The sequence below is a fragment of the Megascapheus bottae genome, chromosome 10 (genome assembly GCF_031878675.1).
Source record: "Megascapheus bottae isolate mThoBot1 chromosome 10, mThoBot2.hap1, whole genome shotgun sequence".
Taxonomy (NCBI): Eukaryota; Metazoa; Chordata; class Mammalia; order Rodentia; family Geomyidae; genus Megascapheus; species Megascapheus bottae.
In genome coordinates this window covers 29,680,298-29,745,142 of record NC_143518.1, presented here as the reverse complement: position 1 = coordinate 29,745,142, position 64,845 = coordinate 29,680,298, and the positions used below count along the sequence as shown (strand labels likewise).

General features: G+C 40.0%; 2 protein-coding genes across 3 annotated transcripts; both read left to right on the top strand.

The window, feature by feature from the left end:
- The first annotated feature begins 23,357 nt into the window (after positions 1 to 23,357).
- On the top strand, positions 23,358 to 42,290 carry Tiprl (TOR signaling pathway regulator). Of its 2 annotated transcripts, none has more exons than XM_090340509.1 (7): positions 23,358 to 23,491; positions 26,793 to 26,972; positions 27,595 to 27,694; positions 32,233 to 32,364; positions 38,761 to 38,856; positions 39,404 to 39,466; positions 40,457 to 42,290. In XM_090340509.1, the coding sequence occupies exons 2-7, from the start codon at positions 26,812 to 26,814 to the stop codon at positions 40,598 to 40,600; spliced, it is 696 nt and encodes a 231-aa protein (XP_090196635.1). In that variant the 5' UTR covers positions 23,358 to 23,491; positions 26,793 to 26,811; the 3' UTR covers positions 40,601 to 42,290. The 2 variants fall into 2 exon arrangements, with proteins under 2 accessions (XP_090196635.1, XP_090196634.1); XM_090340508.1 differs by lacking the exon at positions 23,358 to 23,491 and adding an exon at positions 23,548 to 23,766.
- Positions 42,291 to 45,907: 3,617 nt separating this feature from the next.
- On the top strand, positions 45,908 to 63,142 carry Sft2d2 (SFT2 domain containing 2). Its single transcript, XM_090340507.1, has 8 exons — positions 45,908 to 46,066; positions 50,846 to 50,932; positions 51,146 to 51,231; positions 54,541 to 54,622; positions 55,944 to 55,982; positions 56,070 to 56,125; positions 58,906 to 58,935; positions 60,140 to 63,142. Exons 1-8 carry the CDS (start codon positions 46,004 to 46,006, stop codon positions 60,177 to 60,179), a joined length of 483 nt encoding a protein of 160 aa, XP_090196633.1. The 5' UTR covers positions 45,908 to 46,003; the 3' UTR covers positions 60,180 to 63,142.
- Positions 63,143 to 64,845: the final 1,703 nt, after the last annotated feature.

Here is a 64,845-nt window from a genome sequence, read left to right as displayed (position 1 = left end):
GTCTGAGGAGTACTGTCCTTTTGAAAGTTGGCATTCAAGTTTAGGGCTTTCTCTACAACCAGTTACTCCCAATGGATGACTTACACCCCATTTTTGGATCACAAATGTCCAATTGTTCCATATCTTCATTGCTATGATTTAATCATTTAACTTTCTATCTGATCTAATTTTATGTTTACTTTAATATCTAAAGATGGTAAGCTTTTTTTGTTTTGGTCAGTCCTGGGACTTGAACTCAGGTCCTGAACACTGTCCTTGGGCTTTCTCAAGGCTAACCACAGCACCACTTCAGGCTTTTTCTATGTATGCGGTACTGAGGAATTGAACCCTGGTCTTCATGCATGTTACACAAGCACTCTACCACTAGGCCAAACTCCCAGTCCTGATGATAAGTTTCTATTATTATTAAGTACATAACTCATATAAAAGAAGATATTCAAGAAAAGTCTATGCAAACTGGCATAGAGAGAGTGAAATTCAAAAAACATTTATAGCTTTTTGACCAAAGGAGGTCCTCCATACTGAGCAACTTCTTTCCGTACTTACTCCACTTCATTTTGAACCCTTCAATGGAAAACATGCTTTCTCTTGTTGCTCACTATCAGATATATTATTTATCACTAAAGTTATTTCCCTCATAGCTCATCGGCCCAGAACTTACTGTGCATTTATGGATAGAAATTGCTGCCAACGAATGCATTTTTCAATTGCTCTCCTAAGACTGCTTTTTCCCCCTTCTAGAGCTAATACTGAGCTCTGAGACATCTTTCGTCAGATGCTAAGAAAACAGAAAAAAATTATTTGTGATTATTTGACTCTGTATTATAATTGTCATTGTGTAGGTAACAATTGCATGTTCTGTGACTATTTTGTACAAGAATGTGCTTTTTCTTTTTCAAAAGAAAGATGAGAAATATACACTATGATTTGTCTTTCCCAAATTGGCTTTATAAGCCTTTCCTTTGAGGACTCCTGAACTAAGACAATGAAAGCTCTCCTTTAACTGAATCCCAAATGCTTGTTGGAGAATCTGTATTTGATGAGCTATCTTTTACATCTGATATCATTTAATCCAACAATCCATCTAAAGCTGTCATTGTCGGTTCCACATTCCTAAACAGCTTAAATGTCACCTCCTCAGAGAAGACTTTCCTGAGCAATTTAAAAGAGGTTTTTTAACCTCAGTCTCTCATACAGCCCCCAGTTCTTTTTCTTTTTCATTCATGTATTAGCAAACATCGGTTTAACAAAAGAGTTCCATTGTGAAATTTCCACACATGTAAGCAATTCATCTCCATCAATCTCACCCTCTCTATCAGCCTCCCCACCTTCCTACACCTTCTTAAATAATTTCAACCTATCTCATTGTTCTATTTTCATACCTGCAAATAAACTACAGTAACCACATCCATCCCCTTCCAGTTCTTTTCTATATGAAGTGCATTTCAAGCCAGGCACCAATGCTCACACTTATAATCCTAGCTACTCAGGAGGCTGAGTCCTACCTGGACAATGTGATTTGGAGCCAGCAAGGGCTCACGTGGTAAAATACCAACTGTGATCAAACTAGCTTAGGGAGCTTGAGGCCTCTGAGTTCAAGCCCTGACAAAATGCACCTCAGTTTATAGAATTTCTTTTTCCTCTTTGTTTATAGGCTATTTCTACTAGAAACCTGAGCTCCATGAGATCAGGTACCCTTACAGAATAAAATATAGAGCTTTTGAATTCACCAATATGAGACAAGGGTCCAGCAAAATAAAACTTTTAAAATAAATTAATGGCAATTAAAAAATAAAGAATATTTTCTGGACCACTGGTTCTCAAACTTTGGGAATCTATAAGAATCCCTAGTTAGGCTCATGCCTGCTAGTCTAGAGGCTGAGGTCTGAGGATTGAAGTTGAAAGCCAACCAATGAAGAAAAGTCCATGAGACTCATATTCAGTTAACTAGCAAAAGGCCAAAAGAGGAAGTGTGACTCAAGTGATAGAGCACTAGCCTTGAATTGAAGAGCTCAGAGACAGCACTCAGGTCCAGAGTTCAAGCCCCACGAACAAAAAAGAAAAAAAAATAAGCAAACAAAAAACAGACAGTACTTTATCCTGATTCAAGACCTAATACTGGAACACACTGAGAGAAAATGCAAGCAATGTATTTTTAATGGATAAATGGACATTTAATATCTCTAAAGAGACATTTTTTCCAAAGAAGGTATATAAATGGACCATATGCACATGAAAAGTTATTTGGCATTATTACTAATTAGGGAAACACAAATCAAAACAACAATGAAATTCCTTCCACATTAGACCCACTACAATGGCTATAAACAAAAAGACAATAACAAGTATTGTGCAAGTGGGTGAAGAAATTAACATGTACATTACTGGTAAGAATGTAAGATGATACAGCCACTGTAGAAAATTTGGACAGTTGTTTAAAATATTACACATAAAGTTATTCATATGACCCAGCAATTCAATGTCTAATTTTCTAACCAAGAGAAATGAAAATGGATAGATAGCTACATTGAAGCCTGAACAAGAACCACTAGGTATGGTGGCACTCAAGGAAGCAGAAGCGGGAAGATTGAGAATTCTAGACCAATCTAGGCTATGCAATGAGAACTTCTCTCAAATAACAAAGAATAACAATTGGACAGGGAATTTGGCCTAGTGTTAGAGTGCCTAGAAATGCACAAAGACCCGGGTTCAATTCCTCGGTACCACATACATAGAAAAAAGCCAGACATGGTGCTGAAGCTCAAGTGGTAGAGCTCTAGCCTTGAGAAAGTCCAAGGACAGTTCTCAGGCCCTGAGCTCAATCCCAGGACTGGCAAAAACAAAAAAACAAATTTTTCAACCACAATTGGTTGAAAAATACATGGGAAGATACATAGATATTGTGTTTTCACCTACAGCAAACATTTGTTGAGCACACATGCTCTCCATCTAGAAACTTACAAGTGAATCTAAACAGGGTCACTACTCTAAGAAGAATCTCAGTGTAGGAGGGCAATTTCCAATAGTAAAGATGCTGGCCAGGTCAGGACTTATTGAGAAGCTGACGTTTGATCAATGCCCCAACAGAGATGAGAATGTTAATCATTAAACGCCAAAGCAAGTAGCATCCTAGATGGGTGACTTCCCTAATTTGAAGGATGAAGTTGCCATCAACCGACCTGGAGACGTTGAGGGTAAGAGATTAATGATGGATCAGACATTCAGTTTGAGATAACCATTAGTTATCCAAACAAGGATGTAAATAAAACTAATGATAAGAATCATAAAGTAAAAATAGGATTTGGGGATCTAAAACATACAGCTTGACCTCAGAGCTGGGAGAGTAGGAATATCCATTTCCTAGCACCACTAAAACAAGAGCCACAAACTGAGTAGCTACTGACAGTTCTGGAGGCTAGAACTGCTAAAACACGGGGTCTGCGGTCCATGTTGTCTCTGGACCCCAGAGGCAAAGCCTTCCTGACCTCTCTCTAGCTTCTGTGTTGCTGGCCTCTTCAGCATTCCTTGGCTTGCAGCTGCAGCATTTCAAACTCAGCCTCTGTCATCGCATGGTACTCATCTTGGGGATGACTCAAGCTGTGATTCGCTGCTTCTTTTCTTATAAGGATGCCAATCATTTTGGATTAAATATCCACTCTGCTTCAATATGATCTTCCCTTAATTAAAAGACATGGCCACTGGAAGTGACGTTGTGGCACAAGATGTAGGGCGGTAACCTTGAGCTGAAGAGCTCAGGGACAGCGCCCAGGCCCAGAGTTCAAGCCCCACGACTAGCAAAAAAGAAAAGAAAAGAAAAAGACATGGCCACTGACCCTACTTGCAAACAAAAACGCATTCCGAGATTCAGGGGTTAGTTAGGACTTAAGCATATCTTTGGAAGGTTACAATTCAACCCATAACACAGTAGATACCAAAAACTGAGTGAAGCTGGAAAAGAAGACCAGGGACTAGGTCCTGGAGCATTTCACAGAGGAGGCAGTGAGGAACCACAGAGAGGTGAATGAAGTGTGAGGAGGCTCGAGAATTGATTTGCTGAATATAGTAGTGATTATTTGTGACCTTGACAAGAGCATTTTGCAAAAGTGTGTGTGCCAGAGCCTGATATGACTGGGATTAGTAGTGATGGGAAGGAGAGAAACCAGATGAATATGGGAAATTCACTTGAGGAGTTTATAGCAAAAAGAAGCAATAAAACGGTGTTGGCTCATATGGAAAGTAAAGAGAAAGTCCTTTAAGAAATAATTGTTTTGGGGCCGGGAGTTTGACTTAGTGGTAGAGTGCTAGCTTAGCATGCACAAAGACCCAGGTTCAGTTCCTCAGTACCACATGCATAGAAAAAAAGCCAGAAATGGTGCTGAGGCTCAAGTGGTAGAGCTCTAGCCTTGAGAAAGTCCAAGGACAGTGCTCAGGCCCTGAGCTCAAGCCCAGGACTGGCAAAAAAAAAATTATTATTTTTGCTTTTGCTTCTTTATTCTCCTTCCACTCTCCCCCACCTTCTCCCTTCTCCTCCTCTTCTCATTCTCTATAAAAGCCTAAAGAAAAAAATCAACAAGGATGCCTGGAAATGGAAAGACATCCCATGCTCATGGGTGTGTGTGTGTGTGTGTGTGTGTGTGTGTGTGTGTGTGTGTAAGAAGAGTGCTGGGGGAACTAATCTTGTATATGTTTGGGCTCTACCTTGGAGCCACATCCCAGCACTTGCCTTCTCCTTAAATAGGAGCAAAACTAGTATGCTTTGTTTTTGGTTTTGTTTTGCTTTTGTTGGTCATGGGACTTGAATTTAGGGCCTGAGTTTTAGCCCTAATCTCTTATGCTCAAGGCTAGCACTCTACCACTTTGAGCCACAGCACCACTTCCAGTTTCCAGGTGGTTAATTGGAGATAAGAGTCTTACAGACTTTCCTGCCTGGGTTGGCTTTGAACCATGATCCTCATATCACAGCCTTCTGAGTAGCTAGGGTTACACGCCTGAGCCACTGGCTCCCAGCTTTGATTTTTAAATTAATAGTAATAATCAGATAGAAAGAAAAAATGGTAGAGGGAGATTAGTGGGTTGGGGAGGGACCAGTACCTGATGGGAGTTGGCTGAGATAGGGGCACGGTTGGTCATTGTGGTGAGGGGAAAGCCCACCTGGTGGTAGTGTGTGGTGGTAGGATCTGAGCATTTTTCTGCTCCTCTTCCCCCCCACCCCATCTCTCCCTCTTCATCTGTGATTAGATTACAAGGATTTGTGCATGCTAGGCAATTGCTCTACCATTAAGATATATTTCGATTCCTGGATTGGATTCTCTTCCTAGTGCTTCAGTCTTCTTAGGAAAGCTTGGGGGGAAAAAGCCCAAACCAAAAGTGAGAATTGGGAGTGAGAAAAGCAGTTGTGAAAATATCCGGCATAAGATGTCAATACACAGCCCAGAAACAGAGTGTTTTCAGGTTAGCTGCATGTTTTCAAGCTACTTACATGATTGTGAGTCGAAGTGGGCCTCTCAAAGATGTGGCTGCTTATTTGTTTAGACAGACATATAATTTCATCAAATCTCGAATTGCCACTGATTCAAAGATGCATGATGATTTCAGAGATGGTAAAATGTAAAAATATTTTTAAATCTAGTCTTAAATTCAATGCATAACCAAAATTTAGAAGGGAAAGGGGAGCGTCAGGAGGGATGGAGGAGAATGATGAAAGAGGCGACATTGATTAAGATGCACTGTATTCAGAAACCACTTTGCTGAGTAGCTACACCTTTATACAGCTCCTTAAAAAATTTTAAAGTTGAAAGAATTAAGAAAGCACATATACTACTATGTGAACGTGTATTCATATCAACATACATAGATTTATACTAATATACATATATGCAAGAATATCAAAGTAGAGAAGTGCAACCAGACTCAGACCTCCAATGTACAAAATGGATAATTCTTGAGTAATTTTTCTTCATCTCAGTTTTTTTGTGTGTACTGTAGTATCAGGCTGTGTAGAACATTCATAGGAGTAAAATATGGCAATGTATGTACAATCATTAAAAACTGAGATGTTTGCAACCAAAAGGAGAAATCAAGAAAATGATCCCATTTGCAATAGCCCCCCCCAAAGAATAAATTATTTAGGAATTAACATAACCAAAGCTATAAAGGAATTATTTAATGAAAACTATAAAGTGGATGCCAGGAAATGTAAAGACATCCCATGCTCATGCATAGGGAGAATCAACATTGTGAAAATGGCCATACTGCCAAAATTGATATACAACTTCAGTGCAATCCCCATCAAAATCCCAAGGACATTCTTTACTGAAATAGAGGACATAATCCAAAGGTTCATATGGAACAACAAAAGTCCTAGAATAGCCAAAGAAATTCTAGGCAAAAAGAGCAATGCAGGTGGTATTACAATACCAGACTTCAAACTCTACTATAGAGCCATAATAACAAAAACAATATGGTATTGGCACAAAAATAAACCAGAAGATCAATGGAACAGAAGATTCAGAAATGATACCACATACTTATAGTCAACTTATATTTGACAAAGGAGCCAGAGATATACAGTGGAATAAACATAGCCTCTTCAATCATTGATGCTGGAAAAACTGGGAAATCACATGCAGAAAACTAAAAATTGGTCCCAGCCTGTCACTGTGCAAACATTAACTCAAAATGGATCAAGGACCTCAATATCAGACCTGAAACTGTGAAACTGCTACATGACAAAGTAAGAAAGATACTGGAACTTACAGGCATAGGCAAAAACTTCCTGAATAGAGTCCCAGGGTCACAACAGATTGGAGAGAGACTGGACTAATGGGACTACCTAAAAATAAAGTTTATGCACAGACAAAGACATAGCTACTAAAGTAGAAAGACAGACAGCCAACAAACTGGGAAAAGATATTTACCAACAATACATCATACAAAGGCTTAATATACAATATCTACAAGGAACTCAAAGCACTAATCCCTCCCAAACCCAATCGCTAAATGGGCAAAGGAACTAAAGAGAGACTTATCAGAGGAAGAGGTAAAAATGGCAAAGAAATATATGAGAAAATGCTCATCATCCGTGGCCATAAAGGAAATGCAAATAAAAACAACCCTAAGATACCACCTTACTCCAATCAGAATTGCTAATATTCTGACTTCAGACAACAACAATTGCTGGTGGGGATGTGGAGAAAGAGGAATCCTACTGCACTGCTGGTGGGAATGTAAACTAGTACAATCACTCTGGAAAGCAATTTGGAGTTTCCTCAAAAAACTGAAAACATACCTTCCCTATGACCCAGCCATACCACTCCTAGGCATCTACCTGAGCAACATAACCCAAGATACGATAAGGACACCTGCTCAGCCATGTTCATCTCTGCACTGTTCACAATAGCCAAGTGATGGAAACAACACAGATGCCCCACTACAGATGAATTGATACAAAAAAATGTGATACACACACACACACACACACACACACACACACAATGGAATTTTACATAGCCACCAGACAAGATAAAATAATGGCATTCACTGGGAAGTGGATGAAATGAGAGCAAATCATGTTGAGATAAGTCAAGACTAAAAGAACAAAAGGCGCAGGGCAAGACATATGATTTCCTTGATATGTGGATATTAGATCCAAACAGTACAAGGGTGATGACTCAGTACTTGGGTACTCAAGATCATTGACATGAACTTGGAGATATATATAACTATATAAACATGTAAGTCTAGGTTGGAATATATATTCCCTAGATATATTGATATTTTATATATAGGTTGATATATATCTATGATATACAAAGACTCAGCTTAATTTTGTTCTTAAATTTATGTGCCAGAGATTGCATATAAACAGTCCATTCTTGAGTAGTTGTTGTTAAACTCGACATTTTAAATATGATATAAAAAATCAGTGTTAATAAAATATTTTAATAAAAAAGAACTAAATCTGGAAGAAGAATAATGAAATTTAAAAAAACTGAAATGTCTGGAGTCAAACTGTCTGGGTTCAAATTCTGTCACTAGCACTTACTGGCTGTGTGTTTGGGGGTAAGTTATCACCTTTGTCTCTCTGTACATTTTTCTACTTAGAAAATGGTTATTATAATTAGGATCTATTTCATAAAGTAATCGTAAGAATTACATGATATAACACTGATAAAATGCCTGGAACTTAGCATGCTTCTACTGGTTTCATTAGTACTATCACTAATGTTAGTCTTTCAAACTATAGGTACAGAGTGTGCCTATAAGAGATTATAACAATTTTCACCATTATTAGGAAAATATCATAGAGCAGACCAAAAAAGTTTGCTCCTAGGAGGTGATTGAAGATTTATATGCAAGATAAATAAATACCATTAGATCAGAGAGCTAAGTACTAGAAATAAAACCTAAATAAATTCTAGAGCAAAAAAAGAAGATTCATATTGCCTAAGAGTAAAAAAACTTTGACTCCAGATCCTGAAATAATATTAAAAAAGATCAGTTTGACACCAGTATTTTAAAAGAAATGCACACAACTGACTTATGAAACTGTAACCCTTCTGCACATCACCATTATATAACAATAAAATTTTAAAAATTAAAAACAATTATGAAATGTTACTATAAACAATCACAAGAAAAATGACACATGGTTTAATTATGTCACAAAGGAATATGTGACAATTTGGATCCTGGAAGGAATCACATTCACTCTCAAATGACTCAAATAAAGATTTTAATGAAGTGATTACAGGCAAAGCTGTGGACAGGGTTGAGGGAATGAGCTAGGAATGGGAAACACAGAACAAACAGCATCTGGGATGCCTTTAGTTCCCTGAGGCCTGAAAGAACAAGGGAAAGGCATCAGAGCCCACTGAGAGTTGAATTGTTGACAAGATGCTCATGGGAGCTTCATCAAGGATGGATACAGTCACTGCTAAAGCAAGGAGAGGAGAGGGAAACTGTTCCATCTTTCTTCTTTTCAGCCTCTATACTTCTGCCTCCCATTGGTCACAGCTAGCCAGAAACCAATGCACAAGGGAGTTGCAACAAAGGAACACCCAGGGTTCTATTTCTAAGTCATAGCCTGGAACAGCTGGACCCGTTGGGAGGTGGCAAATAGGGAATCTCATCACCAGCCTGGGCCAATATCCTAGCGTGTAAAGAGCTGTTTTAGAAGCAAAATGGAGTAATCAGTAGTCTCATGCACTGCACTTGGGAAGGTAACTTAACACAACTACTTTTCAGTATCTACTAAACCTAGTACCGTAGCCCACAGACTTGACCATTCCATTCCATTCCCAGAAGAAACGTTTTCATATGTTCATAAAGGGCATTTACTAGAGTGTTCATAGCAGCACTGGTGATTATGGTGTCAAACCTGAAATTGCCTTAAAGGCCCATGAATAATAGAATAAACAAATCAATTGTGAAATAGTCACCTAGTGGGATACTGTACAGTGATGAGAAATGAATGGTTTTAGTCTCATGCATTAGTACAGATCAAGTTTCTAAGCACAGTGAATTTAAAAAGACTAAAGATGTATGTAATTCGGTTTCATTTCTACAAAGTACACCCAAAAGGGGTTAGAAATAGGAATAGGCAGATAGGAGCCAGCTAAAGGCAAATAATCTCTGCACTTTTAAGCTGTTACCTGGTTTGTTTGTGTTTTTTAATTGCTGGGGTAATGTATAGAGGGGTTACAGTTACATTCATCAGGTGGTGGGTGCACTAATTCTCACACATTGTTACTCTCATGTTTTTGTCCCCGTTTTCCACCACCCACTACCTCCCAATCATCTTGTTTTCCCCCCTTCCCTTTCCTATTTCAGATTAACAAATAACAAAGTCAGATACAGTAGCCACATGAGATTAACTATAAGGGGAAAAAAGAGAAAAGAAATAACATAGCACATTAAGAACAACAATCACAGATAAACCTCTTGTGTCCATATCCTAAAGTTCATTTTGTTTAGTCTCATCCTATATGACCATATGTACATAGCTTTTGAACTATTGTGATCCTCCACTAGAAGAGTCCCAGATGTGTATTACCTGTTTTGTTAAAAAAAAAAAAACTTTCAGTAGCACTGTCATAAGATAGCATATTAGGCCAAAAGGCCAGAGGTTTACAGACTAAAAACCACTATGACTAAAATCAATGGGGTTTGAGATAGCTATACATATGACATCAAGAGAAGGTTGTGACAGAGGGGGAAAAAAACAACAACAAACTAATCCCATGAAATGGCCTTGGTAAGTCTTCAGAATCAACTCAGAGTCAGAGAAAAATTAGTCCCCTTATAAGTAATCTTTTTCTTGGTAGTATCAAGGAAAAAAACAAAACAAACCTTCTAGGTTCACTTGCTCGTCATTAAAAAAAAAATCGCCAATGTTGTAGGTCACACAGCTGAGCAACACAGTACTATCCCCACACTAGCTTTTGTGCAGAGAACACTGCTGACGTGTGGGCTATGATAACAGTTGGTTATACCCTGAAAACTTGCAGATCTCTTTTGCTAGAAACCAATTCTTTACTGGAGTGCACAGATACCTGATGATGAGTAACATGAGATAAAAGATGTGGTATCTTTGTTTTCATATTGTGTCTGTCCTCTTTGCTCTCTGAGTCAGATTCTACTCAGCTCTCCATGTGGACATGTTAGTCAGTTTAAACACATCTTGTTCAGAACTATAATACAAGACTGACTAGGCCTATTGCTCCTTGGAGCTGATGTGTTTCTTGCACACTGCTGGTGCTTTCTCAACAGCTCAGGCATGTGCAGTCCTTCCAAATCAAACTATGAAATCAGAATGGTTTGTAAGCTGTTGAATATGTTAGCAGTTCTTGTGAAGTCAACCTCCTATCAGCCTGCAGACTTCAAGGTCAGAATGCTTTAAAAAGCAGAGGAAGGAAAACATTGCTTGAAACTGTGCCCTGACCAATAAATAGTTACTACACATTTACCCGTGCAGAAAATTAATAAATTGCTTAGCCTGGGGGCCGGGAGTTTGGCCTAGTGGTAGAGTGCTTGCCTAGCATGCACAAAGACCCGGGTTCGATTCCTTGGTACCACATACATAGAAAAAAATGCTAGAAGTGGTGCTGTGGCTCAAGTGGTAGAGCTCTAGCCTTGAGAAAACCCAAGGACAGTGTTCAGGCCCTGAGTACAAGTTCTAGGACTGGCCAAAAAAAAAAAAAAAAGCTTAGCCTGGCATTGATGGTTCATTCCAATAATCTTGTCTACAAAGGAGGCAAAGATCTGAGGATCAGTGTGTGAAGACAGCAGGTAGATATTGTGTGAGGCTCTATCTCCATTTAACCAGCCAAAGCTGGAAGTGAGCATGGGGCTCAAATCAGCCTTGAGTGAAATATCTAAGCAAGAGCAAGAGGTCCTGCATTCAACACACACACACACACACACACACACACACACACACACACACACACACGAAGAAGGGAAGGAAGAAGAAGAAATCAAGGAGGGAAGGAAGGACAGTGCAGGGCAGGGCAGGGCAGGGAAGGGAAGGGAAGGGAAAGGAAGAAAGGAAGGGAAAGGAAGGGAAAGGAAGGGAAGCAGGCAAGAAGGAAGGAAGGGAGGGAGGGAGGGAGGAAGGAAGGAAGGAAGGAAGGAAGGAAGGAAGGAAGGAAGGAAGAAGGAAGGAAGGAGAGAAGGAGGGAGGGAAGAAGGGGAGGGAAGGAAGGACTGGCTGCGCTCTTTTGTTCAGCAAGAAGCAACCTGATTCCATTTCTGGATCCACTGCTGCAAACTTTTAGCTCAAGTTGAGGTCTTCCAGCTTGGACTGAAGTCCCAGTAAAGAAGTCTTACCTGCCTTAACAAATATATGGCCTGGTCTCAATTCTCCTGTTTCCATGTCATAAGGTATTTCCACCCAGCATCCAGAGAGTTACATAAGTAGTAGCTAGAAAAGGACCGGAGGGCCAGCATGCTGGTAAACTTCCCGGGTTTTGATCTTGGTTTTAATGCGAATGTGTTCACTTAATGAAAATTGGTAAGGTTTACATGTGAGATGTGCGATTTGTATATATTTAGTATGTTCTTATAAATAAAGAAACTATACTAATGTAACCTATTTTATTTCTTATTCTGACAAGAGCTCAGAAGTGTGACCTCCTCATCATACTCCACGGGAGGCTGGAGGGAAAGAGGCACCTGCTGGAGAAGATGCACCTTCTCTCTCCCATGCCCACACCCTGCCCTGGAATCTCTTCTATTGAGCACTCCAGAGTTGTGTCTTTGGTGAGGAGAAAAAAGTGGTAATAAATAATAAGTACTTTCCTGAGGTCTGGAGGTCAATATAGCAAATTATTGAATCTGGAGAGGGATTCAATATTTGCACAAATGATTTGGAGGCAAGATTTTCTGGTAATTTTCATGCTATGCCCCAAACCTAAAAGTTTCTATGTTTCTAGTATGATATTTATTCTAGCTGTTCTTCCATTTTTAGAGGCTATTTATTTATATGTCAGTGATGGGGCTTGAACTCAGGGCCTGGAAATTGTCCCTGAGCATTTTCTGCTCACAAATGGCACGTTGAGCCACAGTACCACTTCTGGTCTTCTGGTGATTAATTGGAGATAAGAGTCTCACAGACTTTCCTGCCTGTCCTGGCTTTGAACCATGACCCTCAGATCTCAGCTTCATGAGAAGCTAGGATCGCAGGCATAGGCCACTGATGCCCAGCTTCCTTGTTTGCTTGCCTGCCTTCCCTTTCCCCCCTTCCCCTTCCCCTTCCCCTTCCTTCTTTCCTTCCTTCCTCCCTCATTCCCTCCCTCCTTCCCTCCCTCCCTCCCTTCCTCCCTTCTTTCTCTTTCTTTCTTTTCTGAGTTAAATTTCTTCAACTTGGGAAAACATTATCTTGGTTTTAAAGACAAAAATCATATGGCAAATTATCTTCCCAGAAGTCTTGTTTTCTTTTGAATTTCTGCTATTTATCCTTATCTGTTATTGAAAGCCATCTCCTCATTAGTTTTTGGCTTGTTCTTCTACTTTGAATGCTAGTAAATGCCTATATATTCATGTTTTACCTCCTCTCACAGGAAAGATAACGCACCAATACTTCTGCACTTAAAAAAAATTCACAATATACCTCAGAACCCTCTACAGAGATTTTCTTTGGTCCTTTGTACTGTTCAATCATGTCATCCGACCAGTCTCCCACGACAAACAGCTGGATGTTTTAATCTTCTGTAACTACAAATAGGTCTGCCTTTATCAGTAACATTATTTTGACCAAATTCATCAGAGTGCTAGTGTTTTATATCAAGGGGTAAACGTATATTTATTCTAGATCTTTCTTTTTCTTCTGTGATAGGAAGAACATGAGGTGTTTGTAAACACCAATCAATTCTCCTTTGTCTGACATTGTCTGATACCATTGGAGTGTCCAACATCTCAGTTTAGTTCTGATTCCAGATCGGAAGAATCTGCCAATGTTGTGCCAAGAAAGATGACCAAGAATGAAGTGTTGAGTTGCAATTGAAGCACCTGCTCACCACACAGCATGGCCAATTTAGTTAGTACTTCCTCATATGGAGGCAGGTAAAAGGCTGTGCCCAGTCAGCTTTGCCAGTGGGCACAGTGAGTAGATAGATGTCAGTCATCTCAAACTTGAAAACCATGTTTGCCGTTTGGAATACTTTATTTCTTTCCTTTCCCTTGGCTTGGGAGCTGTATGGAATTTTCTTTTGTAACGACATAGGAGGAGACTTTTCTTTTTTTCAGGTCCTGGGGTATGAACTCAGAGCCTGGGTACCATCCCTGAATTACTTTCACTCAAGCCACAGCTCTACTTCTGGAATTCTGGTGATTAAATGGAGGTAAGTCCCCTGGAGTTTTCTGACCCAGCTGGCTTGAAACTGAGATCCTCAGATCTCAGCCTCCTGAATAGCTAGGATTACAGGGGTGAGCCACCAGTGAAAGGCAGGAGATCTATTTCTAATAGAAAAGCAAAACATTTTTTCTCTTCCCTTTAGGCCAGGGGAGCAGAGGCCCTCTAGTGGCCAATGTTGGAGCTGCAGAAACTGTGAGAGAAGCAAGAGCCACCTGGTGCTGAGTTTGAGGGGCTCAGTAAATGAAGGGAGGTGGAGATGTGGGGGAGGCAGAGGAGAGAACAGGAAGAAAATAGGAGGAGCAAGAACAAGAAGGAGAAAAGTACAGAAAAGAGAAGGAAAACATGGAATGCTAGTATGGGTTTATAAAACCTATAGCATATTCAAAGTATTACAACTATGTATAAATGTGTTAAATGTATACAAACTGTGTATGAAATGTGTATAAATTAATATGTGCATATACTGTATATTGTAAGAAATATGCAAAGGTCAATTCCTCAATAGTAGTTATAATTTGAATATGAAATGTTTTTAGTTATTGTCTTTACTTCTTGCAAATACTTTTTTATTATCTTTTGCAATAAATGGTTCTTGATTCAATATTATATTCACTGAGGTATATTTTATTGATATAAGAATATTGCTGAAGCTGGGCGCTGGTGGCTCACACTTGTAGACCTAGCTACTCAAGAGGCTGAGACCTGAGGATCATGGTTCAAAACTAGCCCAGGCAGGAAAGTCTGAGAGACTCTCATCTCCAATTAACCACCAGAAGACAGAAGTAGCTCTCAGGCTCAAAGTGTTAGATCACTATCCTTCAGTGAAAGACTTCAGAGACAATGCCCAGGCCCTGAGTTCAAGCCCCATGACTGACAAAATAAACAAAATGTAATTGTTGACAAATATTTTTTCAGTGCTGTTAGGGTATTTGTGTTACTTTTGCTTATAGTTTTGGTGTTGTTGAGTTATGAGATGAAAAGTTTTTATCCGAAGTTCTTTGGTAAAGGGAATTTCCATTAAATAGTTCTCATGATCCTTACCTTTTATTTCTCCCTCTTTATAAACCCTTCAGTGAAGTGAACTTATGACTCCCAAGCTTTATTACTCATTAAAATTTCATGTCGAGCTTTCAAATGGCTCATATGGCTGGGCTGAAGCCAGTGCCTGCTAAATGGATGTTTCTAGAGGTTAATTGTTCTCAGAGTAGCATTTAGAACTAGGGACTGAACCCTCAGCCTCTACCAGTGAAGATATATATGACTGTGAACATTTCAAAATCAATTGGGGATTTCTATTTGGTTTTACAATAAGTAGATAAATAAAACATGCAAATAGAATTTTCTAAAAGATGCTAGACAAGTGAAATTGACTAGATTTTTATGAAACCAAGAGTCAATTCTAACTTAGATATTTTCTTTAAAACACAAACTATAACTATATAAGAATTTCGGCTTTTTGTTTTTTTGCTTTTAGAGAAAGAAAAGAAAAAAGAAAGTACTCTGGTGAGGAAAGATTGCTTCCCTCAGATGTTGTAGTGAAAAGAACTTGGGAGTAAACTTGAGCTTGAATTCTGATTCTGTCACATGTGGTTTTAGGTGAGATTAAAATTTTTCAATTATGAAATAGGAATAGTAATTATACCTAACTCATGGGTCAAAGGCTTGTGCATCTCACATCTTTTCCACATGCAGCAAGCTCATAAGAGATGTCATGTACCGGTTGTAGATTAATATGTAGAGGAATTGATTTATATTTTAAGTTACTGATATGGAATGATCCCAAAGAAAAAGAGCAATCTGTGCATACCCTCAGTGTTTTTTCTCCCTTACTTCAATGGAGTGGTAGGGTTCCACGCTCCTGTGCTTAAAGGGAGATTCATATTGTTTCAGGGGAAGGGAGGGGACAGTGCAAGAGAATGGAAGGTGAGGAAAGGGAAGAAGAAGGGGACAGTGCAAGAGAAGCTGAGGAAAGGGAAATACTCTAGGCATTGCAGTGGCCAAAACTTTCCTCATTATTCCATGATCTCTCACCCCCTCCTGTAGCCTGGGAAAAAGCAGGATCACTGAGCAGGAATGGATACTCCCAGGACACTCTAAATAAGGTTTAGACTTTTAGGATTTTTGCATTATCACTAGAAAAGGACTGGATATGGGAAGGGGTGTCCCTACACTGTTTGTCCAGGGGTTTAAGTTGAATCTGATTTGAGTTAAAGAAGATACATAGGATATACATTATGCAATTACAAATATTCTCTTTTTCTTAAAAAATATTTTTTCCAGTCCTGGCCATGAACACAGGGTCCGAGCACTGTCCATGGGCATTCTCAGGGCTAGAGCTCTACCATATGAGCCACAGCACCACTTTCAGCTTTTTTCTATATATGTGGTACTGAGGAATTGCATACTAGGCAAGCACTCTACCACTGGGCCAAACTCCTGTCCCCAAATATTCTCTTTTTCTTACACACTTTCCTGGGCAGGTTGAATGAGCAGCTTTCTATAATGTCGTCTATGACTATCTCCAGCTGACCATTGCTATTGTCCCTTTTCTCATTCTCTTTATATTCCTCACATCTGGCATCTGAATAGGATGCTTTAGCAACTGGAGTTTTCTTCCTCTGCCATCTGAATCCTATTTTGTCTTTCAAGTCTTGCCATAAACACCGTTTATTTTCCCCTCGCCAAAGCCAGACAACATTCCTTTCTCTGTGCCCAGAGGCATGTCCTTGGCTCTTTCCTTGTTTGCACATCTCAGTGGCAGGCATGCTGAGGGAAAGACAGAATTTTTGCCTCACAGAATGCCCAGTAGACTGTTTCCAAATCTCTCATATGTAGATGTCTTCATCACCAAATATCACAGCGTCAGCTTTCTAAGGTAGGAAGCAATATCTTTACTTCAGAGAATACTTTCTCCCTCCTTTTCCTCCCCCTCTCTCTACCACAGGCTGACTGAGAAACTGTGATCCTCCAGCCTGGAATTATAGGCTGTACCACCATGCTGTGTTTTCCCTCAATATTATTTACAGCAGGGTTTCAAATACAAAAGGTACATAATGGATGCTTCTTGGATAAGTGTGCCAACAGTCAAACTATTCCTATTTCCTTGCTTCTCTCTTTAAATTCCCTTTACTTAATTAATTCTGGAGGGCTGTTTCTGTGAGCTATGCTCTACCTCTCCCATCTCTATCATCAATCCAGTAAAAACTAAATACATTGTAGAATATGTGATCTTTGTAAAATGGCTGGTTGAGGATTCAAGTGTGAGTTCTCAGATTCAATTCCAGGGCCTCATTCTTTACCTACTCTGTTACCTGAGCTAACTCCAGAATTACTATTAGACTTGAGGCAGAACCAAGCGTCAGAGTATGAGGGTTTCTAGAGCATTATTAAGACTTGAGTATTAGTACTCTTGTCTTTTCCACACTTGTTGCTTGAGTTTCCCACTCAGAAAACAGTTTAAACCACAATTATAATCGGTACTTGCATAGTAATGAGTGGTTTATTCAGGAACCTCAGTGCTACAAGCATATTAAGTTAGGCAATAGTATTTCAAGTTATTGTTATTACTGTAGATTTTACAGGAATGGCAATTTGGAAACATTATCTGAAGTTTACCAGTTAGGATATAGCAGGCCTACTGGTATTGACTCCATGTTCTTCATATTATATTACCCAGGGTTTTTCTTTTCCTTTTTTTTTTCTTACATAACTGTCCCTGAAGTAACCCGAGCTAGTTCTCAAGGATTTTATTAGTGTTCAGGCAAGGAGAGGCTCAGGCTCACAAATCACTTCTTGGAAAGACTTGGTTTATGACCAAACTTGAGCAGATACCTTGGTTTCAGACACACTGCCCCTCCTGTAGAAAGAAATCACCATAACTCAAAGTTTAACTAACACGAGATATGCTTTCACAGGCAGGAAAGGGGCTTTCTTATGAGGATAGTTATTTGGAAAAAGATTAACGAACAATATGATACTGCAATTGAGTTGATCTGCTAACTGTGCCTTTATTGGGAAAGACTTATTAAACTGAATTATGGTTTGCAGAAATCAATTAGTTCCAACTCTATTAGGAAAAGATAATTGTTTTCTTGTTGACATATTAATAAAGTCCGATTTAATCTGGATTTTTTTTTCTTCCGTTAAGAAGATGGCAAATAGATTTCTCTGAAATCTTCTGAGCATTTGAAATGGTAAGGTGCTATTTCTCTACAAATGAATCAGTCTTGTTTCTAAGTAGCACCGCAAGTGACAGTAAGAAATGTTTATTTTTTTTAAAGAATGCTTGTTCTGTTCTTCTCTTGGCTCCTCAAATCTTCTGAGCTTTCTCCCTCACTCAGCTGAAATATCTGTAGTCTCATATCCCTCAGACTCTACCTTGTCCTTTTTTCTTTTGGTACTGAGAATTGAACTCAAGGCCTTTTACAAAACTCTCTACCTCTTGAGCAATGTCCCAGAGCTTTCATGTTGTTTGTTTTTCAGACAGTCTTGTGTTTTCCCAAGTGATCTTGCACCTGAGATCTTCTGATCTAGGCCTCCTCAGTAGTTAGCATTACTGAGGGGACCCTCCCCTGCTCCCTTAATTTCCTCAAATTTTAATTCTCTAGCCTTAGTCTTTGTCTTTGGGGAGTTTGTGGATAGAGTTAGTCAAGGAGATGGCAAAAGCAGATCCTTGTTTTCACTGAGCTCTTCTGTTGTAAGGAACAGAGCCTTGACCTAGGGACACCTGTAACAAAGAAGCAATCTCAGCCCAGTGTCTCTGTTCATCTGTGTCTTTAGTACTGGGTTGTGTTTTTTTTTTTCTCCCTCTCTTTTCTTCCTTTTCCTTTGATCCCTTGATTCCATTCCATGCCTGTACTTTTCTACACATGCAATTACTTCTTTCTCTTTATCTCGGTGAAATTCGAGACAAGCTTTTGATCATCTGTTCTGTGGTATTTCCTTCTTGTGACTGAGTCTGTGACTAAACTGGCTCTTCTTTCAGCAATGCTCCCCTATGAATGAAAGTGTCTCAGTTGGACTCTAGAGTTGACCAGCATTATGGGCGTCCTCCTTACAGACAGCCTTTGGTATCTATCCTACTCTTGACTTGGTGAGGCCATTTAATGCCCACCTTGGGCTTTCTACCACTGAATAAGTCCTACATCATTCATCCAATCCTTGAAAGCATTTGTTGAATGACCATTGTGACATTACAGCCCGAAATAAATCCAAGAAGCTATGACTAAGGCAAAGAAAAGAGGAATTTTGCCCTCAAAGAGGAATTTTGGGAAGCTGGGGAATTTTCATAATGGAATCATCTTAACAAAGAAATGAATGGAGAATTGGGAGAGAAAAGACTAGGAGAATTATAAATGGACCTAAGGTGGCAGAGAGTTTGTGGCATTAGCTGAGATAAGAAAGCAAGTATTGCAGTGATTTCTTCAGCAAAACTGGACAGAATAGGATGTTTTAAGCTCTGTGACTAATTGCTTGGTGTTCATGTTCTCCCATCTGTGTTATGAATGTCCTGTAACCATTTTGAAATTATCCACAGAGAAGTTGGGTTCTAGGATAATTTTCCTGACTCTTAAAAAACTTCTTACATCTCATTCCTCCCATCAAAGATTATGAAGGGAAGGTGAATACAAATGTCTCCCAAATTACTTTGCTTAAAAATAAAAAAAATAAGGGATATGGTTTCATTATTGAGATTTTAGAATAATCAAGTTTCCAGAAATCTTTATGGCATAAATTTACTGGTCTTGTTTTTAGTGCTAACTGTATATACATAGCATTACACATGTGCGTGCATATGCATGTACATACACAAAAAGCACTGTGCAACTTGTAGGAGCATCCTAATTCATCTGGGTGTGTTCCTCTGCTCCCTCGTTTTGATGAATGCTTTTAAGTAGTTTCTGGAATTGTCTTAATCCAGAGATTTTCCAAGTTTAGTGTACATATGTTAGTTAGGAAAGCTTGTTAAAAAATGGTGATTCCCCACTTATCAGGTATTCCTGTTACAATGTCTGAATGAGAGGTTCTGGATGAAGTAAGCTGGTTTTTATCAAGAACTCCAGATTATTCTGATGCTGATGTGGCCTCCTAACCTTACTGTAACATTATCACTGAGCCAGCATACACCAGGCCACTGGTACCAGTTTATTTATTGTATTACATGTTGAGTGGGCACCTTTGTAAGGCACTATGCATGGTACTTGTATATAACATCTCAACCAGTATGCCCAGAAATAGCATGAGACATGCTAGTATTACAAAATAATGAGAAAAAATGAAATGAGGCTTGGCATAAACCACAGAGCACCAAGCAAGTGGGGAGTAAAGATTTGAACCTAAGTATTTTAATTCCAGTTCCCAAGTGCTTACCTGCTGCAATTCCTCTCCAGGAGCCTGTTTAGATTTTCCTGATTTCAACCGGAACCTTGAAAAATCCACTTGACAAAGCCCAATCCTTTCTTCCTTTCTGCTTAGCTTGGTCTGATGGGGACAGCAGTAACAACCTGGGCTCTCCTCCGCTCCCCTTTTTTTCTCCTGCCTTCCTCTTCCTTTACTTAAATCTTAGCTCTTGCTTCTTTCATCTGTCCTTTACCTGCTCCATATTGGCTTTACATTTCAAACTTGATCTTATGATTTCTGAAAGACTATGCTTACTCACTCAAATGCTGCATGTGTAAATTGTCTTATTTTTTAAATCTTTTGTTCTTCATCAGAATAAAGAAAGGAAGGATATCTTACCATACAATATCTCTGGGAACATGGAGCATGAATTCCTATGGTTGTTCTGTTTGGTTTTGTCTTAATGGGTATTTCCCTGGTAGCTGTTTTTATTAATTCGTAGTTTATCTGATTCATTTCTGTCTTCAAATATGCTCCCTAATAATACCTTACTCATCTCATAAACATTTTTAGCTTGGAACTGTTCTTTGTCCCAGGATGAATTAAACTCAGGCTGGTCTGAATTAAAACAGACATATAAACTTTGTCTTTTACTGAGGGCTATTGCTATATAGGACATTTGAAAAAATATAAAAGGAATATCCTTTTCTCCCAAGCTTCTTTTCCTGAGCTTTCAATAATGTTTTTTTTTATAATAATACATAGAGGACAAGTTGGAAAATATATTTCTGAAGGGAAATTAATAAGACAAGTTTTAACTTTTAGCCATGAAGTCTTATAGTCTTAAAGTAATATTTGAATAAAAGTCTTATGTGTTTATATTTTTTAAGTCCTCAAATGAAGGCTGATTTATAGTAAAGCAACATCGATTCTCTGTAAAAAATGGATACATTTACATCATTGTTTAATATCAATTAAAGAAATATGTTTACAATTACTTATAAATCACACTTAATTATTAATGACTTCAAATTAGGGCTATTTAACTACGCTGTCATCTTGTTTGCTACCATTCCATGCTATATACCATGTATATACCAATTATTATATATTATAAATGTATTTATTATTATATTGTTTTTTAAACAAATATTAACAATAATTTTTTTTGGCCACTCCTGGGACTTGAACTCAGGGCTGGGGCACTGTCCTTGAGCTTTCTCAAAGCTAGCGTTCTACCACTTGAGCCACAGTACCTCTTCTGGCTTTTTCTATGTATGTAATACTGAGGAATAGAACCCAGGGCTTTGTTCATGCTAGGCAAGCACTTAATCATTAGGTCATACTTGTAGCCCCAAATAATTTTAACTTTGACGTTAAACTACATTTCTACTGCACTTTTAGTACCCTAATGTTTGCCTTAGTTACCCTTTTTTGAGCCCACAAATGTTGCCAGGGTGGAACATTTTAGAAAATTAAAATATCTTTTTTTCTCTTGGTGATGCCAGATTTTGACTCAGGGTCTCATATTTCCAGGGAAATGCTTTACCACTTGAATTGTACCTTCAACCTGAGATAAATATTTTGTGAGAATAGGTTAGAAAAGAACAGGGTACTGGGTAGTCATGGGTAACGTGATCTGGAACTTATCAAGGCAGCTTATAGAAAGTTATATAGTAAAATGACTTAGACTAAGAAATAAAAAAACTAAGCAAAGTAGTGGCATGCTACGTTCTATAGAAGCAGTTAGCATTATAGGTAAAATTGGGCAGGTAGAAACATATATTTTAAAGAGCAAGGAGCCCCAGTTTTTTAATCATTGAAAGCATATCTTGGAATTGTCATTAAATTTTGTTAAAAGAAAAGGTGTATTATTCTGTAATAGAATGAATGCTCAAGTTTTAAAATTTCTGGTGGTGCTAGGGTTTTAAATTGAGGATTGGCTTCCTAGGCTGGTACCATTGCCTCAGACCTGCCTTTTGTTAGATATCTGAAGAAAAGTCCCCCCACTCCCTATTACAAGCTGGCTCTGAACCTTCATCCTGTGCATTTCAGCCTCCTGAGTAGCCATGATTACCGGCATGAGCCACTGGTACCAGGATTTTTTTTTTTCCCTCCAGTCATGAGGCTTGAACTCGGCCTGGGTGCTTTCCCTGAGCTCCTTTTGCTCAAGGCTAGCACTACGACTTGAGCCACAGGGCCACAGCCATCTTTTCCTGTGATTTAATTGGAGATGAGTCTCATGGACTTTTGTGCCTGGACTGGTTTTGAATCACCATCCTCAGATCTTAGCCTCCTGAGTAGCTAGGATTACAGGCGTGAGCCACAGGCCCTCGGTTCAGAATCAACATGTTGATGACAGGAGGAAGTAAATCCAACAGCAGTGTTGTGGAAAGCCTTTGAAGATGTAATTGTGGAAGGCAGATCATTCCTGGCTAGGGTCTAAGACACAGACTTTGGAGAATCTGTTTCTTAACACCGTTGGAAGTAGAACTGAATGCAGGTGAGAAGGATGTAGTGGGTGGAATTTGAGAAATCCCCTACCATCAGACCATCTCAGCACCAAGTTTCCAGCGTTGTTTTCATTATAGTGGTTGGTGCCCAGCAGACCAGTCTTTCAGGATCCATTCCCCTTATTCCTTCCCCCTACCCCTCTTTCTTAAAACAAACAAACATAAAACAAAAAAACTCAGTGCTGAGGATGGAACCCAGCACCCGGATGAAATCTGACAGGCATCAATAGCAGAGGGTTTTTTGTTGTTGTTTTGTTTTTTTGTTTTTTACTCAAGGCTAGCGTTTTACCACTTGAGCCACAACTCCACGTCTGACTTTTGGCTTGGAGAGTGTCACGGTCTTCCCTGCCTGGGCTGGCTTCGAACCTCGATCCTTCTTCTTCCAGAGAAGTTAGGACTACTAGGCATGAGGCTCCGGCGCCCGCCTCCGAAGACCATGGTAAAATCACCGAGAGCGTTTCCTCCCACCACCGTTCACGGCCACTCCACGTGGTCATCCTGCATGGAGTGGTGTGTAAGGAGGGTGGCGGGAGGACGCCGTGTCCCGTCCCCAGGGCTCCAGGCCCACGCCCGGGGAGCCTCCGGGATGACGTCACTCCACCCCCGGACGCCCCGCCCCGACCACACCCCCCGCGCCAGACGCCCCGCCCCTCGGCGTCTCCTCCCTCTTTCCCTCTCTGTACGGCGGAACGTACGACGTGGGTCACGCCATACAAGCTCCCGACCTCGGAAGCAGAAAGAGCGAAAGGGCGCCCAAGAAGGCGGAAAGGCGGCCCGCGTCCGGGTCAGCGGCAGGGGGCGGGGCGGGGCGGGCGGGGCCCGGTATGGTAACGGCTCGGAAGCCGCGGGGGTTGGGCCTCAGGGAGGCGGAGACGCCGGTGACGGCCTCCGCCGCCGTCGCTGCCGCTGCCGCCGCCGCCGGTGTGGTGTGGCCCCCTCGGGCTCCTCTTAGGCCATGATGATCCACGGCTTCCAGAGCAGCCACCAGGACTTCTCCTTCGGCCCCTGGAAACTGACGGCGGCCAAGACTCACATCATGAAGTCAGCGGATGTGGAGAAGTGAGGCTCCGGAGACCCGGGAGCGGGCCGGGCTGCTGGGCCGGGGCGGGGGGCCGATGGGGCGGGGGGGGGGGGGGCCGGAGGGGCGGGGAGCCGGGCCGAGGGCCGGGCCCGGAGTCTGGGCAGCCTCCCCTGGCTCCCTGGAGGCGGGGACGCGGCCCGCTGAGTCCCGGACCTCCGATCGACGACTTGCCGACCTTAGATGGGGGTCGCCCGGGGCTGCAGGGGTGAAACTGGAACCAGCCCTGGGGTTGAGTGGAGCCCGACTGTTCTGGTGGTGGTCTTTCCCTCACACCCCCGCTCGACCTGCCCCGTGGCCCAGCCTGCGCCATCTTCCGGGTGCTTAGCGACCTTAGGTGCTAATGGCATGATGCATGTACTTAGCTTTTAGTATATGTCAGGTTAGTAACAGGGCTTTTGAGATTTTACAGGGCATGAAAGGCAAACTACACCTGGAGGGATTCTTAGTTTGGTAAGACAGACAGGCAATTAAATAATACGGGGAATAGCAGTTTAGGTCTCTCTCCCCCTCCCTCTCCCCCTCCCTCCCTCCCCCCTCCCTCCTCCCTCTCCCTCTCCCCCTCCCTCTCCCCCTCTCTCTCCCGCCTCCCTCTCCCCCTCTCTTTCCCCCCTCCCTCCCTCCCTCCCTACTTGAGATATTGTAAAGGGATCAGAAACCAGGAAGTTGGGATATCTGAACTGAATCGTGATGAGGTCTGTAGCATGGATGGAGGTATAAAGCCAGCAGAGTAAGGAGAGCAAGCTTTGAGGTACCCGAATGGAATCTTGACAAAGTTTGGGGGTGTACAGCGAGAATGAGAGTTGCTATCCTTGAAGAACTGTTCCCCGGTGATCGAAGAGTGAAATAAGAAGTCCCAGAGGGAGATCCAGGGAGGGAGCTTCAGAGGGAATTTTTATGCCAAACTAAGGAGATGAGAATTTTATCTGACAACCGCCAGGCGTAATTTGATCTAGAAACACGCTACATTATTGATGTTGTGGAAGATTTCTTTTGAGGTGGTGCACTGGATGGATGGGGCTCTGGACTACAGGGCTAGGAATATCAATAGAGAGGAGAAAAGAGGCTTTAGATTAAGTCCTTGGGTTGATAGCTAGTTGATAGCAGGAGAAAGAAAAACGAATATACTGGTTAAGAGTTTTGATTTGGAATCTTTGTAGCAATGTCATTTAACAGGAAGAGGGTCAGTTGTCACAAGATGAGTTAAGTTTGTTGAAATGTGAGGTTTGTGTGGGCCATAACAGTAGAGACCTTCAGTAGGAACTTTATAGATTTAGTATTCTGTATTCCCCCAAAAGATGACATCTGTGGGCTTAGTTCAGTAATCATCAAGTTAGAGTTAGCATTTGGACTCTTGGAAGTGAATTAAGATCATCTAGAAGTCATCCCTGAGAAAAAGTCAAGAGTTCCACCAATCATATGGAACCCTTGCATTTTAAAGTCAAGCAAAAAGCTGGGAGTGCTGGCCAGTAATCCCAGCTCTTGGAGGTTGAGGCAGGAAGAGTGAGAGTTTGAGGCTAGCTGTGCTATTTAATTAGTTCAAGGCCACTCTGGGAGACCCTGTCTCAAAACAAAGATGAGGCACAGGGAGTGAATGGCCAGGGAAGAGATGAGAGTTATAAAAAAAAATGTTTAGCTCTGTAATTAAATAGGAAAATAAATTGTAACATTTTGGAGACTCATTGAAAATATTAGGAAGATTCAGCAGAAGAATTTTCCTTGATCATAACCACAAATGTGAATATTTCCTCTTCATATAACTTTCTGTTACATATTATACCATATTATGCTATATAAAGATTAGTCCCGCTTTCTGGCTTTGTTTTTTTTTTTTTTTCTTGCGGGTCCTGGGCTTGAGCTCAGGGCCTGAGCACTGTCCTTGGACTTTCTCAAGGCTAGAGCTCTACCACTTGAGCCTCAGCACCACTTCCAGCTTTTTTCTATGTATGTGGTACCAAGGAATTGGACCTGGGCCTTTGTGCATGCTAGGCAAGCACTTTAACCACTAGGCCAAACTCCCGGCCCCTCTGGCTTTGTTTTTGAGTAGTTTATTGAAGATAAGAGTCTGATAAGGACCTTTCTACTCAGGCTATCTTTGAACCACGATCCTCAGATCTCAGCCTCCTTGAGTAGCTGGAATGACAGGTGTGAGCTACCAGTGACTGAAGCCTTTTTTTTTTTTTTTTAAACTTGTAAATATGAGTTTTCCTGTGCGCATTCTGCCCCCCCCACCATATTTGGAATCACTTATTTTGTTCTGATATCTCAAAGCTGATATTTTGATTTAAAGAGTCTAAATTTCCTGGATTGTTTTGCTTAGTTGCTGCTCCAGGGTGGAATGTGTATTGGTACAATCCTTTTGGAAGTCCCTAGGAGGAAGGGCTGGTTTTCCTTACCATTGAAAAGTGCTTTTGCTTTTTTTTAATCACTGCAGTTTGCAAAAAGTTGAGAATTTTGATGAAAAATTATTTTTTCTACAAGTGATGGGATCTATAGTCTTTTCACTGTATTAATGTAGTTGTCATATCTGAAGGTAAAGTTCACCAGCTAATGGAAACATGACCAATAAGTCATCTCCTAGGCAGACATATATAGACAAAAAAAAGTTCAGTGTAGACTTAATATTTTTCTTCCTTTTTTTTGATGTTAAGTGATAGAGTGCTTACCTTGTGAAAGATTTGATGCTGAGAGTGGATGATGGAGGCACTCTAGAGTTGAATGAATATATTTACTTAGTCATGTTATTTAACTCATTCTATAATGTAGGAATAATTACGACAGGATGAAAATGAAACAAATGCCAACAGTGAGGAATTGCATTTATGACTCAGGTGTTAGAGGGCTAGCCTTGAGCATAAAAGTTGAGACAGCACCTAGAACCCTGAACTCAAGCACGAGGATTGGCATACACATACACATACGCGTGCATGCGTGTGCGCGCACACACACACACACACGCGTGCGATACAAAATAAATCTCATTTGACTTTTGGTTGGTTATGTGCAGGTTAGCTGATGAATTACATATGCCATCTCTCCCTGAAATGATGTTTGGAGACAACGTTTTAAGAATCCAGCACGGCTCTGGCTTTGGAATTGAGTTCAATGCTACAGATGCATTAAGATGTGTAAACAATTACCAAGGGATGCTTAAAGTAGCCTGTGCAGAAGAGTGGCAGGAAAGCAGGTGAGAATTTAGACTGTTATGGCTAAACCAAAAAGCAAAGGATTGAAAGATTCAGCAAAATGAAAGGCTGGTGTTATTATGTTATTATTGAACTTTATAATTGGTTATTCTAGAGTTCATGTTTTTAGCCATAACTTCAAAATTAATTACCTTTATCACTTGAATACTTGTTGAGTTGAATTGAAATACAGTTGAGTTGAGCTATGTAAGATTTATGTTTTCAAACCAGAGTTTTTAGTCAAAGTTCCTTAGTCAACATTACTTTCATATTCCTGTTTTAAAGAAAAACATGATTTGTATCAAGTATTTTTGGACTGTTAGAATTAAGAAAAAGTATTTGGTAATCAAATCAGTCTACTTTAGGCCTATTTTGAAGTAGGTGTCTTGGAAGATACAAGCCTTCTTGTCATATTCTCAAGCAGGGTTCAGACCACTTGGAAAAACTACATCAATGCATAACTTAAATAAGTAATGTTTGTGCTAGCAAACTAAGGTGTTATACTAGTGAATTGTGACAAGTATATATGTGTTGTAGGACATTTCACGTTATTTGTGATATGTGAACATTGATAATACATATTTTGCATTACTGAATATGATCCTTCTCATTTTTGTATTCGAGGACGGAGGGTGAACACTCTAAAGAAGTTGTTAAACCATATGATTGGACCTATACAACAGATTACAAAGGAACATTACTTGGAGAATCTCTTAAGTTAAAGGTAAATCCTTATTTTACTCCTATGAGTCATTGTTTTGGAAAGTTCTAACATTAGAACTTTCTAGTAATGTATTAGGTCTGTCTGTCTTTCTTTCTCTCTTTTTTTGGTTGGTCGTGTGGCTTGAACTGTGGGCCTGAGCATTATTTCTGAGCTCTTCATCTCAAGACTAGTACTCTACCACTTGAGCCATAATGCCATTTCTGGCTTTCAGGTGGCTAATTGGAGAGTTTCACTTTCTGTGCCTGGGTTGGCTTTCAATCTTGATCCTCAGTCTCTGCCTCTTGAGTGGCTAGGATCATAGGCATGAGCTGCCAGCCTGGCTTAGATTTTTCTAGTAATGTATTAGCCTTTCTTTCTTTGTTTTTGTTTTCTGCTTCCAGATTATTTTTGGTAATTTATTGGAAATAAGAGTCTCACAGACTTTCTTGCCTGGGCTGGCTTTGAGCTGAACCTCCATCCTTAGATCTTTGCCCCTTTGTTAGGATTACAGATGTCAGATGTGAGCCACCAGCTTTTTGCCAGTACTTTTTTTTTTTTTTTTGCCAGTCCTGGGCTTGGGCTCAGGGCTTGAGCACTGTCCTTGGACTTTCTCAAGGCTAGCACTCTACCACTTGAGCCTCAGCACCACTTCCGGCTTTTTGCTATGTATGTGGGGTACACATATATAGAACCCGGGTCTTCGTGCATGCTAGGCAAGCACTCTACCACTAGGCCAAACTCCGGGCCCTTACCAGTACTTTTATTTTGCTGCTTTTCTGTTTTGATTGCAAAACCTAACTGTTAAGGTATTTATTTATTGATTTTTTTTTTCCAAATTAAAGAAGTGGAATAATTTTTCTTTTGCCAGTCTTGGGGCTTGAACTCAGGGCCTTGGCACCATCCTTGAGCTCTTTTGCTCAAGGCTAGTGCTCTGTTGCTTGAACTACAGCACCACTTCTGGCATCTGTGTACGTGGTATCAGGGAATCCAACCCAAGGTTTTGTGTATGCTAGGCAAGCACTCTACCACTAGGCTATGCTCTTGGCCCTGGAATAATGCTTATCTTTCCTTCTTCCCTTCTTTCCTTCCCTTCTTCCTGCCTACCCATTGCCTAGGTTGTCCTCGAACTCTTTTGCTCATATGATCCTCTTGTGTGTGCTTCTTGAGTTTCTGGACTCCTAGAGTCTCCTGTGTTACACTGTGCTTAGATTGAAATGATACTTCATAAAAGTATGGATGGTTTCAGAATGGCCCACTGCTTCAGTGTTAATAGTGCTCATGAGCAAAAAGCATATATCCTTGGTAAGGTAGAAGATGATTTAAACAGACCCTTTTAACTAGCAGTTTAGAAGTTTTCAAATGAATAAACAGAACTATATGAGCAAATAGAACTTTGGCAGACAACTTTGGTGTCTGTCCTGTCTGTATTATGTATGAATCTGGTATGATTTAGGCAGGTTGCTTAAGTCTCAGTTTTATCAGTGAATCAATTAAGTGGAAACGTAACAGCGAGTTTGGTTATGAATTAATTAATGGAAAAGTTCTCATTAAATTCTGAAGCACTATATTAGTGTTAAATTCCATCTGTGCAAGTCCTGCTTAAGATTCCTTTTATGGTTAATGACACTAACAGCTGAAATGAGTTATGGGATAGTTGTGTTGTATTTTAACATCTTACGGTGTGGCTGAAATTAAGCAAATGTGATGTTCCATGTCTCTAATATTACAGATTATGAGAATTATTTATTGAAAGTTATTATTGGAGTTGGTTTTTTTTTTGCCAGTCCTGGTGCTTAAACTCAGGGCCTGAACACTGTCCTTGGGTGTTCCTCAAGGCTAGAGCTCTACCCTTTAAGCCACAGCGCTACTTCCAGCTTTTTCTATGTATGTGGTACTGAGGAATTGAATCTGGGTTTTCATGCATGTTAGGCAAGCACTCTACCACTAGGCCAAAATCACAGCCCCTTGTGTTTAGAACCAAGTGTTAAGGAGATAGAATGAGATATGGGTCCTTGTCTCTACAGAGGTTTTTAGTTTCAGGAAGATAGAAGTTCATAGTTTTATAAATGTGCTCTCCAAGAGCCAGGAGACACAATGATAGAGATTGAAACAAAAAATTGGCTCAGCAAGGCAAAATTTATTTCTGCAGAAAGGTGTACCATCAGCCAAAAATTAGACAAGCAATCACATAGAGCAGGTTGTGTGCCTTCTTATTTAACCCTAACCACAGGCCCGGTCTCTCTGCCCAGATTGGTTGAGCTCAGCTTCTCAGTCTACTTATGAATGGCTAGTTTGAATAGGGTGAAGTGTATTTACATAAAGTAACTTTGAAATAAGGTTAACTGTACACAAGATATCTTAAAACACTCCCATACCCTTGCTATTTCCTTTACTATCTTCCATGTGTCTTAATTCTGAAAAAAAAAATCAGATAAGACAAGACCTTACTTTTCTGAAGATTCTTACCTCAAAAATGTTCCTCTTTTCCTAAACTGGGGCCTAACCACTGGGGCCAAAGCATGAACTTGTAAGCAACATACTTTGATAGAAAGGAGTCTAGGCCAAGAGTGTGGCCTAATGATGGTAGAGTGCTTGCCTAGCATCCACGAAGCCCTGAGTTCAATTCCTTTGTACTACACACGGAAAAAGCCAGAAGTAGTGCTTTGTGCTTTGGCTCAAGTGGTAGAGCACTGGCCTTGAAAAAACTCAAGGACAATGCCCAGGCCTTGAGTTCAAGCCTAAGGGCTGGCAAAAAAAAAAAAAAAAAAAATTCTCACAATAGGAGGTACTGAATTCTTATGGTCTATTTCTAGCCCTCCGACATTCCAAGCTTCATTTTTGTTGTTGTTTCTTTCTAGGAAAAAATACAGGTTTTGGAAGAATATGTACTCCTTTATTCATTTATCAGGAATATCTTGAGTTCTTACTGTGTAGCAGGCACTAATTCCAGAAACTGGCAGGGTAGGGACTCCTTTCTCCACAGACCAAGTTGTGGGGTGTTTCTCAAGTGTATGGGAAAAGAAAACAGCACCAAGATCTGCACTGGAGGGGAATACTTGAAGGCTTTGTGCCTACTGCCTTCCTGTCTCAGTGCTTTGAGATCCCACCCAGCTGGAAACGATCTTATGGGAGAGAGGACACTGGGGAAGGAAGTCATGCCACCTGGCAGATCGGGATCAGAGCTCTGTCTCCACAGAGCTCTATAGGTGATGGGACTTGTTTCTGGACACAAAGAGAGGCTACCAAACACCTCATTATTCTCTATAGCCTAATGAACTCAGCAGGTGTGCTGACTTTCCTCCTCCCACCACCAGGGTCAAAGAAAGTTGTCTCAAATGTCTCTCATGGCTATGTCCTCCCCAGACACTGTGGCAAGGTTTTCCCAGGCTCCCCAACTTAAGATTGTACCTAGTTTCAGGTCCCCAGAGTAGCTCAGTCTCAGAGGACAAAAGGCTCCCCCTGCCTCACCCCTCCAAGATAGCACCTGGGTAGAAAACTATGCTATTGGGAGTGATGAAATGTATTCTTTCGCCAATACTAGCCTGCCATGCATAGGGGTCATTGTCAGACCAAGTCCCTTGCCCTGGAGTTAAGGCCCACAAGAATTGTAGGTTGTCCTGCAGCTAAGAGTACCAATCTGTTGTCACCAGGGTTGCCCAGCCTACCTTGTGGTGGTGTCTTTTGCTCCCAAGATGTTGCTTCTTTCTTTTCTTTCTTTTTTTTTTTTTTTGCCAGTCCTGGGCTTGAGCTCAGGGCCTGAGCACTGTCCTTGGACTTTTCTCAAGGCTAGAGCTCTACCACTTGAGCCTCAGCACCATTTCTGGCTTTTTTCTATGTATGTGGTACCGAGGAATCGAACCCGGGTCCTCGTGCATGCTAGGCCAGCACTTTAACCACTAGGCCAAACTCCCGGCCCCAATGTTGCTTTTTTCTGTATCACTTTTTTGGTTATCCTGGCTGTTGTTACAGGGTTTCAGAGGGGAAATGCTGACACTATTTTCTAATGAACTATCAGTTGTGTCTACAGTTTTGGAGGCAAGGTATATTATGATCCTTAATATCTTTTTCTGATGATATCCATATTTAGAACTATATGCTGTGGCTGTGCAGAGGAGACTAGTAAGTAAAACTTTATTGGAACCTAGTAAATTACTTTTGTTTGGTGTGGGGCTTGAACTCTGGGCCTGGGCGCTGCCCCCCTGGGCCTGGGCATTGTCTCTGAGCTTTTCAGCTCAAGGCTACCACCCTACTCCTTCAGCTACAGCCCACTTCCAGTTTTCTAGTGGTTAATTGGAGATAAGAGTCTCATAGACTTTAGTGCCTGGGCTGGCTTTGAACCTTGATCCTCACATCTCACCTCCTGAGTAGATAGGATTACAGTTGAGCCACTATGCCTAGCTTGGTTTTTTTGAGATGGAATTTTGCTGAGGCCCAGGCTGGCCTTAAATCCCTGATTCTTCTATCTTTAGCTCCTTTGCTGTGGGTCAATAGATATAAACCAAATGCTGAGCTTTTTAAATTTAAAAATAAAAAAGTGTTTCTTTAAATTTTTCTTTTAGGTCGTACCTACAACAGATCATATTGATACAGAGAAATTGAAAGCCAGGGAACAGATTAAATTTTTTGAAGAAGTTCTCCTGTTTGAGGATGAACTGCATGATCATGGAGTTTCAAGCCTGAGTGTGAAAATTGTGAGTATTATGATTTCTGTTTAAATTGATAACATTCTTTCATTAACATGATGTCATGATTTCTCTGTGGTTTAGAGTGTATCCTTTTAAGTATTTGAGTTGTATGAATAATACTGGTATATTGTTAAGATTTAATTTAGCTGTTGATTATTTGCATATTATTTAACTGAGATGAAAACTATGGCTTTTTACAGTTTGAATTAGAGATGCTACTTATAGGATCTGCAGCCATCAAGGTGGATTTCATTTAAGAAAATGATCTGGTTATATGTTAGGATTTTAGTGTATCATTACATCACCACTTCAGTTTTTTAGGATAGAAGTAGAAAACAGAAATAACAATTGTAATTCTTTTTTCTTTTTGTTTCATCATTTCGCTGTGCAGGACAAACTACTTCTGTTAATAGTGATATTGGTGGAACATGCTTAAAAGAATACTAAATAAGCCATAGCAGTTGATTTTATTTACTAGTAGACTATAATTAGGCTCCTAATACTTTCCAGAAAAACTTCAAGTGAAACTTTATTAAATATCTCAGTTGTTAGTTCCCAGCTTAAAGGTTACCTCTTCTGTATGACATTTTACAAGCCCTAGGAAAAATTAAATAAGCCTTTTTCATACTTTCATAATAAGTGTTTTTTTTTGGGAAACACTTTTCTAGTACTTGCATAGGATCTGTCAAGGATAGATATTTCAGTATTAAAACTGTTCTTGAGCAAAATTGATTGTGGGTATTCTGATTTCAATAACAATAAAAAATAAAGCAATAATAAAAGAGAGCAGTATATGTGTATGCGTGTTTATTTATTTATTGTTTTTTAGTGCCAGTCCTGGGCCTTGAACTAAAGACCACTTGAGCCTGGTGGTTAATCAGAGATAAATGTCTCGTAGACTTTCCTGCCCAGCTGGCTTTGAACTCTAATCCTTAGATTTTAGCCTTCTGAGTTGCTAGGATTACAGGTGTGAGCCTGTTTTAATATTAAGCTACTCATTTAGTATATTTGTTTTAAAGTTATTTTATTTTACCTGTAGAATTGTAGAATTTGGAATTACAGTGTTTTTAGAGAATTAGCTAGTCTAACTTCTTTATTTCTATATTTCATAGACCAGCTTCTAAAAGATTAGTTTACCAAAGATTATAAAATTAATTGGCTAAAGCCAGATGAGATCGCTCACTCCTGTAACCTAGCTACTCAGGAGGCTGAGATCTGAGTATCAAGGTTCAAAGCCAGCCCAGGCACAAAAGGACCTGAGACTCTTATCTCCAATTAACCTCTAGAAAATGGGAAGTGGGGCTTGGCTCAAGGGTAGGGTGGTAGCCTTGAGCTGAAGAGCTCAGGGACAGTGCCCAGGCTGAGTTCAAACCCCATGACCCACAAAAAAATTAATAAGTAATTGGCTGGCAAGCCTTTCTATTTGTCTGATAGATACACTTTTCTGAGATTAGATAGTTGTTTCGCAGCACCTTAGGGTACTACATTATTCACTTAAAACTCCAATTTTGTTTTTTCATTTAGCTTAATTCACACTCCAGTTTATGCAGTCTCTTTCACTTGTCAACTTATCTACTGAATTGCTATGTGGAATTTTCATTGTGAGTGTGTATGTTTGAGTTTGCATTGTATCTGAAGGGGTGGCTAAATCTATGAGTTAGGTAGATATAGGGAACATAAGTGTTTTTGAGGATGAAAGATAGGGAAGTAAATATATTCTGTACAGTTAAGTGGTATAGTTAAGTCTCAGACTGAAGAGTAGTGACTTAATGCTGGTGTAAGTTTTGTATGTTATAGGATTGCATATTTTAAGAATGCTTGCAACAATTTTATTAGAATAGTGCTCTTCCTGGTTGGTTTCTTTTCAACACTGTTAACAGATCAGTTCTAAGTAAAATAAGTGGCATAGTCTCTGGCTTAAGCAATGAGGATAGACAAATACAGTTCACTCTACAGAAGCAAAGACTAGTCTGGTAATTATGGAAGCAGGCCAGCAAGGCCTGGGAAGCTTAGAAAGTAGACCTTTTCAAGACAGAAAGCGTTAAGGTCAGTATCATATGATAGAGAGGGCCTATAAGCTTAGAATGAGGTAGTGCTGGTTATAATAAAATTGTATATATAGTTTTTGGCAATTAGGATGTTCTTATTCACTAGGCAAGAACAACTTAAATCACACAAAATAAAAGGACAAAATAAAAGGTAAAGATGGGGGTGTTGTTTACAGAATTACAGGAAATCAAGTACAAAGATATGGCTAATAAAGGACATGAAATTAAAAGAGGGATGTGTGTACGTGCGCACATGTCTGTGTGTATGTGTGTGCATGCGTGTGCCCCTTTATGTGTTTTAAAATGGTAGAGACTTTAGCGTGTTTAGATGATGACTTGAAAATGGCTTATAGTCGAGTGGAGAAAATGCTGTGAGGACTCTGAGAATGAGAGGAGTAGGCAAAGAAGAAAACTTGAGACTACTTAGGGGAGATACTATCTATGTTAGATACTTGTTATCTCATTTAATTTTCAAGAAAACCTAGTTTTTCATGTTCCTGTTTTGTAAATGAAGAAATAGCTTGTTAGAGATAATAAGTAACTTGCTCAGGATCATTCAGTCAGTGAATCAGTTTGACTCTTCTGCTCTTACTCATCATTCTCTAGGATATAGGTCCTGGGGAGAAGGTTTAGCCTTTGACAGGAGAAGAGAGATATGCTTCTTTGATGGTGATAGGAGGAAAGGGAATGGGATGTAGGTAAGTCTGCCTCTATTCCAGTCATTCCTAAACCTGGAGCTTATCAGGATTTTTAAAGCAGATTAGAAATTTGTCATAATACTATACAGTTAGGGATATTTGACAGTGGACACATAGTTCCAAGGAGACTATTGATGAGCAACAACCATGCTTGTTCAGGGTGCCTGGGGTTCAGTACTGTATTACAGATGCTTGATTTATTTTTCCACTCAGTTTCTGCTAAAGACAAGCAATCTTTCAAGGAGTCTAAAATTTTCACTTTAGGGTTTAAGTTAAACACATTCACCTTAGTTTTTAGGCACCGTTGCTTTTTTGGGAGGCATATTTTCACAAAAGGTCAGGGAATCACAGTAGCTCAGACCACGATTTCAACACAGTGATGACAGTGAAGGGCTGACTGAGAGCTTCTCGTTAGTATTATAATGTAGGCAGTAAGTTAAAGGGTTTTGGTTGTTGGACTTGGGGCTTGGAACTCTGGGCCTGAGTAGGCCAGCTTTCTACAACTTGAACGTAGCACCATGTCCTGCTTTTTCTGAATAGTTTGTTGGAGATAAGAATCTCTAGGACTTTTCTGCTTGGGCTGCCTTTTTTTTTTTTTTTAACATTTTTATTTTGTTTTTATTAGCTTGCATTCATTGTTAGAACTTTATAAGTTTACAATATGCTCTAATTCCCTCTATCCAGAGTTTTTAGTTTAAGAAATCATTTTAGGGTCGGGAGCGTAGCCTAGTAGTAGAGTGCTTGCCTCGAATGCACTAAGCCCTGGTTCAATTCCTCAGTATCACATACACAGAAAAAGCTGGAAGTGGCGTTGTGGCTCAAGTGGCCAAGCGCTAGCCTTGAGCAAAAAGTGCCCAAGGACAGTGTTGGGCTGCCTTTTAATTGTGAGTCTCATATCTCAGCCTCCTGAGTAGGTTTATAGGCCTGAACCACCAGTGCCTAGCTAAGTTAAAGTTTTAAACTTTGAAATTTCTTTAGATTTTGTGTTTTCTTTCTTTTTTCTTTTTTTCCCCAGAGGAAAGGGACAGAATTGGGGTTTGGACTCAGCGTCTTGAGATTGCTTGGTTTTCTTTTTTCTGGCTGGCACTTTGCTTAACTAGAGCTGGAATCTTGTGGACTTTTCTGCCTCGGCTGGTTTTGAATTGCAGTTCTCTACATCTCAGCCGCCTGAGTAGCTATTCATTTATTTATTTGTACCTGATCAAAACTGCTTGTAATACATATGGGTTAAGATAGTCTTACTGCCCATAGTATATTTGATAACTGGAAAGGTGATGATGGTAGACATGTGAGAATGGAGGTAGTTCCTGATCTTAGTTATTTATATACATACATTTCTCCAACTGGATAATAGTATATTTTCCAAGCTGCAGATTATGAGAATAGATAATCGATTCAGACTGACATGTTGACTACTGCTAGAGAATGATTAAAACTCACTTGAAAAGGTCATTTGATCAGTTTTATTCACTTAGAGCTTTTCTTGGTTTAATGAAATATATATTTCATTATAGATTATAGAATCTTGGCTACTTGGAAGGCTAGATCTGAGGATCAGAGTTCAAAGCCAGCCTGTGCAGAAAAATTTATGACTTTTATCTCCAGTTAACTAGCAAAAATCTGGGTTCATGTAATAGAGTGCTAGCAAGAAAGCCAAGTAAGTGTGAGAGCTCCTGGCACTAGTTCAAGCCCTAAAACTTGAAAAAAAAAAGTTATCTTTCAAATAAAATTCTTATCATAGTTGACGCGTTATTTTATTTTATTTTATTTTGTGCTGGTACTGGGGATTGAACTCAGGGCCTCTCTTTACCTCAGCCTTTTCAATTATAACTCTGCTACTGGCATTTTGCCGATTCATTGGAGATTAGATTTGACTACCCAGGTTGGCTTTGAACCTCCTGAGTAGCTAGGACTACAAGTGTTGGCCATACCTCTCTGACGATTTTGTTTTTGTTTTTTTTTTGGACAGCCTTGGGGCTTGAACTCAGGGCCTGGGCACTGTCTTTGAGCTTTCTCAAGGCTAGTGCTCTATTACTTGAGCCAAAGCACCACTTCTGGCTTTTTCTGTGTATGTGATACCAAGGCAAGAAACACAGGACTTCCTGGGTGCTAGGCAAGCACTCTCCCACAAGACCACACTCCTGACCCCCCTTCTCTGACTTTTTTTTAAAGCAGATTTGTGTTCTTTTTCTGAGTGCTAATTGAACTTTAACAGCAGCTACATGCAACATCATTTGATCAGTTTGGCTGGTAAATTTTTTGAACATTCTAATTTTATCCTTTCATTTATATAACTCTAGTTAAGATCTTGATTTTTTTTTTTTTAAATTACTGGGAGTTTGAACTCAGTTCTTCATACTTGTCTACCACTTGAGCAGTTACTCAGTTTTCTGAGTCAGGAGGATTACAGGCATGAGCCACCAGTACCTAGCTTCTTTAGCATTTTTTTGCTTGAGGTTAATGCTTTACCACTTGAACCGCAGGCTCTTATTTCCTGCTTTTTGGTGGATAATTGGAGATGAGAGTCTCACAGACTTTCCTGCCCCTGCTCGCTGTATACCCATTATCCTCAGATCTGAGACTCCTCCTGAGTAGGTAGAATTACATTTGTGAGCCATCAGAGCCCAGCCAGCATATTCTTTATAAATATATATAATTGTAATTAATAGAAGGGTTATTACATTATATTCGCCAGATAGAAGGTGCATTACTTCACATACATTGATAACCTTTCAGCATATTCTTTTTAAATATCAAAATACCACATACTTCTTCCAATTCTTCTCTTCCTGCCATTAAGAACCACCTACTTGCTTTGAACTAAATGTGGTTTTCTTCAGTAATTACAGTTGGAAAGCATGGGTGTTTGTAGATGCTCCATAGATAAAAAATGTCAGGAATATGATAGTGTTGTGATAAACTAGTCTTTGGAAATATGAAATAGTGCCTAATTGGACAAAAACATACCATTTAAAGTTTTCTTACCTTTCTTGTATGTAAAGTGAATAGAAGTGAGTAGCAACAAAGAACTAAATGGTTCTCTCATTTTAATTTTACTACTGTTGACTTAAATTATGAGTATAATCATTAAAAGAAATGCCCATTATAATTTTTACATTACCGAATGTTTTAAGTCTTAAATTGCAATTTCTTTTGACCCAGCAGACAGTTTTTTCTACTGCCAGAAATTGAAATCATGTTGTTAAAATTTGTGCAGGTTTTGAGATTAAAGCTAAGACATGTAATTCAGAGATTCTACATACAGATGATCTTTGGTTCAACTTAGGATTTTTGGCTTTATAATGAGGTAAAACTGTAATTTTGTCTTGAATGTTGATGTTCTCCCAGGTTAGCATTGTGGAGTGATGCTCGGCTTTCATTCAGCCACATGACCACCTAAGTAAATGACTGATGCTTTAGTGTATATTGTGTTGCTAAGTGAGGTTATTCAGAAATTAAATTTAATAAATACCGTTTATACTTATATAAATTCAATTTGTTATGGATTTATTTGGATAGTAACCTTATCATAAGTCAGTGAACAGCTTTCCTGTTAACTTAGTCTTCTTTCAATGCTTCCTCAAAAAATGATTTTTCTTTTAGCACAGTAATTAAGTTTTCATTTAAATATTAATATACTTGTTTGTTTTTTTCAGAGAGTAATGCCTTCTAGCTTTTTTCTACTATTGCGGTTTTTCTTGAGAATTGATGGGGTGCTTATCAGAATGAATGACACAAGGCTTTACCATGAGGTACTTACCTTATGCAGTGAATTGATATTGGGCCTGCTTGTTTTCAGTATGATATTGAAATTCAGTAATACTTGGTATTATGTGAAAGTTTTAAAATCTGTAGTCTTGAGTTTTTCAGTTTACTGTTGACTACACTGTTGTCAAATAGTAGTTTTTTTTTTCAAAATATTTTCTAAAAGGCAATTCTAAAGAGTGAGGGGGTAGTGATGCTTTATAGTTTATTTTTTTAGTAAGTTTAAAAAATTATTTTATTGTCAGGGTAATGTATAGAGGGGTTATAGTTACATTTGTAAGGTAGTGAGTACATTACTTCTTGAACATTGTTAGCCCTTCCCATGTTATTCTTCTACTTCCATCCCCCATCCCCTTCTTAATAAATTTTAAGAGTGGAATGTTTAAATTGATTCATAAAAATTTCTACATATACTCATAGACATCTGTCTTTTCTGAATAAGGTTTTACCTTTAGATTTGTGGTCACATAGAATGAGGATTAAAGAAGCTTTTATATAAATAAATTTATTGCAACATTTTTATTTTTAAATTAGGCTGACAAGACCTATATGCTACGAGAATATACATCACGAGAAAGCAAAATTGCTAATTTAATGGTAAATATTTACAGATTTTTTTTAGAAGTGGAGTTATAATATTTCAATGTCATCAGTTTACCTCAGCTTATATCTGTGAATTCATTCATTTATAGGGCTCTATTGGGTAAATCCTACAAAAGCATAACTTAGTTCTGAGTTTGTCTCAATCATGAAACTATCTGGAGTTGTTAGATATCTTGACCATCCCTCAGTCTAATGTCTACATTTTTTTCTGGAGAAACTGAGATTCAGAGGAGTGATTTAACCCGAGCTCCATGACTGGTATCAGTGGATATGCAACTGGCACTGATTTGATGTTCTTTCCCCTTGTCACCATTTAAGAATGTCTAGTAAAATTGTTTTTTTTTTCTTTCTAAAATGTGGCAGTTTTGCACTATGATTTGTTTTGGCATGATTTTCCTTTAGTTTTTGCTCCTTTAGAACCTGGAAGAGCTTCTTAGTACTTAGGAATTTACCATGAGTGGCTAAAAGTTAATACCTTTCCACAAACAGTATTATTTTACCCTTTCTCTTTATTTTTGTTCCAAGACTGGAGCTGGAACTTGGTACTTGATAAATTTTTCATTGGCTAGTGCTCTACCCACTGAACCATGCTTCTAACCTCTTATTACTTATTTTTATCTTGATATATTTGGTTTAGAAAAGTGACTCAGATTTTAATAGTCTGTCTATGCGCTGAACTGTAACTGTGCTTTCCAGTTACTAAAGCATCATGAACCAGATAATTGATTGGATGTGTTAAATTCTTACATTTATGGTAGCATTTATAAATTACATAACCATGTGATCCTTGAAAATTAGTAAAATTCAATGATTGAGATACAGGAAATATTGGTTATTTCTAGAAGCACTTAACGATGTTCTGTATATTCATTTATTTCATTCAATTTGGAAATTGGTATGATTTATGAATACTTGAACCAGAATATTAAAAAAAATCAGTTCTGTAATTGAGTATATGCTAATATAATTTATGTATTTTTCTAGCATCTTCCACCTGCCCTCTTCACGGAACCTAATGAAATATCACAGTATTTACCAATAAAGGAGGCAGTTTGTGAGAAGCTAATATTTCCAGAAAGAGTTGATCCTAACCCTTCAGACTCACAAGAAAGTACACCTGTGGAATAGAATGTGACATGACATGTTTTCACTGTGGAATCTGACTGGACATGTTAGCTATTTGTAGGGGTTATTTTTGTTATGAGCATTAATTACTTGCTTGTGTGCAGATTTTCTGTAGCCTTAAAGGAAATCAAAATAAAAGGTTGAAGGCAGGTTCCACTCAACTGCTGTTTGTACTGTCTATCTTCAAATTCATAATCCAGATTTGTATGTTCTGGAGTTAAATTTGGATTTCTAAATTATTACAAAGTATGACCTCAGCAGTAGTGATGTGTACATGTCTCATGAGCTGTGGACATAATATGCATCCATCATGAAACACTGTCTTCAACTATGAAGAGGCTAATTTAAGTCACAATTCCTTGTGACTTTCATAGGATTCCTCATTTTGCATGTTGATGTACTAGCTGTTCATTTTGGGCTTTCTGATATTTATTCACACTTATGGAGAGTTGTGACTTGTCACTTAGTAAATTAATCTTGTGGTTTAATAATCTTTACCTACAAAAACAAAAAAATGTACTTAGCCCCTAATTTCAGTTAACTGAAATTTAAAGCAAGTTTTAGACCCAAGAAACCAAGAAATCCAAGTGTTTTGGGAAACTTAAGCTATTACGTGCCTGGAAACTTGGACAGAATTTCCTAGAGTATCAGAGCTGTCTTTCCTCCATCTTTTTAGTACAGAGCCTTGTTAATACAGTATAAAAAGGAAATTTCAAATAATCTAGTTATTTTGATGATGACCATTTAAAAATTTATATTCTTTTCTACCTTTCTAGATGGTCTTCATAAAGTAGAAAATTATATAAGCATCAAGTAAGGAAGTAAATTCTTAAGTAACTTTTTTTAAAGAGCAAGGAGGAAATTACGTCTTTGTTCTAGCTTGAAATAACTGTTATATTTCCACTTGATGGGTAAGCTATTAAATAAGAATATCTAATTGAAAGTATTAGCAAAGCCCTTCAGATATGAGCCTGAAGATAAATTTCAGTGAAAAAAATACATTTGGATATTCATCAGTGCCCAAGCTTTGATATATAGTTGTGAGCCAAACAGGCAGCGTATATCTTGTTAACTAAATTTGGTCACAGTTAGTTTTAGTATTTGTCTGTCTTTTTAATTACCTCCAAAGTATAGGAAATTAGGATTTTGTTGTTCATTGTATATTAAATATACCTGTATTTGAAGTTTTCTCAGGAAAGTGTGATGATGTGTATACATGTATGTATATATGGGTATGTCTACATACAGGTATACATTTTACTCAGCTTTCTGTTTTATTTGCCATGCAGATTTAAATAGAACAGAGTCTATTCATGCAGATTATAAGAAATGAAAACTTTAAGAATATTCATTAATTGGTGTTTCTGGGTAATGTATACTATGTGCATATGTGTGTATACACACATGTATTTTTAAAACTTGGTTGATAGAAATGTCTTGGTCTCCAAGTAGTCTTAGATTACTTATTTTGATAATGTATTGCTAAACATTGTGGAGACTTAAAAGAATTGATTTTTTTTTTTAAAGAATGTAGAAGGTGGTTAGGATTAGTGTACTTCTGAAAATTTCATTAGTTTTACTCCTATGGGGAATACCAAGAAAATGTATTAGGCCATTGCTAAGTATGACATATACCATTTTATATTTATTTGTTGCAATGTCTTTTGTAAGAATAAAAATGAGGAATTACTGATCTATGTTTTGATATTTTAATTTACTTCAGCTTTTCTTCATTGAAGTAGAGTGGTTTGGGAGTATATCTTCCTTTCTTTGTTCATTATGTTTTGAACTTGGTCAACACTGTAGACAAATTCTCCATGCAGACTATACTGTAAATGAAAACTGAATGGTAGTTTACCTCTGGGTTCTTATCCCTTCTTTCCTTCTCTTCCTCACTACTGCCTCTTCTTTTTGTTTTTGGTCAGTCATGGGGCTTTAACTTGGGCCTTGGTGCTATCCCTGAGTACTTCAGCTCAATGCTAGTATTCTCTCACTTGAACCACAGTGCCACTTCTGGTTTTCTAGTGGTTTATTGGAGATAATAGTCTCATGGACTTTTGTGCCCAGACTGTCTTTGAATCAATATCCTCTACGCATATTTTAATCAGCCAATAATTTTTTTATGTTGGGATAAGATGTTCTGCTTTTGAAAATATGAACCTCGTGTATGTCATTCTGTTCAACTTTGAGTACTGTGGGTTCAACATCCAAGATTACAGTGATGGGAATACATAATGTAGTTAACCTTCCATATGCATGGGTTCTACACTTGAGAATTCAACTAACCATGCATCAAAAAATACTTGAGAAAAATCACATCTGCACTGAGCAAGTCTTATATTCTTCCTCGAACATTACACTTTAACCATTATTTATATGACATTCACTTGTTAGGTATTATGAAAAATTTAGCTGGGCACTGGTGCTCACCCTTGTAATTTTGTGTGATACATTTGAACATCATCCTAAAGGAGAAAGGGATCCTTTGTATCAAGCCCCTATAAATACGGAGGGGCAACTATATTTTCAGAGGGCTAAAGTCTAGTGGAGGAGACCAAAATTTACTGAGTGTAGTGGTGGAAGTAGTAATAACTTAAGATGAAAAAAATCAACTTTAGTAGAGATAATCAGATTTTAGCTTTGGAAGATGCAGAAAACCTTGGGATCGTTGCCAGTTTAACAAGGGGAAAACACTAGGTGATCTACAAACATTGCTTTTCTTCAGTAAATCACTAAGCACAAAAGTAAACTAAACCCCAAAGAGTATTCCTCCAAGGAGAGAAGACAATGTCATCTTCAAAAAATTCTAAAAGGTAGCCACACTAGAAGCAGGTAAGAAAATGGCAAAAATCTAAAATTCCTAAGTTATGTTGGATGAGCCTACAAGTTTAGAATAGCTCGGAGGCTCAATTAAGGTCCGAAGGACCAGAGACCTATACTTCATGCTCACAAGAGATCGGAGCAGGACAGAGGACTCCCAAATTCTGGTGAGTAATTCTAAGGTGGGAGATAGGTTTAAAAAAAATATTAAAGGATGCCAGTGACTTTCACCAATAATCTTAGCTACTCCAGAGACTACAATCTGAGGAGTAGAGATCAAAGCCAGTCAGGGCAGAAAAAACAAACAAAAATCTCCAATTAACCAGCAAAAAGCCAGAGGTACAGGTATAGTTGAGCACCAGGTTTGAGTTTACATTCCTACCCACAAAGTATAGGATTCCCTTGTTTCCCTACATCCTCATTATCATTTGTAATTGTATTTTTGTTGCTGGCAATTCACACTGGAGTGAAATGAAATGTCAGTGTTATCTGATTTGTATTAACTCATCTGTCAGGAAGACTATTATGTCATTTGCCGTGAAATGGATAGAACTTGAAAAATTTTTGTCAAATGAAGGAAGTCCAGCTCAAAAGAGACAAAATCTGCATATTTTCTTTCATACATGGAAGTTACATCTAAATTATAAACATAAATGAAAATATGTACAAGGTCATATGCAAATATACACAAACAACTCCATCAGAGTTGTCCAAAGATGTCTGATGCTGTAACTCCTATGAAGAACTAACCTACAAACTAACAAAATATCAGGAAGCTAAAACATTGTCAGCAGGAAAGGAAGGCAGAGAGTTGGAGAGGCAGATATATGGGGACAGGCAAATATATGGCATGCAGTGTACTTATGGAAAATGGAACCACCCGACTTGAATGAGCGGGACTGGAAGAGATGGGGAAAATGAAAGAAGTTGGCATTGATCAACAAGACACATTTTATTCCAACTGATACTTTAAGTTGAAACGCCTTTGTACTACTTAAAAGCAAAACAAAAAAGAAAGGGTAAGAAGCAACTTACAATAAGGAATCCTGATTCCAAGGGATTTTTTAAATTTTTTTTTAGTATTTAAATATGTCTCAGTGAAGTGTGAACTTCTCCATAAAATACTGCAGTATCTAAAAATACTGTGTTACAAATATGGCTAACTTATCTCAGAATCTACAGCTCAGTGCTTAAAGGAAAAATAGTTCTCAATAAAGACTACCTCATGAGCTCATGCAGACCTGTGAACCAAAAAAACCCTACACTATCATCAGTTTTATGGCAGTACCTAGACATGGCTTAACAATTGACAGAAGTCCTGAGTGTCATATATTCTAAGACAAAGTAAAATTCAAATAGCATGTTTATTCTTTCCCATAATTATTTTTCATTATAAGTATACAAAGTTACCAGGTTTAGCAGATAAAAAAAATTTTGTTTTCTCTGGATCTTTTTTCTTTAAGCATATATATTTCAAGAACTCTGTGATTAGTCATTCTTTCTCATCCTGTTTCCTACATTCAAGCCATTTCCCTGCCTTTTAGCATATCATGTAGAGAATAAAACTGTAGAAAATGTGGTGCCTCGTATCACAGCTCTCTACAATGACTTCAAAGGTTTCTCTGCACATAACTTTTGAGAAGACACATTCCTTCTTCAGACTTTCCTTTTCTTTCTTCTCTTTCCTTTTTTTCTTCCTATAGAGGTTTGATTAAATGGTAGCTACTATCTAGGTCTGTGTCTAAGATTTGTTTTAATAGCTATAGTTTCTTATGAAAAAAAATTCATAAAGTTGAAATGAATGCCTAAAATGAGAACATGAGATCTTTAAACAACCTTCATAACCTGGTTATTCTTATCATTTTGACCATTGCAACAAGCAGTCTCTCTCATTTTTAAGGAAAAAGCCTCAGTCCATTTCAAATAAGATTAAATTTGTGATGAACAATGCCCCCCCCCCAAATAATTCCTGTGCACTTTTCTCAGGTACTTCTTAGGGTGTTGTAGAGAGAATCAAATTCAAAACAATGTACAATTTCTTACCCTTAAGGTAAATCCTAATCTGTACATTAATTTTGTCCAAATCATACATCTCACATATTTTCAGTCAGATTTACAGCAGTAGCCATATATATATATATATATATATATATATGTGTGTGTGTGTGTGTGTGTGTGTATAAGAAACGTGTATATTTATATAGTATTTATTACATTTACCCATGGCTTCTTAGATTGTGAGTACAACCAATCACAAGTGGATTTGTCACAGCACTGGTTCTCAACTTCTCGTTCTGGTTTGGAATGAAGCTCCAAACCAAGAGCCCAGGGTTTGTCAGCTCTGGGTTTACCTTCCTCCCAACTCTTCCAGGCCGGCCTTTGGGTAGAAACCCAGCGGTGGGCGGGGCGGGGCTGGGCCGGAGAGGGGCGGGGCCTGGCGCGGGGGATGTCGGGTAGGAAGCTGGGCGGGGCGCGCTGTGGTTGGCGGCGGCTGCTGGTGGGAGACGAGCTCCCCGGAAGCGCCCTGGACCCAGCAAGTGTCACTGGTGGCCGCCGAGGCAGGAGCCGGTAAGATCTCAGGCCAGCATGGACAAGCTAAAGAAGGTGCTGAGCGGACAGGACACCGAGGACCGGACCGGCCTGTCCGAGGTGAGTGCGCCCCCCGGACCTTGCGCGCGCGGGCGCCCAGTGCCGCGAGCTCGGGGGGACGGGGGACTGGGGACTAGGGGCCTGCCGGTGCGGGACTTCTAGGATTTCTTGGAAAGCAGCTTGGTGCCCTCTTCCGCCTGCTTAGCCAGGCTCGGGCGGGCCCGCCACAGGTGTGCAGCTTAGGGGCTATGCTCGGAGTGCTCGGTTCCTGGATCCTGTCCTGCCGGGCGCTCCTTCCGTGTTCCACCCGGGCCGGAAGGCCGGGAATAAAACTCGAATACAACTCCAGCAGTGCCCACAGCAAGACAGAGAGGCCCGGCCCAGCGGCCTGTTCTGTAGGGTTCCCAGCCGCCGGGCCGGGCCCTGGGTCCCTGCAGGGTTTGGAAGGCCGGTGTGACACGCCCACCCTAGCTTGAGCACTTCTCCCGGTTGTGAAACCCTCCTCTTGGGGCCTGGGACCTACCGGGTCCGAATCCACCTACACCCACCTGGCCTCTGTGGACCCCCAGCTCTCAAGACACTTCGTCCGCTTGTTTTTTTGTTTTTATTAGAAACAAGCCTGTTTTATGGCCTGCCAATTAAGGCTCTGAGTTCTTGAAGCACACAAGGATACCTTATGATTTGGGGTGCCATTAGTACTTTGGTCTTATTTTTCTCTCTGGAGTACAAAAATAGATTCCTTTTTTTCCCCCGTTGTAATTGCCAGCCTCAGTTAGTACATTTATAAAAAGGAGCGTGTTGAGCAAGGTTATATGGCCTCTTTCACATGGAAGCCTTGAGTTTGTCTCCAATCACTGTGACTCATGTTCTCGGCAGGCTGCTTGTATCTACCCTTGTGGTTGATTTTATTCTGAGTTTTATTTTGTTTGATATGATTATTGCCCCACTCCCCTCCCCCCAAGAAAAACTCAGAATGTACAATTTACCTTTTGAATCTTCCCATAGTATACTGTAGGAATTAATTATTAGAGGAGTGGAAGTTTCACTTATTTTGACAATTCTCAACATTCTTTTATGTTTTTTTTTAGTTTTTTAAATTTTTTATTGTATTTTTATGTTTTATGACTTCATTAATTGGTCAAAGCTCAGGACTAATTTAATGTTTTTGTTTTTCTCTATTTCTAGCCTTTGTTACGAATTCATAACTTGAACTTCAGATGTGACCTAAAGTCTGAGACTTGCTATTTAAAAAAATATTTTTATTTAGTTGTACAAAGGAATTGTCAGGCAGAAAAGAAGTTCATGAATAATGTGCATGTTGATTAATGTCACATTTTTATTATTCTCTCCCAGACCTCCCAATCCTTCCCTCAATTTCTTAGTTTTGTAGAATATTCATTGAATTTTATGACTGCATTGAGACTTAGTTTTTTCACACTGCTTGTCATCTAAAGCTCTGTATCTTGTAGACCACCAACAAATTGCTGGAGCAGTAGGGGTTGAAAAGGGCCACATTCTTCTAGAAGATGCTTGACAGTAAGATGATGCAAATGTTATACATTTAAAAAATCATGAAGCAGAGGGTAGACCCTCAAGAGTGAATGATTAAATATCATTGAAGACTAATTACATTGTTAAAACAAAACTGAGTTTGGTTACAAATAGTGAATTTCCTGTTTTGGCTAAAACAAAGGGCTTTGATATTTTCAACACTCAGGCACCTAGAACAACTATTTTGAAAGGAGTAGGGGCTTCTCTCTTGTTATAAAATATTGCTATCAGTTTCTTTTAGAGTGAGACTCCTGTTTGCATTGTTGTGGTGTTTCTGGAGTTTTGAACTTCTGGAGATATTTTGTGGGTGACAGGCTTTGTTTCAGGGATGTTTTAGCTTAGTTTTCACTTATTTAGGCAGTGCTTCCTTTGCAATATGGGTGCTACAGAAACCACATTTCTATTTTCCATGAATTTGAGGCTGGTAAAGCAGGAAGATTCTGTGGTAAAATTCCTGTCTTATGTGGCAGGGTGGATGAGGTGACCTTAAAAGTTTCTTCAATTTCAATGACATAATCTGTAAAAGGTTACTAAGAGATCTTTAATTTTTAAAAATTATTACTTTAATACCAACCATAAAAGTATGAGTAATTCTGTTCCTCCTCCTTCTTGTAGGTAGCTATAAAGTTTACGTGGCAGGGTCTAATCATCAACAGCCTCATGATGAGTTTTCTAATTGACCCCTTGTGTTCATAAACACATTAAAGTCTTACTGAAAGGATAGAATAGTTGTTCCCTGTGCAGGATTCTTATGATGAGGAAGTTTGAATGCTATCTGATCACAGGGCACAGCAGTGAGCACCATGCTTGTCTAGACTTCTTCTGGTAACTAATCATGTAACCCTAATAATTCTCAGCTTTACTTCTTGGCAGGAGCCTTCTTTCCCTCCACATCATGGAGTGAAATGGGCCTTTGTGCATGACTGCCAGGCAGACAGCTTTTGAATGCATTTCCTACCAAGTCTATCCAGGGGCTGTTTTAGCTAGTCTTGTGTTAAAAAAAAAAAAAATCTGTGCACTGGCCTAGCTTTCAATAACTAGGATTTAGAGAGTTCCTTTCATGAATTGGCCAAAAGGAATATTTTGCTTTCATTGAGTCCAGTTGGAAGAAGTGCAAAGTAGCTTCCACTTTCCCTGAGCAAGTGTAAAAAAACTTGTAGCTATACAAGTAATGGAAAATCACAGTAGTGAAATTATTCAGTTGCTTGCCTCCCACCAAAAAATGTAAACATTTAGGTAGCTTCAGCTTGTAGAATCAAAATGTCATGCTCCTTTCTGAAGGTAGAAAGCAGAAATGGTTTTGGCGGAACTGTTACTCCTTGCTAATGATTATTTTTAAAATCACGGTTGAATCTCACTGTCCCGTTGAGATGAGTTAGAACTATGTTGATTCAGATTTGACACTTAACTTTATGGTTTATCTTCTTGAAAAAACAACAGTAAAGGTAGTCTTTGTGAATATTCCTGTTGATGCCAAGTACAGTGCAGAAATCCAGTCTAGTACAAATTCAGTCCAGGCCTACTGCTACTTCTTTCTCCCTCTGTGGGGCTGCTTAATTCTCCTTTCCACCCTGGCAAGGAAGTTCTTTGGTTCTTGCAGGAGGAGGAAGAGTAATAGTAGGCTGGGAGTATGGCCTAGTGGTAGAGTTCTTGCCTACCATGCACAAAGACTTGGGTTTGATTCCTTGGTACCACATACATAGAAAAGCCAGAGGTGGTGCTGAGGCTCAAGTGGTAGAGCTCCAGCCTTGAGGAAGTCCAAGGACAGTGCTCAGGCCCTGAGCTCAAGCCCAGGACTGGGGAAAAAAAAAAAAAAAGTAATAGTTTTGCATTCTTATCTGTCCTTGGTGGGAAATTACATGGGTTAGTTAGACGCCGTCTGATTCCAATGTCCAGCTCAGGGTAGCTTGGAAACAGAATCCCCTGAACATTTTGGAATCAGAGAGACAGATTCTTCACAGAGGCCAGATGGCTCAGTTGTCACATTTTAACATGGGCTCCCTGGTGTGTGCCTTCCCTCACCTCCACTCATCTTTATTTTTGTGGTGCTGTTGATTGAACCCAGGACCTTGTATGTGCTAGGCAAGCAGACTACCATTGAGCTAGCTACATTCCCAGTCCATCTCATTCCTAACCATGTCTCCTGTGCAGGGTCCATCCAAGTCACAAGTTTCTGCATCTGTGCTGTTGAAGTACTGTAAGCTTAACTTCTGTGTCAGTAAGTGTGACTGACTAGATGGGAGGTGAAAATAACCTAATGATGACCTAAATCCATGTGCTTCAGTACCTGCCACACCTGCTGAACTTTTGGTCCTTCCCTTCAAGTTTCTGGCTTGACAGGTTGAAAACAGATCCCTGAGCTGGGGGCAGTTCATGCTAGTGACTCATGCAGTCTCTCTGCACAGTACCTTCCTCCATCAGAAGGGTGGAAATGTGGTCCTCAACTTCGACCACTTCATCTGGAGGAGACTGTGCTGTCCTGTATAAAGGGGACCCTGTGTAAACAGATACTGGGCCTGGCTGCCCCACCTGGCAGCTGCCTTTGTCCAACTGGGGTCAGCTGAGCCCTCTTGGATCAAGTCGATCCAAGCCTGCACCCTGATGCAGAGACCTGAGTGCCTTTATTAACTTGGAGAAAGAATCCTTTGAAACTGCCCATGGGTTTTCCTAAGTTTAGTAGAGAGTTTTCTGGAAATTTCAGCTTTCCCTGAACTTTGTTATAAGGAAGCATTAATCATGATGTTAGAGAACCCAGATAAACAGAGCAGTAATTAATTAACTAGGAACTATCTGGCCCTTGGCTGGTGAAAACATCTGCCTGAGAGCAAGTAGCAGGGACAAATCCTGGTAAGCACTACAACCTTCTCCCTCTAGAGTGCCAGAAATGCCACTGAGCTGCATCTCGGCTGGGTGACCAATGTACCCAGCTGGCTGAGTGCAGGGACCGTGCCTTCTTTCTCTGGTTCCATTTTTCCACTTTCCTCATTCTGCCTGGCTTGTGGAAAAGCTTTGGGCTGATTTGTTGCCTTGTTTCCTTGGTTGTGCTGGAGGCAGGAAGCCTCCACCTCTGGAGATGTCCAGCATCTTATATCACTTTTGGAGAGGAGCTGCAAGTTAGAACCTAACAGCTCTTGAGAATTGCTGAATGTGATGACTTCCTGTAGCTCTTAGCATGTTCTCTGCTTTCCCCAATGCAGCTTGACAACACTTCTAACTATAATTGTGTGCTTCCTTTGTTTGGGTTACATGTGTATAGGCATATATGTAATCACTGTTTTGAAATTTCAGGTTGTTGAGGCGTCTTCATTGAGCTGGGGGACCAGAATTAAGGGCTTCATTGCATGTTTTGCAGTAGGAATTCTCTTCTCTCTGCTGGTAAGATTTCTTTCTGTTTTCTGTCTTTTCTTGAAATCTCCTCTCCCTTTTGCTCACCTCTTCTCCCCTTTTGCCATTCCCTGAGATGGCAAGGGTAAGAGATGGGGAAGTGGGGAGGATGGCAGGCTCCTCAAGGATCCTTCACTGAACTGGTTGGTGACTGGTGGGAAGGGCTGTTGCGCTCTTATGCAAATATGCTATTTTCACTTCCAGGGTACCCTTCTGCTGTGGGTGCCTAGGAAAGGGCTCCTGCTCTTTGCAGTGTTCTACACCTTTGGCAACATCGCATCAATTGGGAGGTAACCATTTTTTAAAATCTAACGTTAGTCATGTGATGGGAAAATAGATATGGAGGCTCCAGTAGTTTTAAGATTTGGAGAGGAGAGGAGAGAGGTTGTTGGACTCACATTCATATCCTGTTATTTCAAAACATAGTTTATCTTGCAGGCAACTCTGGAAGAAAGTGAGAAATATATTATTGCTTTGAATTTTACCTATGACAGAACTGGCATTTGAGTGATCTTTCCAAGGTTCCCAACACAACTGTGCCCAGTAGTTAGAACTTTACCATGGTCAGAGACTAAGGGGTAAAAGGGCTCACCAGGCCTTGGCTGTATGTGAAACTAGTTATTTAACCTCAGACCTTTCCAGACCTTACTATCAGCTGCTGTGTCAGGGCATCTGATGGGGTAGGATACCCCACACCAGTGTTGACCACCCCAGTCCCACTTTTAATTGGCTGTCCTGGTGTGGCCTCTATAGAGTAGCCTGCTTGGTGTCCTTTCCTCCACCTTTACCCTTTCCCTGACTCTCTAATGGCTTTTCAGAGGAGGCTCCTAGGGGTCCAAGTTCCTCTTCCTCTCATGATTCTTCACCAAGGCTTGGGGTTAGCTTCTCTAACCTGGCTCCTTCTTGTTTGTCTGTGTGGTCATTAACTTTCATTATACTAGGTAAGCCTAGGTCACATAGTACTGGGCCCTGAGCTAAGGCTTCAAAGACATTAAGTACAAGGCTGGGAGCGTGGCCTAGTGGTAGCATGCTCGTCTAGCATGCACGAAGCCCTGGATTCGAGTCCCCAGAACAATATACAGAAAAAACCAGAAGTGGTACTATGGCTCAAGTGACAGAGTGCTAGCCTTGAGCAAAAAGTGTCCAAAGACAGTGCCTAAGCTCCGAGTTCAAGCCCCAGGACTGGCCAAAAAAAAAAAAAAAAAAGAAGATAGTAAGTACAATTTGATATCTGTTCCAGTAGTGCTCAGTGATCAGCCAGGCTGATGACGTAGCAGGATATGGAAAGTGAAGCTGGGGGGAGAATCAGGGAGGGCTTCTGAGAGAAGGTGGTATCTGAGCCTGGTTTTGGCTTCTTTGGCCCATATACTTTTCACCTGAACAATTGCAGTATGCCTCTGGCAGGTGACTTAGTCCCCTTTGTTGTCTCTCTTCAAGCCAGTTTCCACTGAGCTCTAGAGCCATTCATATGTAGCCCCTCAAGTGGCACCCAATCTCCTCTACTGATAGAATCCAAACTCTTCACATGCACATCAGCGGAGACCTGTGAGATTTGGTTTCACTCAGCAAAAATTTCTCCAAACATGCATTTCCTTGTAGTACTCAAGTACTGTAGATGGCTTGTAGTACTGCCACCTCTCTCCTTTACATAGTTTGGTGGATAATACCTGGCTCAAAGCCATCTCTAATGTGACACTTGCCTGGATTACCTCCTCTTCTATTTCTCCCATATACGCTGATACAACAATACAAGGAGCACACAGATTTGCTACAGTCTCCCGACAAGAGATGTAAACTTGTATCTTTCCCCCAGCAATGTGTTTGGCTGGAGGAGCAAAACAAGATGTTGAATGTATGACTCTGGTCACCTTCTTTAAGCTGAATTTATTCATGGGTATGCCAGTGATGCCCTTAGAGATGTCTTAGGTGCTGCTGAAGCTTTCTCAAATAGTCACTTTGGGCAGGTTTTGCTTTGGAAAGACTATATGGATTAAATGTGTGATCTAGACCCAGATTATCATTTGGGTAGTTCAAAAGAGCCCTTAGCAAATCTTTATGGGGCAAACTCTTCAGAGCACTGAGGTAGGAAATAAAAGAGTAATTTATTTTCCGTATACTATCAGGAAAATTGTGGCTTTACCTATAGTCACTTTATATATAGTCTCTTTGTATGTAAATGTAAAGAGACATATGTATGTGTAAAGAGATTATATGTATGTATATGCATGTATACATAGGTGTAAATATACACATACACATACACATACACACACTCCTGGTGATGGTACTGGCGTTTGAACTGGCTCTATGCTTGTTAGGCAGGTGTTCACCACTTGAGTTCTTCAGGTCAAGGTTACTGCCCTACCCTTGAGCTACAGTGCCACTTCCCTTTTTCTAGTGATTAATTGGAGGTAAGAATCTCAAGGCTTTGTAGTACCCAGGCTGGCTTTGAACCTTGATCCTCAGATCTTAGACTCTTGGGTAGCTAGGATTATAGGCGTGAGCTGCCGTGCCCAGCTCAATCTGCTATATTTTTATATATGCAGTATTTAATTTGTAGGACTAGTGTTGGCTACTGTTTCTTTCTTTCCTTTTGGTTACAGAGATCTACTCAGCACTTGAGTTGAGGAAGCAGCCTTGAATTCCTGGTTGTAGTTTCTTGGAACTTCAAAGGGAGGCTGACTTACTTTTTTTTGTTGTTTTTGTTGAATGCTGAGTAGCTAATGTCATCTTATGGTTGGCTTATATTAAATATTAGCTGTGAGGAGATAGTACTGTATTGATACCATGTGGGAGTGTCCTTGGGACTCAGGCCACATGATCTGGCCCTGGCCATGGCATTTGACTGTTAGGCCTGAGGGTCTGCTTCTCTTTAATTCCTCTACTCACTAACCGGTTTCTTTCAGTCTCACAGAAGGTGTACTAGGGGTGTCTTTCAGAATATAGTTGGGATGGATGCTGGCACTTTGAGCTACTAGCTATATGATCTTGCATACATAAATTAGTCTTTATTTTCATGTCTCTGGAATACATGTAATATTGATTTCAGAGTTGTTGAGGGGAATAATGCATATAGTATCTGCCAGTTAGCAGGCATACGAACACTAATGTGATCATCAATAAAATTATTCGCTGGAGATGGGTAAGAAAATGAAATGTTAAACTTTTTAACACAATCAACCTAAGCCTGTAGGGCATGGTATGGTATGGTATTTCCTTTCTAAAAAATACATGGTTGGTTGGTTTTATGGGCTGATTGTCAAGCCCTCCTCAGAGGGGTCATCTAGCTTAACGGTATGAATGTGCCAGCCTCACACACCCCTTTAGCCTAGCTCTGTCGTTTACTGGCTGGGTGCCCTTCAGTTCATAACCCTCTGGGCTTCACTTTTTCTCCTATCCATGGTAAGTATGATAATTGTTGCTACCCATAGATCCTTGAGAGCAATGCACAAAGCACACAAGCACAGTACTAGACACTAAGAGCTGTTCAGATGTTTGCAGCTATTTCTACTATTGTTACCATAGGAAACCTTAGGGAATTGGCTTGGTGTGCCACATATAATTCTGTTCTGAATGGCTTGTGTGTGTTTACCTCTTAGCACTGTCTTCCTCATGGGACCTTTGAAACAGCTGAAGCGCATGTTTGAGCCTACACGTCTCATTGCAACTATTCTGGTGCTGGTACGTTCTGTTTTTTTAGCTGAACTTGTCACCAGCAAATTTCTTTTCGTCCTTTCCTGGAATTGAACCTAGGACCTCACACATGGTAGGCAAGCACTATACCACTAAGCTATATTTTCAGCCATTTTTATTTAGAGACAGGGTCATGCTATTTACCAGGCCAGCCTTGACTTTGAGATCCTCCTGCCTCAGCCTCCTGAATGTCAGGATTATAGGCATGTTTCATCCTGACCAGCTGGGAGTTTTTATTTCCATTGACAGAGACTGCCTTTTTCACTTTGATTCACGTGGACATGTGACCCTCAAAATCATCCCATGTTGGTGACCCATGCCTGTTATTCTAGCTACTCAAGAGACTGAGATCTAGGACCACAGTTCAAAGCCACCAGAGGCAGGAAAATAGGTGAGACTAATCTCCAGTTAACCAGCAGAAATTTGGAAGTAGAGTTGTGGTACAGTGGTAGAACACTAGCCTTGAGTGATAAAGCTCAAGGACAGTGCCCAGGCCCTGAATTCAAGCCCCACGACTGGTACACATAAATCATTCCAGACACCTTTCTCTTGACCCCTGATCTCATATCCACACAGTGGAACAGATCACCATACTTCCCTTACTAGTTTCAATTATATACATCTCATTTGCTTAAACAGTTAAGTTCTCTAAGGCATGGCCATATTTGCTTATTTATTTTGTGTCCTTCAGCATACCAGGCACAGTGAAAGACACAAAATATTTAGGACTTTCTGATTAAATAGATACTGTTATGGAGATGAAGGGCAGGGACTGCTATTGCCCTGTAGGTAGATGACGTAGAGGATAAAGCTTTCTAAGAAGACTTGGCAGGGGGGTGGGAGGGAAGAAAAAGAACCTCGGAAAAGGCTCAGGTGACATATAAACAGATAACTGGCTAGCTGACTGTGAGATTGGCATCTCACGTTGACCTTTGTCCTCATCCATTCTCCTATTCCAAAGATGGGTATTTTACAGTAAACTACCCAGGTTTGTGTGCAGCTCTGTATGTTTGAATGAAAAGATGGATGGGTGAATGGCTAGGTCTGTCAGAAGAACACTTGTAAACAGAGAAGCATCTTTTCAGTCCTGTTGGTTGATCTGACTTCTTGACGATTTGAACACTCCTGCCAAACATGGACAGTTACATGGGTTAACTGCTTGAAATGAAGGATATAGGGGTTGCCATGTTAACCACAGAATCTGAACATTGCAGTCTAATAGGAATTTCTGGGAGTTTGTCAAGAATAATAAATCTTGATAGATTTTCTTCATTACTATTGTATTAATTAAATTTTCATTCTCTTCTAGGTGTGTTTTGTACTGACACTATGTTCTGCCTTTTCGTGGGTAAGTATAGACTGTTAAATCCTATAACTTTTTTTTGGTTCATGCCCATTGTCACATACTTTCTGTGACCATATCATCTTCTTTCAGGATAACAAGACACTTGCACTCATCTTCTGCATTTTGCAGTCTTTGTCCTTGACATGGTAAGTAACCTTTGCAGTAGTCTGTTCTACACAAACCTCTAACTCATGCCACAAAGGAGATAAAACCTATGTGCTGTGGGTATGAGGATTATGAACACACAGAAGCTCTGTCACTGAAGAATTCTCAGTTACTCAAGTGAAGTTGGGTTCCTGTACCACAGCTGACAGACTTGGCTGTCAGCCAATAGGTGGCATTAGTGGTCTTGAGTGGTCCCAGGAAGCTGTCAGATGGCTGCTAGGCCTTTTTGTTGAGCTCATGGGTGAATGGGAGATGTACAAATATTATTAAACCACTCATGTCCGGGAAGTGCAAGGATAGTGAAAGTATTATAAGAACTGGTAAAATGAGACTGTGAGTCAAACAGAGATTAACAGAAAAGGAATGCGGTAAGAAAAATAAGAATTGTTGCAGTTATGATGGAATGAATCATTGAATAGAAGGGCAGAGAGGGAACTTTCTGTAGGAATCGAGGAGCAGAGGCTAATGCAGTTAGGCTGTATGCAGTTGGATCAGCACATACATCAAAGGCCTGTTAGCTTTGGGATTCTAGCTGAAGAGTAGGAAAGTATAAATTACTGGCCAAACATAATGGAAAGGGTACTGGAGACAAAATTTTTTAAAAGCCATGAATAGAACTATGGTTGATCAGCTTACAAACCTGCACAATAATCCAAGAGAGAGGGAGGTAGGAAATGTGGCTTCTCAGACATTTCTGTGATACTTTCAGTATTTACCAAGAGGTGATACTTGTTTCATTTTTTTTTTTTTTAATTTTATTGTCAGGATGATGTATAGAGATTGCAGTTACAATTGTAAGGTGTAGTGAATACATTTCTGCTCAAACATTGTTATCCCTTCCCATGTTTTCCTCCCGTTTTCTCTCCCCTCACCCTCTCCCAAGTTGTATAGTTCATTTCTAACATATTGTCTTGTGAATATCACTTTACATTGGTTCACCCTTTGTCTCATCTTCTTGATTTTCCCCCTCCCCTCCCTAATTTACATAAACATATACAGTACAATAGGTATCAAAATCAGATACAGTAATAACAAAGGATAATGTTAGGCAGAACAGTTTCAGTATAGATGTGACTGATCTGTTTTGAAAAAAAAAATGTCACTAGACTTTAGAGAAAAGAGGATTGTGTACAGTTGAAAACTCCCAGGATCTGTGAATTCTTTTTTTTTTTTTGCCAGTCCTTGGCTTGAACTCAAGGCCTGAGCACTGTCCTTGGACTTTCTCAAGGCTAGCACTCTACCACTTGAGCCTCAGCACCACTTCCGGCTTTTTGCTATGTATGTGGAGTACCGAGGAATTGAACCCGGGTCTTCGTGCATGCTAGGCAAGCACTCTACCACTAGGCCAAAATCCTGGCCCCCGGATCTGTGAATTCTTATTTGGAGAAATATATATATTTTTTCCTAATGCCAGTTCTGGGGCTTGAACTCAGGGACTGGGCACTTTCCCTGAATTTTTTGTTCAAGACTAGCACTCTACTACTGAGCTATAGCTCTCTGCATCTGGCTTTGTGGTGGCTAAATGGAGTAAGAGTCTCATGGGCTTTCCTCCTAGGCTGGCCCCAAACCATCACCTTCATATCTCAGCCTCCTTAGTAACTAGGGTTACAGGCACAAGTTATTGGTGCCTAGCGGAAATATATTTTGAGCTGTAAGCTTAACTCTCATCCTTTACTTTAGTATTTTGACTTTGGAATACATATACTTTCAAAGTGCCTTTTAGAATTGGCACTTTAAAAGTGAATTACTTCCTATATGTGGAAAGCAAAAGGTATGAAGAAGCATGACAATCTAGTTTTTTTTTTTTTTTTAGCCAGTCCTGAACTTGAGCTCAGGGCCTGAGCACTGTCCTTGGACTTTCTCAAGGCTAGAGCTCTACCACTTGAGCCTCAGCACCACTTCCGGCTTTTTTCTATGTATGTGGTACTAAGGAATTGACCGTGGGTATTCATGCATGCTAGTCAAGCACTCTACCACTAGGCCAAACTCCTGGTCCCTTAAGTTGATATTTTTATTTAAATTGGTCACAGTCACATACAGTTTTTTTTTGTTGTTGTTGTTTGTTTTTTGCTTCTGGATTCTGAAGACAGTTTCAAAGGGTCAGTATTTTTATAGGACAGATGAATGATGATGTTCCCTTCAACACTGACACATTGCTTTTCTTAGTATGTTTGATTATCTTCTGCCTTGTTTGACACACAGAGCTGGGTGATTGAGAGTGTTGACTGTGGAGCGTCTTCCACACACCACCCTCAGCTTGCTGGGACTCACTAGGGCTTGTGTTCTTAGAGCCCTCTCATACATACTCACTCCATAGTGGAAATAGGATATAGATAATGGTTTCCTTTTTCTTTCTTAATTAGTAGAAAAGCAGAAAAATGTATTACAACTGAGTCAAAGATAAATTCTGTTGAAGGTTTATAAAATGTTAGAAGATAGCTGTTCTGTATTTCATTTGTAGTTATTTCAGAATAAAGCTTCTGGGCCATCTAGATACTTGAAATCCGCCTATTTTAGGTGCTTGGTGTTGGCTCCCTTGGTAAAAGCCAAACCCCAGTGAAGCTGAGGTCACTGGGGTTATTCTCACAGCGATGTGGCTGCAGCTTTGCATATGGTAAAATTGTACATACACACTTCTAGACTAGGGAGGACAGTGGGTCTGGATAAATAAGTTTAGGTGCTCTGAGAACTCAGGAACACTAGTGTGTAATCTGCACAACTCTTTATGTAGTTTTGACCTTTTGTTTGCTCTTCATTATAGGTATAGCCTATCCTTCATTCCATTTGCAAGGTAAGACTAATTCTGTATTTGGAAATTAATTTTTATTATTTATAGTTGGTGATATCTTTCTTTTTTTTTCTCCAGTCTTAGGGCTTGAGCTCAGGGCCTCAGCACTGTCCTTGGGCTTTCTCAAGGCTAGAGCTCTACCACTTAGGCCACAGCATCACTTCTGGATGTGGGGTGCCGAGGAATTGAACCCGGGTCTTAGTGCATGCTAGACAAGCACGCTATCACTAGGCCAAACTCCCAGCCCAGTTGGAGATATCTTTGCATAGGGCCTTTTAATTAAGAAACTTTTTATTTATTTATTTGTTTGTTTATTTTTGCCAGTTCTGGGGCTTGAACTCAGGGCCTAGGCACTGTCCTTGGGCTTTCTCAAGGCTTGAGCTTTACCACTTGAGGCACAATACCACTTCTGGCTTTTTCTATGTATGCGGTCCTGAGGAATGGGTCTTTGTGCATGCTAGGCAAGTACTCTACCACTAGGCCAAACTCCCAAACTCCCAGCCCTGAAAGTTTTACTTTTTTTTTTTTTGCCAGTCGTGGGGCTTGAACTCAGGGCTTGAGTACTGTCCTTGGACTTTTTATCCAGGCTAGAGCTCTACCACTTGAGTCAGAACACCACTTCCAGCTTTTTTCTGTGTATGTGGTACCGAGGAATTGAACCTGGTCTTCATGCATGCTAGGCAGGCACTCTACCACTAGGCCAAACTCCTGTCAAAATTTTTTGAGCTAGGTTGGGCAAAGCTTGATGATTAAGAAGTTAAGGTCACCTGTCCATTGAAGCTAATTATATGCCTTATAATAATGTGTTGCCATGTGTTGCTCCCTCCAGTGATATCATCTGTAGTGTAGAATACATATATGCATGGTATCACTCAATCTGTAGCTTTGAGGTTTTACCTACTTATTTTTTATTTTGGAGGTTTTAATGCTTTTGAGAGCTGGACTAATCTCATTTTAGGCTTGATTTCTTACAGCATCCTATGTGGGGGAACCTTGGGAAGGGAAAGTGAGCAGGAAGAGGTCTGGAACCTTGTAACTGCAGTGTGGTTTTGAGCAGCTTTTTTGAGGAGTGTTGGTCTGGCTTACAGTCTAAGCCCTTTCCCCTCAGGAACAGGCCACCATGGGACACTCTTGGAGGGTCTCTACCACTTACAGAAGCCTCGAGGGGATACTGCTACCATTCATCTTTTGTGTTTTTCCTTCTTAGGGATGCTGTGAAGAAGTGCTTTACCGTGTGTCTTGCATAGTACACCACCAGTATGCAAAACTTCGGAAGGCCCTGTGGATGGAAACTGGTTCACAGCTTTATAAATATCCTCTAAACCTCTGTCTTACAGATATGTGCCTTTTATCTTACAGCAGTGTATTGCTTGCAATTTGAACATTTGAAGGTTGTCTTTGGAAGCAACTCTCTGTTCCCAAACCCAAATGTCTGTAGCACACCATGTGACATGGGCTGTGTATGTCACGGAGTTGGAGTCTTCCTCCTTGGATGGTGTCCCATTGGAGTCTCGTAAATAAACACTTTGTGAAACAGTAGCACGTAAGCCTGGGGAGCTGAGTCCCAGGTTGTAGCAGGCAATTCCATGAACTCCATTAATATCAGCTAAGGGACAGAAGTTTGGTGTCATCAGGATCCTTCAGATTGTCCCTTATCATGGACATCACCACTGCCCACACAGCATGGATGTGCTTCTACCTTGGGGTCTGCAAACAGGATTCTCCCTTATCTGAGTCTGTGCTGAGCCTGGCACTGGAGTGAAGGAGAAAGCAAACACCTTTCAGTGATAGGTTGTTTCTTAATCCGGCTGTATACCCCCCTGCTGTTCTGAATCACGCCTGAGTAAAGAATGTCTTATTTTTTTTTTTAGCATTTCGTTCAGATTTTTTGCTTCTGGGTGCAACCTCACCCTGCCTGCCCATGTCTTACTTATGACCTTCTGGCTCTAGGTGGAGAGAAAAAAAAGCAGCGGTGGAAAACATGCTATTTCCTTTTGAATAAGACGGGAGGTAAAAGTCTTGCTATTACTTGATGTCGTTTTTTTCCTCATTATTTATGAGTGTTTGTTTTGAAACTGATTTTATTTTCTGTTCTCACCTGGAGTTGGGCCAGGGCAGAGTGGGAGGGGAGACAGATCCTGGCTGCAGGGCCATCAGGAAGTAGGCACGCCTGCCTGGTAGCCTTTAAGCCATCCAGCATTTGTACTCAGCTTGTGCTGGGGTCCCTGAGAGGACACAAGACCCTAGGCGGTCATGTCTCAGCCTGAGATATCTATAATCACATGCACAGTGATTTTGTGTCTGTGATCTTGCTGATTCTCTAAGAGCTTTGTGGCCATGCAGAATATGTCACCCCATTGTGCAGTCAAGGAAATTGAGGCTCAAATCCCTTTCTGCATTTACCCAGTGCTATAATAGCGCAGAGTTTGGCTGCTGATATGTAACATTACCACCTACTGTCTCATTGCTTGTTCACAGTGACTGCCAGGCAGAGGTATTGCCTTCCTTAGAGAAGGAAGGGGGGCCTCTTGGCATAAGGGCTTTTGCTTTACCTGCCTTAACTCCCAAAAACAGTGACTGGTTCACCCAGGCAGCTTTAAATTAGGACACGGCATCCTTTAAAGTGATCCTGTCTTCCAGGATTTTGGGTTGTTGCCTTGTTTTTGCTTCGGTGTTGGAAAGAAGAAATTCACTTCAAATCTGCTTAAATCCAACAGGGGAGACAGAATGGAGAATTAGGATGCAGTGTGGCTATTAGGGATCCGTTTCTTGCTCCCCAGCCTCCCCCACTTTCCCCTTTACTAACAAACTACCTGGTAGAGATCAGTGTTTTGGGGAAGGCAGGGAACTGTTCGATGACTCTACTGACGGGAATGCCACCCTTGTGGAGCCACTGACTGCAGTGCTTCCTTTCTTGGACCACTGGCTCTGGGAGTGCTCAGTTGGGAAGAGCAATGCCCTGCAGACCAGGGAGTTTGAAGTTCATTGGCCCTCTCTCTTTTGTCCAAGCTCAGATGGCTAATACTAGCTCACTGACTCCTGTCTCACTAGCCAAAAGCCTTCCTGTTCTATAGAACAAGCTCCCGGGGAGCTGGTGATTCTCCTGGTTCTTGGTGTGGCTGCTATTTAGTTCCCAGCTTCATGTGCCTTGTCTCTGGGAAAGGTGAAATACCATCTCCCATTTGTGTTTTCCCCTGGTAGCCATCTCGGTCTGGAGCAGGTATCCTTCCCCTAATATGCTGATTCTGAGCAGGTATTCTTTCCCTAGTTTGCTGATTCTGTAACTATTCTAACACTAGAATCAACATAATTTCCTAGACTCATCTAAAGTTGGGGAATGCCATCCTCCTTCCACTCTGCAGAAAGACCATGTATGATAAAGTCATGAAAAATATTCCAAATAAAATTACTTTGATTCTTACATCAGAGCAGATAGTGAACAAAGTGGGGAGGATTGGCTGGAAGGGATTCTGCTTCTGCAGGCCTGTGACATGTGGCAGCATACGGGATAAGACTTGGAGATGAGCTGGGAAATCAAAATGCACCCTGTAGCAGAGCATTCCTTTTGCTATGGAATGGCGCACACCAGGTATTATCTAAAATTTTGGGGGTACATTTAACATATATGTAGTAGTCTATAGATAGCATTTTTAAAGAACTGAATCGACTTTCAGCCAAAATTGAATGCAGAATCTTTGTCTACATAGCTATTGAAAAGTTAGCAAAAAAAAGCCCCAGAAAATTAACTTAGAAGTCTAATTGTTTAGAAATGTCTATTTAAAAGATTGGTTAGGAGGTGACTCTAAAGTACCTTCAAACTCCTAATTGTTCTGAGACCCTGTGTGGTTTTAGTCTAGTGAAGTTGTTTAGAAAGGTTTGTTTATTACTGGACCACTCAGGATTGGGCATCTGGTTCTGCTTTGGTTTGTTTCACTTTGGTTATTACCAGATGCAGGACATTACTCCTAAATATCTGAAACTGAGGCTCTAATGTCATATTACTAGTTTCTGTTGCAGGAAGGCAAATGGTGAGTAGCAGAGCTTATGTGTAAAGGTAAAAATCAATCTGTTCTAACAGGAGCTAATAACTAACACTAGACTTATAGAGTATACAAAATGATTTTCATATCTGGTGTGAGGTCAGGGAAAAATAAGTCTTAACAGGCAGGAGAAACTTTGCTATTTTAAATTGAAAGGCCTAGCTTGCCTAGCTTGCCTAGCATGCATGAAGCTCTGGGTTCGATTCCTTGGTACCACATACACAGAATAAGCCAGAAGTGGTGCTGTGGCTCCAGTGGTAGAGTACTAGCATTGAAAAAGCTCAAGGGCAGTGTTCAGGCCCTGAGTTCAAGCCCTAGGACTGGCAAAAACAAAAAACAACAACAAAAAATGAAAGGCCAGCGCTAGGTGCAGTGATGTGTGTTTGTAACTCCAACACTTGGGAGGCAGAGGCAAAGGGAATCCCAATTTTAGAGGCCAGCTTTGGTTACATAGTGAGATCCTGGTCTCAAAATGGATAACAAACAAAGGCCAGTTCATACCATAATAAACAATAGTGTAGGTATTCATAACAATTTACTACATTCAATGAACACCACACCACAACAGCAAGGCAGCCCATGGTTCCTGCTATCAGTGGGTGAGCTGCCCAGGTATAACACCTCCTGAGGCTTCCTTGAAGAATAAGTGAGACTATGTGGCTCTGTCTGTGGCACGTCTGCATGTACTGCAGCACAAAATGAGCCTGTTTCAAGTACAAATGGACTGGAGTTTAAATCTCAAAAAGATGCCTGTGGTGTTTGTTCAGTCTTGTTTGTGTTACGAGAAGGTTTCATTTTGCCTTTTCCAATGTGTTTGCTTGACTTAGTAATCTTGAATAAGGAAAGGAAAAGCTAATCCGAACTCTGCTCTTTCATTATTTTTGTAAATTTGGATTGTGAAGTTAGGGTGAGGATGGTGGGAACCCTACATTCCACCGTCAGCATCATTATGAAAAGAAGAAAGCTTGTGATGAATTTGCGTATCTCAATAATGTGCCTATTTGAATACAATGAGCTTTCAACACATTTTGTGAGAGTACGAGTCAATTTTTATAATTGTAAATAAGCATATAAATAATTTTGAATGCTACTGATTGCCTAACTGAATTTTTATATCCAGAAATTTATTCTTGGGTACTATATTTCCTACTTGAGAATCTGTTTCATATAATATATTTTGTTTTCTTTTTACTGATTTCATAGAGAAAGAACATTGTTGGACATTAAGCTGTCTCTTCCCTTCTATGCTTTCCCCCATTCTCCAATAAATGATAGAATTATGATCTTTAATAAATCCAGTGTGTTGTGTCTGATTCATATCTGGTTTTTCAGGATTCATTGAGCCAACTAAAGTATAAAAAAGGTAATGTCTTTAGAAAAACTATTTTTGTGTGGAGTATTTGTATAAAGAGATTACACTTTCATAAGTCAGGTTATGAGGACAATGCTTCTTGATCATTGTCACCCCTCCCTCATTTCCCCTCTCCCATCCCTACCCTCAAGTTATGTGTTTCAGTTTTTGCATAAAGTACATTGCATAAAGTACATTGAATACAGTGAGTGCATTTACTTTTACTCCCTCCAGAGCTACGTCTTTACTCTGAATTCTTATTCAACACATAAGAGATTGAATATTTTTTCCTTAAGTTGTTTAGACCTCTTTTTTTAATGAGTTGTAGTTAAAAACAAACAATTTTGAAAGATATAGAATTTCCTTAAGTATTTGCTTTGAAAACTATTCTTGCATAATCAGCTTTGTATAGTGTATAAGCTAAGCTGCCAAAATGCATAAAGTTAACCATAATTCCCTATTACAATATCTGAAAGGCTTACTTACATCCTCTCCTGCATTGCCAATAATGATTTTATAAGA

Bases quoted from the DNA above. Each gene is read 5' to 3' on its own strand.
- Sft2d2 (XM_090340507.1), top strand. From the start codon at position 46,004: ATGGACAAGCTAAAGAAGGTGCTGAGCGGACAGGACACCGAGGACCGG. The intron at 46,067-50,845 runs GTGAGTGCGCCC...TTGAAATTTCAG, and splicing joins ACCGGACCGGCCTGTCCGAG to GTTGTTGAGGCGTCTTCATT. The intron at 55,983-56,069 runs GTAAGTATAGAC...ATCTTCTTTCAG, and splicing joins TATGTTCTGCCTTTTCGTGG to GATAACAAGACACTTGCACT.
- Tiprl (XM_090340508.1), top strand. From the start codon at position 23,663: ATGATGATCCACGGCTTCCAGAGCAGCCACCAGGACTTCTCCTTCGGC. The intron at 38,857-39,403 runs GTACTTACCTTA...TTTTTAAATTAG, and splicing joins ACACAAGGCTTTACCATGAG to GCTGACAAGACCTATATGCT. The intron at 39,467-40,456 runs GTAAATATTTAC...GTATTTTTCTAG, and splicing joins GCAAAATTGCTAATTTAATG to CATCTTCCACCTGCCCTCTT.